Source organism: Molossus molossus, unplaced genomic scaffold (assembly GCF_014108415.1).
Source record: "Molossus molossus isolate mMolMol1 unplaced genomic scaffold, mMolMol1.p scaffold_m16_p_2, whole genome shotgun sequence".
NCBI classification, from domain to species: domain Eukaryota; kingdom Metazoa; phylum Chordata; class Mammalia; order Chiroptera; family Molossidae; genus Molossus; species Molossus molossus.
In genome coordinates, this window is record NW_023425355.1 from 131,297,240 (window position 1) to 131,369,328 (window position 72,089).

The 72,089-nt window shown below is 41.0% G+C and overlaps 1 protein-coding gene and 3 pseudogenes across 1 annotated transcript; 1 reads left to right on the forward strand and 3 right to left on the reverse strand.

Annotated features, from left to right (window-relative positions):
- Window positions 1-2,147: 2,147 nt before the first annotated feature.
- LOC118635537 (sperm acrosome membrane-associated protein 4-like) lies at window positions 2,148-2,516 on the reverse strand. The gene has a single exon (XM_036270178.1). It carries the CDS (start codon window positions 2,514-2,516, stop codon window positions 2,148-2,150), a length of 369 nt encoding a protein of 122 aa, XP_036126071.1.
- A 1,208-nt stretch (window positions 2,517-3,724) lies between these two features.
- Window positions 3,725-4,240, reverse strand: LOC118635538 (annotated as a pseudogene).
- Window positions 4,241-8,556: 4,316 nt separating this feature from the next.
- LOC118635539 lies at window positions 8,557-11,055 on the reverse strand (annotated as a pseudogene).
- Window positions 11,056-23,102: 12,047 nt separating this feature from the next.
- LOC118636615 lies at window positions 23,103-24,036 on the forward strand (annotated as a pseudogene).
- The last annotated feature ends 48,053 nt before the right edge of the window (window positions 24,037-72,089 follow it).

Below are 72,089 nucleotides of genomic sequence, written 5' to 3' on the forward strand. Positions count from 1 at the left end.
CACCCAGTGTGAAAACTACTTTGAACTCATTTTATAACCAAGGAATCTCTCAGAACTGTTTGTCTTAAGTATAATTTCTTAATCATCTGTTCAAGCCTTCCCAGTGTTCTATTCCCTTTGGCCTGACTCAGCACAGTCATCTAGAGGACCTTTCACCTGACATCTCATCTCTTTCCTGTTGTCCTACATGCTGTTTTACTGCGTTGAAGCACATCACCCTCTTTCATCCACCAGTATCATTCCCTGATTATGGAATGAAATCCCAATCCCCAAACCGCACATTTAAAACTCTCCAAAAATCCATTGTGTCTCCCTTTTCTGACAACTGCCTTTCATCACATCAACTAGAAGTCCTTGCCTCACTGGATGTGCTCCACCCCCTCTCTGCTACATGAACCATTTATGCTACTGAGGTAACTTACAAGGTCAGATTGTTAAATCCGACTCTTTAGAACTACAGATTTCACCATGCACCAAACTTGACTAGTAACTGTAAGCACCCAGGAAACGGATGGACTCAGATGAAGCATGGAGAAGTCCGAGACTGCCCGTACAACTCTCGGGTTCCTCCTTTCGTTACTAGTATGTGACTCACATCAGAATGTACATATAAGTTGTCTACGTAATGCACGTGAGGCATCAGTTACACAAAGGCAGCTCTTTCAGTCATAAACATCTGCATTATAGATAACATGGACATTTTCCAGGATGCTATGCCTCCTACGTTAAAAATCATCAGGTTCGGCCTGGCCTGTGTGGCTCAGTGGTTGAGCATTGACCCATGCACCAAGAGGACACCAGTTCAATTCCTGGACAGGGCACATGCCCAGGTTGTGGGCCCGATCCCCAGTGGGGGGCATGCAGGAGGCAGCCAGTTGATGTTCTCTCTCATCGATGTGTCCATTTCTCTCTCCCTCTTCCTTCCTCTCTCTCTAAAATCAATGAATACAAAAAGATTAAAAAACTAAACATCAGGTATATTTTCTATTAGCAGCTTAGAGAGACCATGTATACCCTGACAAAAGCATTCTACAGAAAAGAACTTCCTGTCATTTCTCCACTTGTAAATACTATCTTGAGGTTTGACTAGACTAGCATGTTATACGATTTTTCATGGTCCCTGTCTTTTATTTGCTTATTTTGTTTTTGTTAATCCTCACCCGAGGATACTTTTCCATTGATTTTTTTTTTGACAGAGTGGGAGGGAGGGAGAGAGGGAGACAAACATGGATGTGAGAGAGACAAATAGATAGTTTTTCTCCCACACACCACCAACCGGGGCTAGGAGTAGAACTCGCAGCCAAGGTATGTGCCCTTGATCATGAATCGAACCGGTGGCCCTTCAGTCCATGGGCCAATGCTCGAACCACTGAAACAAAGTAGCCAGGGCATACATGATCCCTGTCTTTTATGTCTTGAGTGTCCCTAGACTAGCTCCTTCTCACCATTTCCTTCCCATCTGTCATCTCTAAAACTTACTTCCTCTGTCTACAGTTTCTCTGCCAATTCCACTACCTATAAATCCCCACTTCAGTCCCAGTTACTCTATGACAGCTCAAATTCATTCTAGGTTATGGTAATATTTTTCCATAAACATAAGCTGTCTTTTTTTTTCCCCTTGAATATTTTATTTTATTTTTTATTTTAATTATTTCATTTTTGCTACAGATGTTTCTCCTTTTCCCCCCACTGATTCCACCCTCCCTGTCCTCATCTTTGTTGTCCATGTCCACTGTTCGTACATGCATGCATATAAGTTCTGTATCTCTCCCCAACCACCCCCCTTTCTGGGGATTGTCAGTCTCTACCCCACTTCCATAAGCTATAATTTATTAATATTCATAGACTCTAAGGTGCCACCTATGAAAGGAAGCATCCTGATCAAAATGTGAAAGATAATGTGTGTTAGAACCAATGGCATACAGTAGTACATTCAAACCCACTGGGCATGGTCCCCACCACTAAATCAGGCCTCAGGGTGCTTGGTGGAGCCCTGGGTCCTGGTGGACTGCCCTTGAATAGATGGAGCCAGGGCAACAAGCAGTTGTTAGGGCCTTTGGCCATTTAATAGGAGAAGAGGGAGAAGGCAGGGGGTACAAGGAGCACAAGGAGCAGCAGAACCCTGAGACCAGTCATGCTGGTCACAGTCAGTGAAGCAGCAGCACGCCCAGCAGCAGGCTGATGGTGGCCCAGACAATCATGCTGCCTGAGGGGGTGGGAGCCCTGTTGCACAGTTGGCCATAGCAGCAGGTGGAGATGAAGCTGTAGTTGACACTCTGGTAGGTAATACTCTCCTCACGGCCACAAGACGTGGGTTGTGTGCAGCCTTTGTTGATAACCGGGCTGAAGCCAGGGGCCGTACCATGGCCCACAAAGCACTCTTCGTGGTCACCACAGGTCATGGGGAAGCCGGGGCAGTTTGAGGAGTCAGTCGGCTCACAGAAGATGCAGATCTTCGCACCTGTCGTGCCCTGGGGTGGAGCCATCATGAAAAGCAGTAGCCAGCCAATGATCATGGTGGCCTGGTGGCAGTGACAGTTTCTGAGTCTGGCTATGGGCTTCTTGGGCCTCCTGAAACTGCTGAATAACACTGCGCTTGCCCTCAAGGCTTTTGCCCCTGGTTCTGGCCTCCCCAGGTCAGCACATAGAGTGTCCTTGGTCCCCAACGCTCCGTGTCCCTCTCAGGAACTTTGTCTGATCACAGCTCTCGAGTCACAAGGACTTAGAAGCTTCCTTGGGACAGAGACAAGCCAGTAGCTCCTGCCCCACAAGAGTCTCTGTGGAGCGGAATGCAGTGACCTCACAGACCCCTCAAGGTTCCCACTGGCCTCTCAGAGGGGGAGGTCATAGGTGGGGGAGGGGTGTCACAATCTGAGGGGTTGGTTGGTCGGATGACCCTCCAGGGAGTGAGGACATTGCCACCAAGCCGAGCTAAGAACGCTCGCCCCAACACTTTTACACCTCGCCTCTAAGTCCTCGGCTCTGCTGGGTGCTTGTTGCTGCATCTGCTGAGTGCCCACGGTGAGCCCATTTTTCAGATGGGCAAACCAAGGCTTAGGTGGAGAAAGTGTGTCCAAGGCCCTAGAGCCAGGGTTAGAGCCCAGCTTTATTTAATTCCAAAGAGGGCTGTGTGCAAGACCAGTGCTAGATGCTTTAAATAGCAACCGCTGTGATGACAGGACATGGGCGGGCACAGGTCACCACAGCTCACAGGCTTCTAGCATTGGGCACGTGCCAGGTACCATGCAGGGAGCTGGGCCCATGTGCTCTCATTCCAGTCTTTCTACATATGAGCTCTGTCTCTCAGATGAGCAAACGGGCACACAGACCAGGCACAGCCAGAGCCTGGCACACAGCAAGTGCTTAATAAATGTGTCATTAGAGGAAGCAGCTGAGTCTCAAAACAGCCCCCGTGCGTGGCAGATAATGAACCCCATCTCTTTCCAGAGGGTGATACTGAGGCATCCCTCAGTGGGAACAGTCACAGCTCAGTTTTAAACCCAAGTCTGACTGTAGATTATAATTTAAATATCTTTTTTTAACCCATAATTTATTTATTTAATATATTCATCACAGGGGATCAGCCAGAGACTTAATTTAAAAACAAACACAATATGACGCCACAACAGAAGATACAGAGTCCTATACAGAAATCAAGGCAAGGACAGACCGTCTAAGGAATAAATAAAAGGACAGCACATGGAGAGAGGCTGGACAGCCTGGGTTAGGGCTCCTGGCAAGACCTCCTTTGCTTAGGTTTTTTAAGGGCTGTGGGGTTTTTTCAGAGCTCTGCAGCATGTGTGTTCAATGGGCTACCAATATTGGGTTCTTCTAGCAGGCTCTGGATGGAGAGCAGGATGATCCTGACATCATATAGGGCAGATCACCTTTAGGATGTCTAGGCAGATGTTACCGTGAGTGTCTACATTGGGGTGGTAGCAGGGCATGAGGAATTTCACCATGGGTGCATTCAATGACTAGCCACTGGGGAACTCTAGGGAGAGCTTATATCTCAGGTCTTTGTATACTCTGCCATCTGTTCCATGGATGGTCCCCACCCATTTGAAATGGTTGTCTGTTTCAGGGAAGGCAGAAATTCCTTTGTCAGACATCTTACAGATCATCAGCTCCTGCTGTAACCGCTTGCCCATGGGGCCACAGCAGCGCCCCTGCTGGGCTTGGCTCCTTTATGAGCTGCAGTGATGCTGGTGGCACCTGGGTTGCAGTTCTAGGAGGCCATCCAGGCAGCACTGACAGGAAGGGACACAGGAACTCGGAGAACATGACTCTAACTGCTATAATTTAAGTATGTTAATGCGTTGTCCTCATGGGGTAGGTACCTTGGTGATCCCCATTCTACAGAGGTGGATGTTGAGGCCAGAGGGTGGCAGGATTTTGTTTTCATCATTATTATTGACAGTATTACAGATGTCCCACAATCCCCCCCCTTTACTCCCTCCTCTCAGCCCCTGCCCCACCCCATGCCTTCTTCACACTATTGTCTGTGTCCATTGGTTATGCATATATGTATATAAGTTCTTTGGTTAATTTCTTCCTGACCCGCCCCCCCCCCCTTTCCCTCTGAGATCTGTCAGTCTGTTCCATGCCTCTATGCTTCTGGACCTATTTAATTTGTCAGTTTATTATGTTCATTGCATTCCACTTACAAGTGAGATCATGTGATATTTGTCTTTCTCTTACTGGTCTGTTTCACTCAGCATAATATTCTCCAATTCCATTGATGCTGTCAAAAATAGAAAGAAATCCTTTTTTTTACAGCTGCATAGTATTCCACTGTGTAAATGTACTAGCTTTTTTTATCCACTCATTTACTGATTGGCACTTGGGGTGTTCCCAGATCTTAGCTATTGTAAATAATGCTGCTATGAATATAGGGGTGCATATATTCTTTCTGATTGGTGTTTTGAGCTTCTTAGGACATATTCCTAGAAGTGGTATCACTGGGTCAAACAGTAGTTCCATTTTAAAATTTTTGAGTAAATTCCATACTGTTTACCACAGTGGCTGTACCAGTGTACATTCCCACCAACCATGCTCTTGGGCTTCCTATTCTCCACATTCATGCCAGCACTCATTTGTTGATTAATTGATAGTAGCCTTTCTGACAGGTGTTAGGTGATACCTCATTGTTGTTTTAATTTGCATCTCTCTGATGATTAATGATGTTGAGCGTTTTTTCATGTCTATTGGTCACATGTATGTCCTCTTTGAAGAACGGCCTATTTAGTCTTATGGCCATTTCTTTTTTTTTTTCCATTTATTTTTATTTGTTTGTTAATCCTCACCCGAAGATACATTGATTTTTAAAAAAATTTATATAGAGAGTGGAAGGGAGGGAGGCAGAGAAATGGAGAGAGGGAATGAGGGGAATGGGAGGGGGAGAGAGGGGGGGGAGAGAGAGAGAGAGAGAGAGAGAGAGAGAGAGAGAGAGAGAGAGAGAGGCATCAATGTGAAAGAAACACATTGAGTGGTTTCCTCCCATACGACTCCTACTGGGGCAGGGGATTGAATCTGCAACACAGGCATTTGCTCTTACTGGGAATGGAGCCCATGACCCTTCAGTCCCAGGGCTGACACTATAAATTCTGAGTCAAACTGGGAAGCTCAAGCCCACATCTTAATTGGATTATCTGTCTTCTTTTGTTGAGCTGTATGAGTTCTTTATTATTTTTATTTTTTAAAAACTCATCTTTATTGTTGAATGTATTACAGATGTTCCCCCTTTTTTCCCAATTGACACCCTCCTCCCCAATCCCACCCCCTTCTGCCTTCCCCACACTGTTGTCGGTGTTTATTGGGTATGCAAAGAAGTTCTTTGGTTTATCTCTTCCTGCCCTCCCTCCCCACTTCCCTTTGAGGTTCATCAGTCTAACAACCAATTTGTACTTCTTAATTTCTTCATCTTTTTCACCTATCTCCCTAGCCCCCTCCAATCTGGCAAGCAACAAAAAGTTCTCTGTATCTATGAGTCTGTGTCTGTTCTGCTTGCTCATTTTGTTTGTAGATTCGATTGTTGATAGATATGTATTAATTGCCATTTCATTGTTCATATTTTTGTTGTTGTTCTCCTTCAAGAAGACCCTTAAACATTTCATATAATGCTGGTTTGGTGATGATGAACTCCTTTAGCTTTTTCTTGTCTGGGAAACTCTTTATGTATCCATCGATTCTAAATGATAGCTTTGCAGGATAGAGTAATCTTGGTTGTATGCCGTTGCTTTTCATCACCTTGAATATCTCTTGCCACTCCTTTCTGGCCTACAAAGTTTCTTTTGAGAAGTCAGCTGAGAGTCTTATGGGAGCTCCTTTGTAGGTAACGAACTGCTTTTCTTTTGCTGCTTTTAATATTCTCTCGTTGTCTTTAACCTTTGGCATTTTGATGATGATGTGTCTTGGTGTGGACCTCTTTGGGTTCCTCTTGTTCGGGAATCTCTGTTCTTCCTGGACTTATATGTCTGTTTCCTTCACCAAGTTAGGGAAGTTTTCTGTCAATATTGTTTCAAATAGGTTTTCAATTTCTTGTTCTCACTCTTCTCCTTCTGGCACCCCTATGTTGTGAATGTTGGCACACTTGATGTTGTCCCAGAGGCTCCTTACACTGTCCTCATTTTTGGGGATTATTTTTTTTTCTCTTTGCTGTTCTGACTGGGTGGTTTTTGCTTCCTTATATTCTAAATCGATGGTTTGCTTCTTGGCTTTACCTGCTCTACTATTGATTTTCTGTAAATTATTCTTTATTTTGGTTAGTGCATCCTTCATTTCTGACTGGTCCTTTTTTATGTTGTTGATGTTCTAAGTTCCTTGGAAGTCTCCTTAAGTTCCTTGGAGTTCCGACTAAGTTCCTTGAATGTCTCACCAAGTTCCTTGAGCAACCTTATAACCTATGTTTTGAACTCTGCATCTGATTGATTGCTTATCTCCATTTTGTTTAATTTTTTTCTTGGAGTTTTGTTCTTTTCTTTCATTTGGGACATTTTGTTCTTTTCTTTCTTTGTCTCCTCATTTTGGCTGCTTCCCTCTGATTGTTTCTATGTATTAGGTAGAGTTGCTATGTCTCCTAGGCTTCATAGGGTAGCCTATTGTTGTAGGTGTCCTGTAGGATCCAGTGGCACAACCTCTCTGATCACCCCAGCCGGGCCCTCAAGGTGCATCCCTAGTGTGGACTGTACACCCTATTGTAATTGAGTCTTGATTGCTGTTGGCATGTTAATGGGAGGGATTTAGTCAGGCTGATCAGCTGCAAGTACTAGCTGTGCCCACTGATCACTGATTTCTGACTACTTTGGAGTAATCAGCTGTGTAGGGGTGCACCACACAGAGCAAGACTTACTTCATCAGGGCTGTGGTACCCACTGAGTCCATTCATTGAGTGTGTCACTTGTGGAGGTGGTTGGGTGGTGGTGTTTCCATGTTGTCTGAAGCTGTCCACTGGGTGTGCTGGCTCTGGGGCAAGGTCAGCCACTGCCTGTGTTCTATCCAGGGACACCTGGCAAAGCTACAAAGTGATCTGCAGATGGCTGCTTCTTGTGCTGGGATTGGAGGTGCCCAGGAAAAGCCAAGTTGTGAACCAAGGCTGGTTGCTTCTAGTGCCAGGCTTGGGGCCACTTAACGAGAGGTATGGGGCTCACTGAGACCAAATGCTGCTTGTTTGAGAGATTTTAGGAAACTCTGAAGCAGGATCCAAGACAGGCCAATCCTATGGTAACGCCTTTGGAAACAGCTTGTGTGGGCCCGAAAGTTGGGTGGGGTGGGGCAAACAGTGTGAGCGAGGTTGCTGGAGTCCAAGATATGACGACTGTCTGCTGCCCCAGGGAAGAGCTCACCAAAGGAACATCAGCCTCTGCCAGCATGTCTGTCCAGGAGAAAGCCCCCTCTCTAGCCCTCGTCCTAAGGCCAAACAGCTCAGTTCTTCCCTGTATGTCTCTGGCGCCCCTCAAACTGCCTCCCCTCCGAGCTCATAGGGAGTGAGTCCAATAAGTCCGTGTGTGGGCCCTTTAAGAGGAGCTGCCTGCGGCTCCAGCAGCCACAGGCTCCCTCAGCCTCAGTTCCCGCTGGTTTTTCCAGCCAAAAGTTACGGGGACTTCTCTTCGTGGCACTGGAACCCTGAGCTGGGCGCCTGGTGTGGGACGGGGACCCCTCACTCCTCAGGGAGGACCTTCCCAGTGGAGGTGTCCTCCTGATTTTTATCCGCCACACATGGGTGTGGGACCAGCCCGTCTGCCTCCACCCTCCTACCAGTCTCAATGTGGTTGCTTTTTCAATTTCATAGTTGTAGGACTTCCATTCCGCTTGATTTCAGGCTGTTCTGAATGATGGTTGTGTTGTAGTTTAGTTGTAATTTTGATGTGGTTGTGGGAGAAGGTGATACCGTGTTTACCTATGCTGCCATCATGACCAGAAGTCAAGTCTACTTTTGATTTAGGCTTTTCATCTGAGGCATCTGTACCTTCTTGGAGATGAAAGCACATCTCAGATCTTTGGAGTCACAGATGACCTACTCTACAATTCCAGTGTTATCAGTAGGCAGCCTACCAGTTAAAACTCATCTATCTTCCTCTGTAAGAATTTCAACATGGAGTCCATCTCTTAGGCAGAGTCCCAGGTTTTCTTCAGCACTTAACACCTCCTCTCATTGACCTATTCCAACTCCATATTCATGTTATAGCACACAAGGGCTTTGGATTCCTCAAGCACAACTGGATTACATGAGGCAAGCTCCTTAATGTGACCCGTGATTTCTTGGGTGAAGGTCCCAGGCCACAACACCTTTGAGACCAGGCCTTTGCTGCATGCTGCCTGCACTGTCAGCTTACGGCCACTGAGCAACATTTCATTTGTAGATGCTTCTCCCATAATCTTGGGAAACATAATGATGAAACAGCCCTCTGGACATTGTCCCAAGGTAGTATAGGGTATTTGAAACCAAGCCTTTCCATTGGCCCAAACTACCTCACAAAGAGGCAATATGTAGGCATGCTTCCAGTCCAATGGCTGGACCATTCGCTGCTACAATAATAGGCTTCTTAGCCCTGGCTGGTTTGGCTCAGTGGTTAGAGTGTCAGCCTGCGGTCCAGAGAGACCTGGGTTCGGTTCCCGCTAAGGGCGCGTACCTCAGTTGCAGTTTGTCCCCGGCCCTGGTTGGTCGTGCGGGTGGCAGCCACTCCATGTGTCCCTTTCATGTCGATGTTTCTCTCTCTCTCTCTCATCCTCTCTCTGCCCCTCACTCTATCTGAACTAAAAATGGGAAAATGTCCTCAGGTGAGGATAAAAAAAAATAATAGGCTTCTTAGACTGAATGAAAGTATTCACGAAGTTTCTGACATTTTCTATAATTTTAGTACTTTCTCTTTTTCTGTCATCTGTTAAACACCGTATAAAATAAAGTCGAGACCACAGCAGAAGATGCTGCCCACTGCTCTAAGCAGTATGAGCTTGCTGTTGTCGGCAGCAGCTGTGCTCACGGTGCTCTGGACTTCTTTCATTACCTCTGGATTTAGTGAGTTATTCTCTGATGATTTTGTTGCTAACAAGATGTGGGCGAAGCCATCTTGCTTCCTGATGACAATATCTCTGTCTGTAGGCACTTTCTGTTTCCTTCCCTGAAACGCAACTGCTTGTCAAAGGTCTCTTCTGTCATCAAGAAATTTCCTTTTCCCAGCTATCAATCCTTTTCTCTTAATTAGAATTGTATTTCCATGGGGTGGCCTTGGTACTTATTGCTTAATTAGATTTAATGTGAAACCTAACTAGCACCATCAAATTGTTTGCTTAACCGTCAGAACCATTTGAGCCCAGCAAACATCTTTAGAGTGTGACTAGTCCTGGAGAACAGAGATGCCCTTGATTATGTGCTCACAGCCCAAGAAGGGGTTTGTGCTATTGCCAGTACCTCCTGCTGTAGCTGGATAAATACTTCTTCCCAGGTAGAATTAGAAACCAAAATCCTTGCCAGATTCCTTAAGGGCATTCCAGTTTCGCTTCTAGTGTCTATGGCTGGTTAGGATTTAAATTTTCTGACATTTTCAGCTGGATCCCAACTGGGCTCAGAGCTATTTTAAAGTCTAGATTGCAAATTGTTTTTCTTATTGTTACTCTAATCTGTTCTGTATAATCAAATGTTTAAAACCTCCTACAAAAACTCGAGTAATGATTACACGGATAGAAATGATCCATCAAGCCACTGTATCCCCTCCATGTGTGTAATTCACGATGGCTGGAACCTTTTACTGGATGCCAAATACTTTTTGTCAATTACCCATGATTTCTTTTGAGAACTAAGTTGCTTTTGTTGTTCTTTAATCATTCCCAAGTTGTTCTAGCTGCTTTTATAAGTGACTGTGGATTTTGAGTTTGGCAGGTACCTGAGAGGCCTCTTGTAAGCAAATGGCTCTGGTTGCTCTATTGACTACTGTCCTGCCACAGGAGTCCCGCCAAGGGACTAGATGGAACCAGAGCAGGTAGCCAAGCCACTCTGGCACCAACACGGGACAGACGGACGTGATCCATCATCAATGCTGTCTGTTGACAGGTTCTGGTCAAAAGGGGGAAAATGGGAACCCTGAGGGGGAAAAAAAAACACCTCAGGAGTGCTCCTTGTGGCTAACTGGGCTCAAATTTTGAAAAAGCAGAGCCTAGCAGCTGTTTCTGCACAGAGGCCTCTCACACAAACTGCACTTCATGAAGAAGCTGGCATTGAACTGCCCACCTCTGCACTGAACAATTGCCCACCTCTGTGCTGAACTGCCTGCCTGCACTGTGTTTCTATCATCTTCACCACACCCCAAATTTGGGATTCTTGTTGGTTGATGAATTGGCACCAATGACCATCAGTTGACACTCCTAAGGTACTGAGAGAAAATCTCCAGTGAATGTACAGCTCATCTTCCTCCTCTGCTGGGGCAGCATTGAGGGCAGTGAGCCACTGATACAGAGACCATTACTGGCCTTCCCTACTAGCTCCAGCAAAGGCAGGACAGCCAGCTGCTTCCTGAGAAACTCCAGCTCATACCCATGCAGCTCCTTGTTGGGCGACATGATGGCCCTTGAATTGTATATTTTTTTACCTTGCAATGTCTATATATTATTATAACTTTTCTAAAATTATTTTTGGAATGAGATATAAATAAAATCAAAATGTTCATTTCCCCTTCTGTTTCCTTTCAAGCATCCTTTATTCCTGGTTTTAAAAGAACACATTAAAAAATTTAAAATATGCTTTTTATTGATTTTTTAGAGAGAGGAAGGGAGAGAGAGAGAGAAATATCAATGAGAGAGAGAAACATCCATCAGCTGCCTCCTGCATGCCCCCTACTGGGGATCGAGCCCGCAACTTGGGCATGTGCCCTGACCAGGAATTGAACTGGGACCTCTTAGTCCATGGGACGGCGCTCAGTCTACTGAGCCACACTGGCCGGGCACATTAAACAAATTTTAAAAGCAAAATACAAACACTGGCTGGGTCAAACTTATTAAATAATTTTATATATTTGTAACATTTATTTTAAGACCAGATTATAGCAGGTCACAGAAGAGTACAACATAATACTTGAAATGTGCTAGTAAATTTACTGGATAGATTGTGTTCTACAAGTCATGTAAGTAAAATTTTTGGCCCCAGAGATATATTGGCATAAATCAAATCTCGTATGGAATATTAACATTTTATCAAACAATCACTTTAATTCAGTAACCTAAAATGACAGAATAAGAAACTATTTTCTAAGAATAGTAATAATTTCATAAAAACTCTGATTCAGAAGGGAAACATGAAAATGCAAAATCTATGAGATGGTTTATTAAGTAAGGTGCTGTCATTGAAGTATGGCTCTACTGCTGTTCAGTCCTAAGCTGGGCAGTGAATACCCTGATTTTGCTAACACCTGTGTCTGAAGAAAAAGAGGAAAGAACAGTGGAATAGCTTCCTTAAAACAACAAACAGCAAGCACAGCTGAATACATATATGAAGATTATAGAGGCTTAATATTACAACAGATTAGGGATTTCATACCTTTCTTTAACAAATATTTATTAAGCTCTTATTATGTGCCACCCATTCTTCTAAGCTTACTGAGGATACAGCAGTGAACAAAACACAAAGTCTCAGCCTTTCATGGAGTTTACATTTTAGGGGAGGAAAAATTCAACACATTAGCAACTAGGAATTTAATATGCTGTCAGTCTGTTATAAGTGCTCTGAGCTAAATAAAACAAGTTCAGAGGGTTAGGGTCAACGGGAGCTGCTGTTGCAGATATGGGAGGTGGCAGCAAGGCCTCTGTGGAGGTGTCGTTTTTTCATTGTTAATATGTTCTTTTATTTCAGTACATCTGTAAACATTGAGTTGCATTTTCAGACATTAAATTATGATAATTTTCAATGGACTTTAAAATTTTGAGTGCTGGAAATTTGGGTGGAACAATTTGTAAAGTATATGATTGTCTAACCACTATGCTGTACACCTGAAACTAATACAAAATAATATTTGAAGTAAACGATAATTGAAAAAATAAAATAAATACGACTTTGAACTGAACAGGAATTACCAGTATGTTGGAAATCTCTTCCTCTTCACACCTGTGTTTTGATCTTTCCATCCTCTCTTGTCTGGAATCTTCCAGCAGAACATTGAGCACTCTGTGTTTCATCTTCCTCCTGCAAGCCTGTGTACATCAGGAGATTACCCCTGAGTGGAACCCTCACTGAAGGAAGACAGGGAACTGTATGGGCACCCACAGAGAGAGCATTATCTCCGTGGCTTGACTGCCCAGACAACTGCACATGCACTTTTGATTTTCTTATTTTCTTCAGTAAAGCTCAGCAGTTCTCAAATTTTAGGGGGCCTAAGAAATAGTTTGTGGGTAGTACACAATACAGGGGTGGGCAAAAGTAAGTTTATAGTTGTGAGTACACGAAACACAGAGTTTATTCTTGTATTATTTATTAATTATTTATGTGTATTGCAACTGTAAATCTACTTTTGCTCACCCCTGTATACCATCTGTTAAATGGGAAATAAACTGCTTGTTATGGCTAATTCAAGTTTTCAAAAGTGATTTGTACTATATGCAATATTTGGTTTACGTGCTGAGTTTAGTGACTAAATCCCAAATACACTCCTCTGTAGGCCTAAAAATACCATTATGGCATGAAGGATTGAAGCTAGTAAGGTGGCAGGGGGATAAATTTTGAGTATTTTATTTTGGGGGTAGGAAATTTAGTAAATACAGAGAAGAACAAGGTGGAAAACAATCAGCATTAACTGCACCACATCAGAGATGATAACTATTAATAGTTTGGTTTATAATCTCCTAGTTTTATTTATTTAATAAAAATAGTATAATAATGTACATATTATTCTACACTCTACCTGTTAATTTGTATTGGGTTACAAACCTTGTGCACCATCTCATGTTTCTCTGACCGTTTCCTTCTTTTTACCCATTTGCTTAGTGTCTCACTTGCATTAGTCACCCTTCCACATTCATACTGAGGAGAACACCACACTGGGATATGGGACCTGGTTTCTTGAGTAACTGCCCAGGGCCCATTAGCAATTACCAGGGAATGTGAGAGATGAGAGATTGGAAGGAGCGGTCAGACTTTTCCTTCTTTCCCTCTCTGGAGTGCTTTCAAGTACAAATCCTCCTAGCAAAGCTTCTAGAGAAGTACTGTGTGCGGAGTCAACACATCTGCTGAATGGCCGCTGTGTCCCTTCATGGCTCCTTGTGAAGCAGTAATCATGCTAAGTAATACATCAGATTGGGTGCTTTGTGTCTTTCTTTACCTTGTTTCTTCTATTTTTCCTCGTCCTCACTGCCCTAAGTTTGTACCTTCCAAATAAAGTTTACTATCTTTTTTTTTTCTTAATCCTCAATGGAAGACATTTTTCCATTTTTGTTCAGGTAGAGTGGGAGGGAGAGAGAGGGAGGGAGAGAGAAACATTGATGTGAAAGGGACACATTGAGTGGCTGCCTCCCGCACAACCCCCACCAGGGCTGGGGATGAACGGCAACTGAGGTACGTGCCCTTGACTGGAATCGAACCCGCGACTCATTGATCTGTGGGCCGACACTCTAACCACTGAGCAAAACTGTCTAGGGCTAAAGTTTACTATCTTAATCCTTGCCTCAGGTTCTGATTTCTACATGACCTAGAATAAGGTGGAATAAGCTCAATGATATATTGTAAAGATTTTTTATATAATTTTATTTATTTATTTTTAATCCTCACCCAAGGACATTTTTCTATTTATCTTCAGATAGAGTGGGAAGAGGAAAGGGAGAAAAAGGGAGAGAGAGAGAACATTGACGTGAGAGGAACATATTGACTGGTTGCCTCCCCCATGACCCTGACCAGGGCTGGGGACGAACTACAACATAGGTACATGCCCTTGACTGGATCTTAAGTTCAACGAGTAGACAGGCAAATGTATACACACGTGTGACCAACATCTCAATCAAATATAGAACGTTTCTACCACTTAAGAAAGTTCCTTTTTGCCCCATTATTAAATATTGTTCACTGCACAGCCGGTGTGGCTCAGTGGTTGAGCATTGCACCAAGAGGTGGCCAGTTCGATTCCCGGTCAGGGCACATGCCCAGGTTGTGGGCCCGATCCCCAGTGGAGGGCATGTAGGAGGTAGCCAGTTGATCTTTCTCATCGATGTTTCTATCGCTCTCTCCCTCTTCATTCCTCTCTGTCTAAAATCAATAAAGAAAAAACATTTTAATATTGTTCACTAATATCTTGGTGATAATTGCCCCCTTGTTGAAAATTCAGTGCTGGAACTTTCAGTGCTAGAAAGAATAATGAATTATGAATAGTAAAAAAAATAGCTAGTGATCGTGGGTGAGTCATCAAAATGCTTTGGATCTGCTTTATTACATATCATGAAAAGGTCAAATTAAATAACTCATTGTTCCTTTAATTTTAATGCTACATGCCTCAACTGTCTTTTGGGAGGCTCCTTTTCTTCTTTACCTCATGAGTATGGTATTTGGGTGCCTCTTAAAAAAAAATTAGTAGCTTTTATTTTTTTAGAACAGCTTAAAGTTTACAGAAAAATTGAGCAGGAGTTCCCATATACCCCTTCCACCTCAACTCACACACACAGTTCTCCTATCATTAATATCTTGCATTAATGTGTTACATTTGTTACAATTGATAAACCAATATGGATACATTATTAGTATAAACTACAGTCCATAGTTTACAGTAGGGTTTACTCTTGCTGTTGTACAGTTTTGTAGGTTTTGAAAAATGTATAATGTTATATATCTCTCATTACAGTATTTTCCAAAATAGTTGCACACCCTAAAAATCCCTGGGAGGTCCATTCATTCCTCCTTTCCTCCTCCTGAAACCCCTGGCAACCACTGATTTTCTTATTGTCTCTGTAGTTTTACCTTTTCTAGAACGTTATATCATTAGAGTCATATAGTATGTAGCCTTTTCAGACTGGATTCTTTCACTTAGCAATATGCATTCAAGATCCCTCCATGTCTTTTGCTGGTTTGATAGCTATTTATGTGTGTGTTACTGAATAATATTTAATTATATGGACGTATCACAGTATCACAGTCACCTATTAAAGGACATCTTGATTGCTTCCAAGTTTCACCTGTTATAAATAAAGCTGATATAACATTCATATGCAGGTTTTGTATGTGGACATACATTTTCAACTCATTTGGCCAAATACCAAGGATTATAGATCCATGATAAGACTATATTTAGCGCCCAGCTGGTGTGGCTCACTGGTTGAGCATCAAGTAGTTGGGTGCCTCTTAAAGCAACCTTTTGACTCCAGGGGTCATCATCAAGAGCCAATTCAGTCACCTTATGTGCAAACAGTGACCTTATGTTTTGTGTTCAGTGACTGAGAGTTTAGGTGACTGTTGGTGTGGCCTCTCTTGAGATGTTTGGGGGATATCCTTCCCACCTCACCTCTCTTGATATCTCAATGAAATGAGAGTAACATATCATATAATCACTTAAAGTCTTCCATGGGCCACAGCAACATGGAGTGCCACTTTGTCCCTTTTCAGGCTTCCCTTTGAGGTTGTGATCACAGAGTGAGGGTTCACTGGGGGATGAGGTACGTATTGAATGATTGTGTTTCCCTTTGATGAATAAGATAGAAGTTACCCAAGACTACAAGAATACTTTTTTTTTTTTTTTTTACAGGGCTTACTGTTCAATAGACATGAGCTTATGTACTGCATGAGTATGTACAGAGTACAAGGAGGTACCATGGGGCTTAGAGGTGACTCTGGTTTGTTGAAACTCTTATTTCCCAAGCACATTAATAGTTCTTTGATAAGATTTTATACCCCCACACTTCATTTTATTTATAGCTAAGTTATAAAAACAACTGTCTTGTTTTCTACTCAATATTTTTTTTTATGAAATTACTAGGAAGGAACTATTGGAACTTGGCAGCAGTTTTGTATTTGCTTGGACTGTCTCATTTAAATTGATTGGAGTCTTGTTCATGTTTTCGAAAAATAAATTATTGACTATTTAAGTGCATAGTTTAGAATTTAATATGGGTAGGGCATTTTTACTATAATTTGGTTTGGAATGATTCATACTAGTGGAAAAATTTAAATATTGTTCACTTATGAATACTCAATTTGTCACTTTTTTAAGAGTTCCCAGAGAGTCGTAGGCATTTATGAGACATATCATTAGCTGCTGTTTTTCTTCATGACTGGGATTCTGAACAATTTTTTAATTAAGGAAGAAACACTGAAATGCACAGTCTCCAATAGTTTGATCTTGATAAAATGATAATAACATTTACTTATGTAAACTTCCACAGGAGAACAGAAAATGAGTACTTTGAACATATGCCACAAAAACCGTTTCTCATTGTTTTATTAAGTGCTATTTGTACTTGGTTTATAAAAATCCATTGGTGCCCTTAGGAAGAAGACCTGTGTTAACCATTTTAGGGGTAACTATTTTTAGTTTATGACATTTTCTTGATTTCCAGGTAATTATTGTTGTCTTATATGTTCTTCAGGTAATTTTTTTCAGTACATGGATGGATTTGTCCTGTTTAGTTATACTTAAAGTCCTAGTCCATTAGCAGGATAATGGTCCAATTTTAATGGGAAGTATTTGACCACAACCCAGAGGAAACTAACCAGACTACAACTCATATAAGCCATGACCTTGACTTCTTGTACCTAAGGAACAAGAAATATTCTCTTCTCATTTGTCGCACAAAAACATTAGAAAAGGAAAAGAGAGGAGTGTGTTGCTCTGCTAGATTGTATCGTTGTTCCCAAGACTAGCTCCTTTACTGATGAGAAATTTATGTCCTTGCTTGTTGACATTTGCTTGTTGTGCCTGCCACCTTAAGGTGGAGTTTACAATACGACAACACTGACTTTGGGCTTGGACACCTGATGTAATTTAGCCAATGGAATGTGAGTGCACATGATGTGTGCCACATTTGAGCATCACATACTTCCATCATTTCTCTTGTTTGTCTGTTCTGCCATTGAAATGGGTCTTTCCGAAACAGGGGCTGCTCCTTCAGTCTGGTCCCAAGAATGGAAGCACATACGGAATTGCCACAGCACGTGCGCCTGCAGGTGGCAATACTAGCAAGAAATAGATGGTTGTTGTTGCCATCTTGAGATTTTCGAGATTGCCCGTTTTACAGTAAAGCTGGCTAATACATTTGCTTTCTCAGGGTGTGAAGAGGGACCTTAGGATATATAGGAAGTAGAAATCTTAAAAAAATTTTTTTTATTGATTATAGAGAGAGAAGAAATGAGAGGGAGAGAGAGATAGAAACATCAATGAGAGAGAACATCGACTGGCTGCCTCCTGCATCTCCCCCACTGGAGATCAGGCCCACAACCTGGACATGTGTCCTGAATGGGAGTCGAACCGGTAACCTCTTGGTGCATGGGTCAACATTCAACCACTGAGCCACACCGGCCAGATGGAAGTAGAAAACTTATAATCATGTTTTCCTATACGTCTTCAAAACAAGGAAATTGAGAGATTATTTACATAATTGGCTTTACGCTTTTTGTCCACAAGCCACAATAAAAAATGAATTTTACATTATAAATCAGTACACTTAATCATATATGTTCATATAGGTGTTTATAGACAGTATACGGAAGCACATATACACTATATATGTAAATAGCTATATACATGGAAACAAGTTTCAAGAACAATTTTTACTCTTATGTGTACTCTGATATTTTCTAATCTTCTACTGTGCTTTATTTAATTTTTAAAATGATACTTTGGGCATGCTAAATCAGTTTTATAGTTCATGAATGGGTCTTGATCTGTACCTCAAAAAACCCCACTGATTTAGAGAAAACTTTTCATTACAAAATAATGAAGAGCTGAAAGAGTGTATTTGCATAGTTATACTGCCATTATTTAGAACTTTGCAAAACTTAGATGCACTTGTGAAGTTCACACACTTTAATATTTTTGTCTATTTGTAAGGGAAGAATGGAGGCCACTCAGCTATGAAATAAAGAGAATTAAAGCCTGTCACTGCTTTACACATGAAAACTGGTACATGGGTATTAAAATTAACAGTTGAACAAAAATCGGGGTCAAAAGATACACGTGTTAAAAAACACCCCTGCAAATTGCAGACATTGGCAAGAAAAAAACAAAGATGAAATCTCATAAAATGTTAATATTAGGGTTAAATATGTCTACATTCTATAGTTTTTGTGATTTATACAGGGTGGGGCAAAAGTAGGTTACGGTTGTGAGTACACGAGTTTATTCTTGTATTATTATTATTAATTGTATTATTTTTCATATGAATAACTATAAACCTACTTTAGCCCCACCCTGTATATGTCCATGAGAACTTGTCTTAATCATGTTGTTCAACTCTTCCATATCCATTCTGCTGTTTTAAATCTACTTGTTCTATTAATTACTGAGACTAATGTTAAAATTTCCCATTCTACATATGGTTTTATGTATTTCCTTGTTTTTCAATCAATTTTTGCTTTATTTTGATGCTGTATTAGATACAGATTTAAAATGGCTTTATCTTTCTGGTAAATTATACCTTTGATAAAAAGTGATTATCTTTATTTATGATAATACATTTACATTTACATTACATTTTGGCTTACATATTTTTGATAGGACTATATCTACTCTAGCTTTCTTTTGTTTAATATTTGCGTGGCGTATTTTTTCCTATACTTTACATTTCTCTATCCTTAGTTTTTAGATATCGTCTTTTAATTAAAATGAATTTTTAAAATAAAAATGTAGGTCTTTTATTAAAATGTAATTCTTTTGATTAATATGTGTTTTTTCTAAAAATCTTTGTCTTTTAACTGGGGCATTAGATTAATTTATATTTAAAGGAATTAATAATAGGTTTTGGTCTTAATTAACGATCCTATTTTATACTTTGTATTTCACTCTTTTATTGCCTTACTCCAGATTATTTTATTTTTTATTAATTAATTTATTTTTGTTACAGATGTTTCTCCTTTTTCCCCCACTGATACTCCCCTCCCCCCTCCCTGCCCTGTCCCCAGCTTTGTTGTCCATGTCCATTGTTCATGCATACATGCATATAAGTTCTGTGGTTTATCTCTCCCCCAGCACCCCCTATTCTGGGGATTGTCAGTCTATACCCCACTTCCACGTCTCTGGGACTACCCCATTTCTCAGACTGTTATGTTCATTATATTCCACAAATAAGTGAGATCATATGATACTTGTCTTTCTCTGTTTGGCTTGTTTCACTTAGGATAATACTTTCCAGGTCCCTCCATGTCATCTCAAAGGATAAGAGATCTTTCTTACAGCTGCATAGTACTCTATTGTGTATTATGTACCACAGCTTTTTTATCCATTCATCTACTGATGGACACTTGGGCTGTTTCCAGATCTTAGCTATTGTAAATAGTGCTGCTACAAACATGGGGGTACATATATTCTTTCTGATTGGTGTTTCAGACTCCAGATTATTTTTTAAAAAATCATATTTTTATTGATTTTAGAGAGGAAGGGAGAAGGAAAGAGAGAGTGAGAGAAACAATCAGTGTGAGAGAGAAACTTCAGTTGGTTGCTTCCTGTATGTGCCGTGATCAGGACTCAACTTGCAGCCTGGGTATGTGCCCTAACCAGGAATCAAATCTATAAAATCTATGACTCTTCAGTGCACAGGACTATATTCCAACCGAGCCACACCGGCTAGGGCAAGATTGAGGTTTTTTTTTTAATCCTCACACGAGGACATTTTTGTTCAGAAAGAGTGGGAGGGATGGAGGGAGGGAGAGAGAAAAAGAGAGAGAGAGGGAGGGAGACATCGATGTGAGAGGGACACATCGACTGGTTGCCTCCTGCACGACCCCAACCAGCCCGGTGACTAACCACAACTTAGGTACCTGCCCTTGAGTGGAATTGAACACATGACTCATCAGTCCATGGGCTGATGCTCTAACTGCTGAGCCAAACCGGCCAGGGCCAGGTTGAATACTTTAAAAAATCATTCTAATTCTTTGCTTTCCACTAGTTTCAGAAGTTATATACGTTTTTTCTTTTAGTGGTATCCCTGTAATTACAATATGCTTATGTAATTTATCAAGTCCTAAATTAATAGGTACCTTTATTTTTCTTCTGGACAGTATAAGGGCCTTGGAACACTTTTAATTTAGTTAATTTGTTTTTTCAGTTATAAGTTTTTATTGTTTTGTATATTATATTTTAATCTCAAAGAACATTATTATCATTTTAAGTATGTTTTTATTGTTTTTTTTTAGAGAGAGGAAGGGAGAGAGAGAGAGAAACATTGATGTGAAAGAGAAACATCCAGGGGCTGCCTCTTGCTCGCCCCCTACTGGGGATCTAGCCCCAAACCCGGGCATGTGCCCTGACTGGGAATTGAACCAGGACCTCTCAGACCATGGGATGACGCTCAGTCCACTGAGCCACACCAGCCAGGCTCAACTTCATTTTTAATGGCTGCAAATTAATCTATCACAGGGATACACCAACTTTATTTAGTCAATTCTCTGTTGTTGGACATGTAAATTGCAGCCAATTTTTCACTATTATATATAGCACTATGAGGAACAACTTAACATATTACATTTTTGTGTACTTGTCTGATTCTTTCTTTGGAAGAAACATACACTCTACCAGTAGTGTAGGAGAATGCTTGTTTACTTATGCTCTTGCCATTATAGGGTCTCATATCTTTATATTTATTTATTTATAATTTTATAAGCAAAACATGCTTTTTATTTAACTCATTGTACTTTAGTTATGTCCTTTCAGCTGTCATTCAGCTGCCGTCCCACTAAGTAGGACTTATGCCCTATGTGATTTTTGCATAGGTGGGGATTATTTTATATCCAGCTTTCTTTCTGATTTTACCTAATGATATGAATTAGCCAAATCTATAACTGAGGTGAGGAATACAATCTGAGTGGGAAGACAAATAATCTACATGGATATTAAACCTCTAGGCGTGGTTTTGTTAACCTGCTGTTCTAATCTGGCAGTTTTCAACCCACAGTACACATAATAGATGGCATTCACATGTTAGACACATCCTATGAGCTTTATACAATTTGCGACATGCTGTATGTGATTACATTTTTTTTCCTGCTCTATGAAATATTTTGGGATAAAACTCAGTGTGAGTAGTGTCATAATAGAACAGTTGCTCTAATTGTACCAAAATAACTCATTATCATTCATCCTTAAAATATTATTAGTAAGAAATTATTTGCCATGTATTTGTAATAGCATAAAATCTCTGCTCTAACAGAGATTGAAATAAGGCCTTAAACAGGATAGAAGTTCATTTATTTCTTAAAGTAAAATCACAGGAGTTATGGCAGTGCTTTGCTGAAAAGTCATCAAGGGTTCAGGCAACCTCCATCTTGTTGATCTACCATTCTTAGAATGTTGACCTTATCCATATGGTCCAAGATGACTCTCCTAACATCTGAATTCCAGCCGGCAGGAAGGGTATAAAATGCTAGTGGAAGGCCACATCCTTGCCATTAAGAACATGACCCAAAAGATGTAAATTTTACTTATCTTCAGTTGACCAGAACATAGATACATGGAACCACACTTAACTGTAGAGCAGAATGGATATGTTTTAAATTGGGGAGGCTATGAGCCCAGCTTAAAGTCAGAGGTTCTTTTACTGTGAGAGAAGGGGGACACTTGAAAATGCATGTCATAACATTCTGAGTAGTTGATAACACTTTCTTAACAAGCTCAACCCCCTGGAACACTGATCACTGTAGTATCCGATCTATTCCTCCCCCCCCCCAAACTGGTTGATGTGCTTTCGCAGTGTCTCAAAGTGAAATCCTGTGTCTAGATTATTAACCACATGGGTGGACTGAGAGGAACATGGGAGACATGGTTTGAGATTCACCTTGTTCAGTCTTGAAATTGCACTACTGTTCACAATTTGAATTGTAATGGAAGTTTAATTTGTGCTGGGGTCCTGGCCTTAATGTCAATCAACCTAAATGCTTAATCTTACCATTATCTACACTGTTTATACAGGATAAATAATAAGCTGAACCAAATGGAAAGTATGCCTTAGTTATGAGTATTTAGGATATACGTATTAAGGGTAAACGTATTTTTATTTTTTTTTAATCCTCACCCGAGGACATTTTTCCATTTTTTGTACAGACAGAGTGGGAGGGAGAGAGAGGAAGAGAGAGAGAGAGAAACATCGATGTGAAAGGGACACATCGAGTGGCTGCCACCCGCACGACCAACCAGGGCCGGGGACAAACTGCAACCAAGGTACATGCTCTTAGCGGGAACCGAACCCGGGTCTCTCTGGACCGCAGGTGGGCTCTCTAACTGCTGAGCCAAACCGGCCAGGGCCAGGGTAAACGTATTAAGAAAATGTAAAGAGAGGCTTTGAGGTCACAGGGAGGCAGCCTGGCATCACAGCCAAGAGCCTGCACAGAGTGGGGAGGAGCAGAGCAGAGTGCAGCCCAATGCCAAGTGGAGCCCAAGTCCAGTGAGTGGGAGACGCTGATGCGCCAGACCTCTGCATGGCCTAGGCAGTCCACCATGAAGAAGGAGTGCCGGGTGCTTTCCATCCAGAGCCATGCTGTCCACAGCTGCATGGGCAACCGGGTGGCCACATTCCCACTGCAAGCTTTGGGATTTGAGATTCACGCTGTGAACTCTGTCTAGTTTTCAAACCACATAGGCTACACGCACTGGAAAGGTCAGATGCTGAACTCAGAGGAGCTCCATGAGCTGAAGGTCTTGAGGTTGAACAACGTGAATAAATATGACTCTGTACTCAACAGGGTACAACAGGGACAAGTTCTCCCTGGCCATGGTGGTGGATAGACATCGTGCGGGAGCTGAAGCAGCAGAACTACGGCTAGTGTAGTGTGACACGGTGATGGGTGACAACTAGACCAGTGAAGGCTCTATACATGTTTTAGAGGATCTCCTTCCTGTTTACAAAGGAAAGGTTGTGCCAGTTGTAGACATTATAACTCACAGCCAATTTGAGGCTGAGTTACTGAGTGACAGAAAGATCCATAGCTAGAAAGAAGCCTTAGCGTTGATGGACATGCTGCACTCAATGGGCCCCAACACCATGGTCATCACCAGCTCTGACCTGCCCTCCCTGCTGGGCAGCAACAACCTGATCTTGCTGGGGAGCCAGAAGATCTGGCACCCTGATGGTTGCATGGTGACAGAGTCCATCCACATGAACATTTGTAAGGTGGATGCCTTCTTCATAGGCACCAGGGACCTCTTTGCTGTCATGCTCCTGGCGTGGATAAACGAGCACTCCAACAATCTCAAGGAGGCCTGTGATAAGACTGTCGGCCATGCCCCATGTTCGCAGCAGACCATCAAGTGTGTGAAAGCTCAGCCTAGGGAAGAACAGAAGCCCAGCCCAGCCCAGCTAGTGCTGAGGATGGTCCAGAGCAAAAGGGACATCAAGAACCCAGAGATTGTGGTCCAGGCCACGGTGTTGTGAGGGCCTTGTGTGCCCACCTTCTGACGCACAGTGTGTCAGTATCTCTGTCCCTGTGAAAAATGTAATGTCTGCCTTAGAGCTATGACTGAAACTTGATCATTTTTTTCTTTCATGAGTGTCCAGCATCAACTGGTCTTAATTGTGAAAACATGCCAGTCGTGCTTTCTAAAAATAACAAAGCAATCACAGAAATTTGTAATTTGGAAACCCCCTCCCCCACCCAAGGCTTCAGGACTTCTCTGTTAAACTAGCTCTATGATCATCTGCAGGTGGGGTTCTCCCCAGCAGGGATTGGGGGGTACGTATTGGGAAGGGCCACTGCCCCAGAGAATCACATTGGCTCCCACCACTGACCTATCCCCGTCCAGTGAGGGCTGGGCCGGGGTGGGGTGGGGAGGCAGGGCTGTATTTGTGCTTCTCTGAGAAGGAGTTAGGTGTTCACCATTCACATCGATGTGAATTATGCCAAAGACCGGTATTGTCATTCTGACCTTTCCCTCTTCCTTCCTGCTTCAGGATTTTTGTTTCACTTTGCTGCTCAGTAGGTCGATGGGCATTTCAGATATTCTACTTCTGTTTCACCATATGGACAGGTTAATGCCAGCTGGCCCAGACACACACAGGCCTGCACAGTCACTTTGGTGGGGACCTTTCCAAGACCTCGAAAATTCAAGTCTCAACAAATCTCACGAGCATGACTGCCCTGTAACCCACAAGTATCTCTAGGGACCTGCTGATGGAGATGTAGAGATGCCAGTAAAGGGAAGGCTGGTGTGGGGCCAAGCATATTGGGGAAGATATCACGTTGAGCTCTTTTTGGAAAACTCACCTAATTTGTGGTACGACAGATTAAGCACTGTGTTCTTGCCACCTGCTGCTGGTGACAAATGCACTGTGCCATGGAGTTCGTGTATAGAGAGGTACGGAGGGCAGAGGTAGGCTCCCATTCCCACTCACTGTTGGCACATTTCACCCCTAGGCCCTGGCACTAGTCCAGTTATTCACTGCCAGCGTGACCTCCTTGCCTCCACTTGCCCAGAATTTTGGAGTACCCTATGCATGGCTGCAGGCAGGGGTGTCCATCCTGAAGACTCAACATGTCTTGATCTCAGCAGCCCACCCCACCCCCACTCTGGAGACGCAGAGCTTTGCACCTCCTGGGAGCCCCCAGCCTGGAGAGGACAGGGAGACTATAGGACATGGGAGCCTGCATTTGGCCCCTGGGAAAGCAGACTCTCTGAGGGCAGACCTTGTCCCCACACCCACGGATCCATGCCCACAGGCAGGCCCCTGCTGGAGCCCAGTCAGGAGTGCATTTTTCAGTTTGTAGAAAATACCCCCCCCCCCCAAAAAAAGGATGTCATTCTCCATTGAACTCCCTGCTCCATTCTGTTTGTCTTTCTTCCCTCTGTTCACTTCTGAATGTCTGAATTTATGTGGGAGTGCTCTCAGTGGCCTGTGCACAGGGTCAGGGAATTTGTGTCCGTGTCATATTTCCTGGTTCTGAAGACCGGGCCCGTCTGAGCCGCCAGGCAGAGCCGGGCCTCCTGGTCCATGCAGGGCCCACTGCACCAGGAAGAGGAAGGAGTGGCCTGCAGCCTGGTGGGGGGGCAGCCTCCTCAACAGTGTTCAGAGGGACCAACGAAAGCCACCAAGAGCTCTGGGCCTGCGCAGTGCCTGTAATGGAAAATACTGCCACAGCCAAGTACAGCTGGGGAGACAGCCAATGAGAAAAGGTTTTTCTTTTTCTTTTCTTTTCTTTTTTTTTTATTTCAACATCGAGAGCCAGTATAGTGCTGGGGAAAGAACCCAAATGTATCTGTCTTCCATAAGATGGTGAGAACCCACCTTGAAAATACAATTTGGGCTGTTGGGCTTATTCTATGTGTACAGCAAACTTGAAGGGAAACGTGCTCCGCAAATACTATTCGATTCTTGGTTCTTTAGTTTTATGTCAGAGGCTTGGGCCCATGTTAGGGGGCCATATTCTTATACTTCCCCATAGTCTACATAGAATGAAGAGACTTAGTCCACCTGTGAAGCTTCGGTAGCACCATGGACTCAGGAGCGATCTGAGACTTTCTCTTCTGTCTTTTTTGGCTATAAAGCTCCAACTGCAAGGCAACTGTACTAAGAGAAGGAAATTGGGGTCCCCGAGAGCCTCTGCAGAATGTGGGGCTCCTGTGAAAACAATGTGAGCTTCTGTGGGAGGCTGAGCCCCACATTCCCACGCTGACGTTGTGAGCCTGTGCTTGCTGGGCCCGTCTCTACACACATTTCGTCCATCTCGCTGCATCCAGAAGTCAACCCTGATCCCTGGCAGTTTTTCATACAGGTTGGGTCCAAATTAGAACTGATCTTTGTTTTTACTTTCCATTGCTTAATAACAAGCCAAATTATAATTTATGTTAACGCTCGAGATTGTTGTCAGAGTGCAGATTTCAATACTTTCCCATTTTCAACCTTCTGTAGACCTTAAAGATGAATTACAAAAGATGACTCCTCCTTTTAACCAGTCTTAAGTCAATGCCAAGTCCTGCTAAGGTAATTGTGTTAGTCTGCATTGCTTTTGCAATGTATGTCAGTGATGGTAAAAACAAAAAGAAAATGTGAAAAGAAGCAATTTAGCACTACTGTCCCCCCTTTTCACCTAAAGGAAAACAACCAAGTTAAAGCAATACATTTTAACTTGAAAAATTCTAGCTGAAACTTTCTTGGTAGGGGTGGGGTGTGGATCGTTGAAAAATGCAATGACTACTCTTATTGTTATGAACCTGGTTTCACTGGTGGCATTTTTTCTTCACTTTCCTGATTACTTAGTCACATGACCTCTCAGTTACATAGAACCTGCTTCATTCATGTTTTTTCCTAGGGTTAGCCTTGAATCTGGTCACATCATCATAAGACATGGAGGTGAATAGCCCTTGAACAGTCTTTAGTCATGATGTGATTCTGGAATGTTTGGGACCCATTCAGACCATGTGGACATAAAGGAGCCAAGCAAATATAGTGCATGTTTTCCAGGTTCAAAATCAGACCTTGTACTCAATTTTGGCAAACCTAGCAATTTGGAAGGTGTCACGTTGATCGAGTTCACATTCGTGTGGAGATTTGAATGATACATGTTTCTGTGTTCTGGAGCACAGCTCTGAAACTGTGTGCTCTTTAAAAAAAATTTCCCTTTATTGATCTTTAGAGAGAGAGGAAGTGAGAAGGAGAGAAAGATAGCAACATTGATGAGTGAGAACATCAATTAGCCGCCTCTTGCATGTCCCTCACTGGGGATTTGGCCCACAACTTGGGCGCGTACCCTGACGGGGAATCGAACTGGTGACCTCTTGGTGCATAGGTCAGTGCTCAAGCACTGAGCCACACTGGCTGGACTCTGCAGCTTCTTTATCTTCAGGGAATTTAACAGGCTAGATTAAGATAATCATAATCATCATCCACTCCAAATCCAATTCTTTTTCTAAATCCTCATTTTAGGGAAATATAGAGGTTTTTAGGATTTATCTAGGGGAGTCTCCTACCTTCTACTGATTTCCTAATGACCTCATGGCTTTGTCCAGCTGGAGACCTTGGTATCCAGGACTTGTCCACCTTTGCCCATTTTCCTCTATCCAGTAGCCATATATCTGTCATGTGTTCTGGTTAAACCTAGATTTACTACCCTTCTCCTGAGCTAGGAAGATGCTAGATGCCAGACTCTACCCACCATATTGAATCCCTTGGTTACCAGTGCCTATCTGGATGGAGGCCTCTTTGGATTGTGACTACTAGGCTATTAGTCAGCCTTTGGAGGGCAGCTCTCCTAGGTCCTGCCTAACCCTAGTTGACCTCACTTTCCCTGATGAATGGCCATTCAAGTCTAGTTTGCCTTACAGCTGTCCTGAGTGAGACAAGATCCATCTTCCACTTATTCAACCTGTCTGAGTCATTTTCCTCTACAAATCTTACAATATCTTTGACTAGGAAAACATCTCATGTGCTAGAATTCTAGTGCCAGTGTGCTCAATAGTAACAGAAACAAGCTGCAAATGTGTGTTTAATTTGAAGACAATCAATTGAAAATCACATTTTATTTTGTAGAGTAAAAAAGGAAAAGGAAAAAAAAATAAATGTAGCTTTATCCATAAATCAAAATATTTATAGTATGTACCCTCTTTCTAATAATAGTATTTATTAAAATGTTAATTGGGCAAAACATGAGCCCTGGGAATAGCTATCACAATACTTGTATACTCACCAGTTCTCAGGTAATGCACTTTTATTCCAGTGATATGTATTCTGACTGGCTTAGCAGATCAAGTATGGACCTATAGATCTGAGTTTTGCCAAAAATGTTTTCATAATGGGAAGTATTGGGAATTAAGAGAAGACATTAATATTTGCATAGACTCTTGGTTACCATAAAGGTGATTTTCTTCTTTAAAAGTTCAAAGTTATATTTATGTCCAAGAGTATCAACTTGTAGTCAGCAGGTATTTATTAAGCACTCGTTTTTTGTGGGTGCTGTTCTAGGTGTCAGTGATTCAGCAGTGAAGAAAACAAAGCCTCTCTCATATCTCATTCCTGTGATGAGCAGATTACAGCATTAGGTTGGGGAGTTCGCAAGTGGTGAACCAGACATGGCACATTTCTTTTCCACCTGAACCAATGGCATTGGAATAGATATGGTGCAATAAGAATGTCTGTGTTGGCTTATTTCACTTAGCATAATGACCTCCAGGTCCATTCATGTTGTCGCAAATGGCAGAAGTTCTTCATTTTTTTTGAGGCTGAATAATAAAAATACTGTATGATCTCACTTATTTGTTTTGTTTGTTTGTTTGTTTGTTTGTTTTTGTTTTTATCCTCACCTGAGGACACCCCTCCATTTTTTGTTCAGGTAGAGTGGGAGGGAGAGAGAGAGAGAAACATCGATGTGAAAGGAACACATCGAGTGGCTGCCACCTGCACAACCGACCAGGGCCGGGGACAAACTGCAACCGAGGTACGCGCCCTTAGCGGGAACCGAACCCGGGTCTCTCAGGACCGCAGGCCGACGCTCTAACCGCTGAACCAAACCGGCCAGGGCTGATCTCACTTATATGTGGAATCTAAAATAGTCAAATTCACAGAAGCACAGAGTAGAATGGTTGTTGCCAGGACTGGGGGAAGGGGAAAATGGGGAGATGTTGGTCAAAGGGTACAAAGTTCCAGTTATGTAAGATACGTTCTGGACATCTACTATATATCACAGTGTCTGTAGATAACAATACTGTGCTGTGTTGTATAGTACAGTGTATTTTTAACATTCCTAAGAGACTAGACCTTACATTAAGTGTTTTTTTTTTTTACCATAAAAATAATAAAAGGGGTGGGAGAAAACTTTGGAAGGTGATGGGTATGTCTGTGACCTTGATGGTGGTAATGGTTTCATGGGTAGACATTTATACCTACACTCATGAAGTTGTATGCATGAAACATGTACAGCTTTTTACATATAAATCATACCTCGATAAATGGCTTTTTTTAAAAAAAGAATGTCTTATTTTGGCTTTCCCCAGAAGCAGACCTCAAGGCAAAAACTCAGGTATAAGAAGTTATTTGGAGGTGAGGAAACTGGTAGGGGAGTGGGGAAGGGAGGCAGGGAAGAGAAGGAAGCCTAAAAAGCCTCCACTGTCAGTGATTAGCACTTAATCTCATGAGAAAACTCTAGGACACTCTAGGGGGTGGGAGCTAAGATGTTTATACACCAACTCCCACAAGTCATTGGTTGGAGCCTTCTGGGAGCAGGGTTGGTGGATGCTAAGTCTGGCCTACTGTGTGAGGAGTCAGTTGGACTTTGGTGGACAGAGAAAGCCCTCAGGCACAGATACACGGGGGCTGGAGGTTGGAAAACAGATGGCATGCAGGGAGTCGGTGAGGATTGAGGTAAGAGGATGTGGGCTGTGCTGCACAGGTGTGGAGGGAAAGTTCTTTTCATGGTATATAAAAGCACTCTTGCTGTTTCAAAGATGGGACTCATGTGTGGGAAAAACAAAGTGTAATAATTATAAAACTTTGTTAGAAGTATAATAAGATAGGACGACCTGCCACAATGGGTTAGTGTTAACAGTAGAATTTTCTCCTACTGTTGGTAAATAAACATTTGACAGGGGACGGTACCTCCTTGTGGAAACACAAGATGGTGCTGTTCTCTAAGTAGAAATCTACAACTACATTAATTTTTTTATTTTTTATTTTGATGCTGATCTATTATTGCAATTTAGCACACACGTTTAAAACAGTTGGGCTTCAATCAATCAAAAAGTATTTACTGACCACCCATTAAGTGCCAGAGTTGGAACAGAAAGGAAAATAGTATTGAGAAACACAGCAACACACAAAACAGAAACAGCAGCTTTCCAGTTGAAGTCGGCCTGAATTTTTCCTCTCTAGAGAACCTCGAGAGAATTTCTGGGGAATAAGAATTTTATTGTATAATGAAAGTAATTTGTATTAATGTAAACATGTTTAGTATCAGTTTCTGCCGATATTATTTCTTTGGTGTTATATATTCGGTTACTGGTTAACTTGATGGTAAAATGAAAAACCATGGTTTCTCTAAAATACTCTTTTAATATCCTTGTCAAATATACCTTCTCCATGAACCTTTTCCCATTAAATCCCACTAGCTTTAGTTACTCCACACTTCTCTTATTACCCTGAGTAACTCTAGGGAGTCCTTATAGCAGTGCTTCTTAAACTTTTATGTGCAGAACAGGTTGCTGGGGATCTGGTAAACCAAAGAACTTCTATGCATATATGCATAACCAATGGACACAGACAATAGTGTGGGGAAGGCAGGAGGGGGGCAGGATTGGGGAGGAGGGGATCAGTGAGGAAAAGGAAGGGACATTCAACAATAAAGATTTAAAAAAGCCGCTTCTGAGTCTGGGGTATAACCTAAGAATTTGCATTTCTAATGATCTCCCAGATGCTGCTGCTGCTCCACAGACCACACTGTGGATTAGATTTTTTACTTGTAAATATGGTAGTTGAATGAGTTTTGCCATGGTTAGAAACATGTTTTAATTTTAATTTCCTGTAGAAAAAATTCTTTCTTTGTGACTTTTCTTCTACCTTCAACCTTCTTTCCCTTTATCCCTACCATGTTCTTATAAGTATCTGTACATTGCATACAGTAGTCACTTAATAGAAGCAGCTGATGATTAGGAAAGAAACTGTATCCTTCTAAAACGTGAAATATTGGATAGTTTTTCATTTGTCCCTTTGGAGGCATTCTCCTCCTGTCTTTTTAAAAAAAATATGTTTTTATTGTTTTTTGAGAGAGAAAGGAAGGGAGAGGGAGAGATAGAAACATCGGTGTGAGAGAGAAACATCCATCGGCTGCCTCCTGCACGCCCCTACTGGGGATCGAGCCCACAACCCAGGCATGTACCCTGACCGGGAATCAAACTGGGACCTCTCAGTCCATGGAACACGCTCAATCCACTGAGCCACAGTGGCTGGGCTCCTCTTGTCTTTACATGTTCTCTGCCCTGGGATGCTGGCCTACGTGGATCCCACCAAGGTGCTCCCTTGTCCTCTGGCTTCCAAGTACGTTCAGCCCATGGTGGCCCCAGAATGTTAGAGAGAAACTGAGATTAGGAATTTATTTTTTGGCTCCCTCCCTGCAAGGTCACTTTGGGCTGGCTGAGACCTTCTACTGAAGTCAGTAGCCTTCACACTAACTCTCTCCTTTTGGGTTCTGGAAGCTGCTCCCTTCACTCCTCTTTTGGAACTAGTGGTTTTAACTACCCCTATATTATTGACCCTGGGCTACTCGTGGTTCCTCTGTATCTTGCCCACACCTTTATTTAAATTTTTTTTCTTTATTGATTTTAGAAAGAGAAGAAGGGAGAAGGAGAGAGAGATGGAAACATGGATGAGAGAGAACATTAATTAGCTGCCTCCTGCATGCCCTCCGCTGGGCATCGGGCCCACAACCTGGGCATGTGTCCTGACTGGGAATCGAACTGGTGACCTCTTGGTGCATGGGTTGATGCTCAACCACTGAGCCATTGCCCACAACTTTAAAAGAATTTCTTTGAAAATAAATTCTTCTCAAATTAACCTAATTTGAGTATGCCAACCCACTTGGACGCTGACTGCAACAATTAGTTACCACTGATTTTGGAAATATAAATAGGTAAAATTTGAGCTATAGGAAAACATGAAATAGCAGAACTTGAGCCAAATAGAAAAGGATTGATTTTTACAAATATTTAATTGCTTTACAATTTTATATACATGTCAGTATTGCATGACATGAAGTTTGGCTTAGGTTTTTTATTATCTCTGCGGTATTTCAAATGTTCAGACAAATTCTGCCATTTTTCCGGTCAGTATGGGGCAGAGTCTAAGTTAGTTGTAGCTGAGCGGGGGCTCTTGGCTTATTAGAGATTTCTCAGACTGCTGGTCTCTATCCTCATTGCCATAGATGATAACAGACAACAGACATAATAAATCTAACTTACTCTGAAAAACAACAGTGGTAATTGTCTCTCTTTGACTCACCCTTTTAATCGAATAGATTAGCTTTGTTATTCTCTCATCTGCATCCATCCAATGTCTGTGCATATGTATGTGAGTACAAAGTTACTCAATCCAAGTCTTTTTTTCCTTTTTAATCCTCACTGGAGGACATTTTTGCATTTATCTTGAGATAGAGGAGTGGGAGGGAGAGAGGTAGGAAGAGAGAGAGAGAGAAACATCCATGTGAGAGAGACCCATTGACTGATTGCCAACCAAATGACCCCAAACAGGGCTGTGGGCAAACTGCAACCGAGGTACGTGCCCTTAGCGGGAACTGAACCCGGGACTCTCTGGACTACAGGCTGATGCTCTAACCGCTGAACCAAACTGACCAGGGCAATCCAAGTATTTTTTTAAAAAAGGCTTTCTTGTGGTCTGATTGCAGGAGATCTCACCTTATGCAAAATGTACCCATAATCATTTCATTTGCACCTATTAAAATGTCAAAGAACGGTCCATCTTGAATTTGACCTGGAATATTCCAGGGTGAGAAAGTTTTTAGTTTTCTTAAATGTGGCAGGGATTTTCTTCTTGGCTGTATCGATTCCTTCTCCATTAGACTCTAACACTCGAGGCTACAAATTCATTCTTTTTCTAAATAAACGGTCACGGTGTTTACCACAATTTTATTACTATAGCAGAGACCTCATCATTGGGATTTTTTTTAATGGGGAAATTTCATGGCCTGTTTTCAAGGTTATTACTCAGAGCACCAGATATGTAACAAGGTTTTATTTTTCTTTTATAGTTATTGTCACAATAGATGCCAACATAGTTTCAATTGCTTATAGGATCATGCTTAGCAGGAACTTTTCATTTTAGACAATTAGGAAATCTAGTTGGAATGTTTAAAAAAATAAACAACTATTGATCGCTCAGTAATTGATTTCTTCTCCACTTGTTCATTCATTCTCCATCTGGTTGAGCATGAGTGCTAAGGTATATAGATAGCAACAATAAATAATCTGTTTCTTCACAGGGCTCATCTTAGATGAGTAATACCTACACACAAATTTAATTATAATTTATTTTAGCAGTAATAAGGCTGTTAGGTACATGACAGAGGAAGAAGGGCCTAACTTCACTGTGAGGAGGGGAGTTGGTTGGGAAAGCTTCACAAAGGAGTTGGTATCTTAGTGGGGTTTTGAAGGTTGAATAGGAGATGAAGAGTGGCAAGTAGGTAGGAGCCAATTTATAAAAAGTCTTGCCCTGGCCGGTTTGGCTCAGCGGTTAGAGCATTGGCCTGCAGTCCAGAGAGACCTGGGTTCGGTTCCCGCTAAAGGGCATGTACCTTGGTTGCAGTTTGTACCTGGCCCTGGTTGGGTCATGCGGGAGGCAGCCACTCAATGTGTCCCTTTCACGTCGATGTTTCACTCTCTCTCTCTCTCTCTCCTTTTCTTTCCTTCCCACTCTATCTTAATAAAAAAAAAGTCTTATACTTCCTGCTAAGGAAGATGGTTTTCATCCTAAAGGCAATAAAAGCCTCTAGAGAGTGAATTTTACCTAGGAAAGAGATATGATCAAGTTTGTGTTTTGGAAATACATTTTTTACAGGGATGTAAGGGATGCACTGGAAGGGAGGGGTGGAGTTGTGTGTGCATAAGGCAGGAGGTAGGGAGAGCAACTAGTTGCTACGGAAAGAGCTCCCACAAGAGCTAAAAACAGCCAGAACTAAGATATGGTGGTGAGAGTGAAGAGGAAGAGGCAGAGTCAAGGGATAATTAGGAGATAGAATTGGCAAGACAATGTCTGAGAAAGTATTGCTGAGATGGAGTATACAAGAGAATGTGTTGGGGAAATGGATGGGGAGAAAGAATGAATTTACTTGTGGATTCTTTGAGGTTGTTGCACCCCTAACAGACTGCTAGACCACTAGATAACCCTGGAGCTCAGAAAATAAATCTGGAGTAGAGATACATGTTTGGAAATCAGGGCATAGTTGAAACCAGAGGAGGAGATGGGACGATTGGGGGGTTGAGTGCAGAGCAGAGTTTTCCAGATTGTTTCTCTGTCTCCATACCTTTGTTATGCACAACCTTCTGATCCCATGTTGCTGATTACAGGATGACTGTCACCATATGGGAAGTGGGAGAGACATGCCCTGAGCTTGGCTAAGAATCACTAGAAGAGGGACCGAGAGGTTGCTTATAAAAATAGGAAAAAGCCCAGCCAGTGTGGCTCAGTGGTTGACCATTGACCCATGCACCAAGAGGTCGCCAGTTTGATTCCCGGTCAGGGCACATGTCCTGGTTGTGGGCCTGATCCCCAGTGGGGGGCATGCAGGAGACAGCCAATCAATGTTCTCTCTCATTGATGTTTCTATCTCTCTCTTCCTCTCTTTTTAAAATCAGTAAAGAAAAAAAAATTTTTAAGTAGGAAAAGATTGAAGAGAAGGCAAAGTTTCAGAATCCAAGGAAAGAGCTTTAAGAAAGCAAAACTCAGTCACTTAATGGAATAAGTTGGGTTAAGTTTTAAAAAGAGAGAACATTAAAAAAAAAGTAAAACATGTGCAGTGATAATCATACTTAAACAGAGGTGTAATTTTAGCAGGGAACATGGATAGCTCTGAAGTCAGAAATAATTGAGAAAGACCCCCCCCCCCCCAGCATTTGAAATGGTGTCACAGACTGCTTTGCTAAAACCATATGTCTTTGATAAGCTCTTCTTCACTTCCCTTGGAGCCATCTTAGCTATTTTTAATACCAGCCAGAAGTACTTTGACTACATAGTTTACATTATTTTCTTTAGAACCTGCTTAATTCTTATGTCTTGTATTATGCAACATCTTTCTCTGGTAAAATCAGGGGTGCAAAGCCTGCTTTTCTAGGGATAGAATGATGTCCTCAAACTGCTGACAGTGAAATTCAAATTCAGGATCCAAGCATGGGGATAATAGTCACGTTCCTTCTATCAGCATTGAACTAACATTGGGTGGAGCCAATTCGCAAGAACTGCTGCACGAGAGCCTGAGTGCTACATCCAGTCTCCTGCTGCTTCTAGTTTTGATGCTGCTAACTGATTAGCGTGGCCTTCTCTAGCAGTAGGGATGTCAAGCTCTGCCATACTTGAATCAGCAGAGAATAAAAGAAGTCAGGTTACCTGTAAAGAGCTTCACCAACATGTTATAGGAAACGTGTGCTTGTGCATATATACCTATGCTTATGTCTGGTTCAGCCCTCTGAGGCCAGGCTGGGAATGCATGGCTCCTTTTCTTGGTTGCTTGTGTGTGTGGAAGTCCTGGGACCCTGCCAAGGGGTCTGTCACTGAGCTGTATGCCAAGGCTGGGTGAGAAGGCTTGGTAGGGTCTAGGTATAGAAGCAGGAAGATCATGACTTCAGAAGTCAATGGAATTGGATGGGAAGTGCTGAAAACAAGCTTGGAAAACGATGGAAATACCCAAATCTGTATAGTCATTGTGGAGATGAGACCCAAATGGAATGAATGTCTACCTCCTAGAAGTAGGCAGTGGCTGGGTGATTCAAAGTCATGTATATCTCACTAAGGAAGTTAGGTTTTTATCCTGAAGGCAATGGGAAGCCATCTGCTCCCTCAGCTCTTTGGTTTAAATATGGCACCGGATATCCTAGGATTTCTATGCATTCTTTCTACGTGAATGACTTCATTCAGGTTTATTGAGATATAATTTACATATAATTTACATGTATAAAATACTCTTTTTAGTGTCTAGTTCTATAAGCGTGGAGAAACACATATAGTCCTGTCACAACCACCACAATCAAGCTACAGAATAGCTACATGCCCCATATAATTCCCTTGGGGCCATTTGTAGCCAACCCCTCTCAACCCCTCTGGCAACCACTGGTCTGTTTTCTGTCCCTATCGTTTTGCCATTTCTGCACAGCCACTATGGAAGACAATTTGGCAGTTTCTTCTAAAGTTAAATATACACTTACCACATGACTCAGCAAGCACGCTCCTAAGTATTTACCCTCAGGAAATGAAAACTTATGTTCACATAAAAACCTGTATGTGAATGTTATGGCAGCATTCTTCATAATAGCCCCAAACTGAAAACTCTCATGTCCCTCGATAGGGGATGGGTAAACACATGGGTACATCCATAAAGTGGAACACTACTAAGCAATAAAAGCAACAAACTACAGATACAGGCAACAACGTAAAGGAGCCTCAAATTCATTGTGTCAACTAAAAGAAGACAGCCTCAAAGGCCACATACTGTGTGATCCACAGTGGCCATACCATTTTGCATTCCCACCAGGGATGTATCAGAGTTCCAGTTACTCTACACCCTCACCAGCACTTGGTAGAGTTAGTTTTCCTAATTTAAGTAATTGTAATAGATTTGTGATGTTAATTTCGTTGCAGTTTTGATTTGCATTTTCTAATTGACTAAAGATGTTGAACATCTTTCCACATGGTTATTCACTTTCCATATATCTTTTTTGGTAAACTGTTTTAGAATAATTTGCCCATTTTTATTGGATTGTTTGTGTTTTATTGAAGAGTTTTGAAAGTTCTTTATATATTCTGGGGATGAGTCCTTTATCAGAGATATGTTTTGCAAATATTTTCTCCCATTCCGTGGCCTGTTGGTTCATTACTTCAGTGTCTTTGGCAGAGCAGAAGTTTTAAATTTTGATGAGGTACAATTTGTTATTTTTTTTCTTTTACATGTCCTGATTTTGGTATTGTATATAAGAACTCTTTGCCTAACTCAAGGCCACAAAGATTTTTTCCCCTGTATTCTAGAATATTTATAGTTTTAGGTTTCACATTTAGGTTTATGATTCATTATGAACTAATATTTTGTATATGATGTTAAGTATGGACTAAAATTCTTCCTTCCTTCCTCTCTTTCTTTCTCCCCTCCCTCCTTCCCTCCCTCCCTTCCTTTCTTCCCCTTTTATTTAACATATGGATGTCCAAATGTTCCAGCTTCACTTGTTGAAGAGACTAATTTTTCACTATTGAATATAATTTGCACTTTGATCAAAAATCAATTGAATATGTGACTGGCTGGTGGATTGAGCATTTTTCTATGGACTAGGAGATCCTGGTTCGATTTCTGGTCAGGGCACATGCCCGGGTTGTGGGCTCAATCCCCAGTGGGGGGCATGCAGAAGGCAGCCAATCTATGTTTCTCTCTCACACCAATGTTTCTATCTCTCTCTCCCTTCCTCTCTCTCTAAAAAATAAATAAAAACATATTTTTAAAAAATCAATTGACCATATATATGTGGGTCTGTCTCTGGACTATTCTGTTTCATTGATTTATGTGAGTATCCTTTTGCCAAGAGCATACTGTATTGATTAATTTATGTATAGTAAGTCAGTTAATCAGGTAGTGTGAGTCCTCCAAGTTGGTCCTTTTTCAAAATTATTTTGGCTATTCTGGTTTCTTTGCCTTTCCATAAATATTTTAGAATCACCTTACTGATCTCTATAAAAGTACTGTTGGGACATTTAAAAAATATTTTTGAAATTGATTTTAGAGAGAGAGAGGAAGGGAGAAGGAGAGAGAGAGAAACATCGATGTGAGAGAGAAACATTGATCGACTGCCTTCTATACACTCCCCACTGGGGATTGAGCCCACAACCCAGGCATGTGCCCTGACCAGGAATTGAATCAGCCACCTTTCATTGCACTGACTGAGCCACACTGGCCAGGGCACTGGGACTTTTTTGAGATTATATTGATCTATGGATGAATTTGGGGAGAATTGCTATCTTAACAATATTGAATCTTGTATTAAAACTCTCTCTACCTGATTTTTACACCTGTCTTGATTTCTTCCATTAATGTTTTGTAGAGTTTATCATACATATCTTTACTTATTTTGCTAGATTTATATGGAAGTAGTTTATAGTTTATTTGATGCTTTTGTAAATAGTATTTACAATTTATTTTTCAGTTGTTCATTGCTAGAATATAGAAATACAATTTATTTTTGTATATTAACCTCTTAAACAGCAACCTTGCTTAAGTCGATTTTTAGTTCTATTAACTTTTTTGTAGATTCTTTGGGATTTTCTATATAGACAATCATGTCTTCTGCAAACCTATATATATATGCCTTTTATTTCCGTTTTCTTGGATTGCACTGCCCAGTAATTCCAGTATAATGTTAAGTAGAAGTAGTAAGAGTGCAGCCTGTCTTATTCCTAATCTTTGGGGGGAAAACATTCAGTCTGTCACTGAGGAGTCTGTCTCCTGGCCAAAAACCTGTGTATGATTTTTGAGGCCTGACATAGGCAAATACAAAGGCTTTACATAGCAGACCTCACAAGGGAAATGCCCTCCCCACACCAGACTGCATTGCAGTCTCTAAAGGGAGTTGCAGTCAAGCACTCAGCTCCCTCTGGCCTACCATGTTCTTATACATATTTTCATCTCTAGTCTAGACAACCTTTGGGCAAGCCTTTCCTCAGGAGCCTCTGCGAAAGCCTCCTTTTTTTGTGTAGGGTGTGGTGGGGTAAAGGAAAAACTTGAAGATACTTTTCCCCACTCTGACTCAGTACTCAGTAGTTTTCCACATCTAGTCATCCCCCTTTCTTCTTCCCCCTGGCCAGAGCTCATAAAACTGCCTTTTTTTTGGGATCAGAAACAGTGAGGCAACCCTCCCCTACATGGATAATGATTTATCTGACCCTCAACTGGTGGAGAGAATAAAAGCGAGGGGGTGGTGGGTGGGAGTCAATGCTTTCTCTGGTTTTAGCCTTTTGTTTATACTATTGCAATAAGTGGTTAAAAACTTTATTGTTACTTTCACTTTTGGCTTGTTTCTTGACTCTCTAGACATCTGGTGGTTTAGCTCTCTCTAGTTCAGCTGAGCTCCTGCCATTCACCATAACTATGACGTTAATTGCAGGTCTTTTGTAGATGCCCTTGATCAGATTGTGGATGTTTCCTTCTATGCCTAGTTTGCTGAGCTTTTTTCCCCCTAAATCATGAATAGATGCTGACTTTAGGCAAATAACTTTTCTGCATCTATTCAGATGACCTTGACACATTTATTCATTGCCTGCATTAACATTGTTTTACACTCCCACTGTGTATCCAGTTTACTCTTTCTAACGTGTAATTCCCTATGCTAATGTTTTTTAGTCATTCAAGAACCATACAAGACACAGGAGGTAGGTTTTTTGGTTTATTCTAATGAACACTCTCCCAAGTCCAGAGTTTCCTTTTTGGGAATGAGGAGGTGAATAGCAGGAAAGCAGGTAAGAATTTTGAGTGTTTGGATGTGGCTTCATTCTTTTCTTAAAATAACATTTCTTTTTCTAAATATATAATGAATACAGAGTACACATTCCTGCCCTTTTTTTCTGTGTTCACCTCTCTGGTGCTGGACTTGGGAGGAGGGACAGGGAAAAAACTCAGATGCCTACTTACATTATTGCCCATGACAAGATGACTGTCTTCTTTATTGTGGTCCCAACTTCTTTTCTTATACATAAGCAGGAACACTTTCGGTAGTAGGAAGAGTCTTTTCTTTGGGTTACTACAGTGTATCTACCTCATTTGTAGGCTTGGCATGAATTGATGGTGTCCTTCATAGGCCTGCTGGAGGGGGCTCAATCCTAAGAACCTCTCCTAGGCTTTGGTGGTCCCTTGGGGATCTTCTGACTGGCAACCTCTGCCTCTTTTCTCAAATTCTCTTCTTTGGCCCTGGCCAGTTTGGCTCAGCAGTTAGAACGTTGGCCTGCAGTCCGGAGAGACCCAGGTTCGGTTCCCGCTAAGGGCACGTACCTCGGTTGCAGTTTGTCCCCGGCCCTGGTTGGGTCGTGTGGGTGGCAACCATTCGATGTGTCCCTTTCACATCGATGTTTCTCTCTCTCTCCCTCCCACTCTATCTGAACAAAATATCGAAAAATGTCCTCGGGTGAGGATTAAAAAAAAATCCTCTTCTTTCTCCTATGGTGTACCAGTTCACAGAAAGCAGATAGACCCCCATGATTCATATCCCCAATCCTGGTGACACTGGTATATTCCAATTTCTGTAGATCTTTTGAGACCTGGGGACTTCAAAGAAGCAGTTCTTGCCTAGCCGATGTAGCTCAGTGGCTTGAGTGTCGTCCCATGGACTGAGAGGTCCTGGTTTGACTCCCAGTCAGGGCACATGCCCAGGTTGTGGGCTTGATCTCCAGTAGGGGGCATGCAGGAGGCAGTCAATCGATGTTTCTATCTCACACCGATGTTTCTATCTCTCTCTCCCTAGAAATATCAATAAAGACATATTTTTAAAAAAGCGAGCAGTTCTTGCTCACTATGTACCTGGTCTTACCTTGGCACCATCTCTCAACACTTCAGATCCCCATTCTTTCAGAATCTACCGACTTGAAAAACAATGATTTTGTTTCCCTCTCTCCACTTTAGTTTCAAGGACAGGAGTCTGTCAAGTCTCATCTTCTGTAAGGTGGAGTGACAGCTAGCTTCTCTTTATAAATACTGTACTCTCCTTAAAAGGCACATTTCCTTCTCCCTCACAGTCCTGCTTTCTGTCAGTTTAGCTTCTCTTGTACCTAGAGCAGTGGTTCTCAACTTGTGGGTCACGACCCCTTTGGGGGTTGAATGACCCTTTCACAGGGGCTGCCTAAGACATAATAGTAGCAAAATTACAGTTATGAGGTAGCAACGAAAATAATTTTATGGTTGGGGGTCACCACAACATGAGGAACTGTATTAAACAGTCACAGCATTAGGAAGGTTGAGAACCACTGACCTAGAGGAAGACTGGAAATTTTACAATGAGGATGGGGTCTTTATTAAATTTGAACTTGAAGAAATAACTAATTTTTCTAACAAGGTTTTTATCTTTGCTACCTTCCTTGCAGCATTGATTAAACTTTGGGGTAAGTAAAATATTTTAGTGATTACTTCATGTAATTTTGTGACTTTCAATATTTTTTTCCCCATGAATGTTAGGATAGTTTTGAGTACAAGTAACAGAACTTCAGATCTTCTAATACAACTTGAACTTGCTTCAGAAATGGGAACTTACTCAAAGAATGTCTGCTAGCTTATAAATTTCAAGGAAGGAATGATGGAAGGATATGACAGAGATGGGCTTCCAGAACAATTTGAATACTCTAAAGACTTTTTGACCAGTTCTCATCTCTTTTTTTCCTGCAGACCATTCTACATTTGTACATCTTCTTACAACTTTAGCTAATAGAAATATATGCCTCTCCATTAGAAATTCAAAAATCCCCAGGAAGGGACTCATTGGCCCAGTTTCGGTCAAGTGCCCTCTTCTGGATCAATCAAATATGGCCAGAAGGTAGAGTCACATGATAACATGGTTGCTTCTCCCAACACAGTGTAGATGGGATTGAAAAGAACACGACACAGAGAGGAGAGGAGAGCTACACACTTAAACTTATTGATGTTTACTATATATATACATAGTTAACATTATCATGTATACATGCATTTTTGTATTGTACTTTTTAAACTTTGTATTATAATATGTATATATTAATTTGTATTAACAAATTACAAAGTGGTTGTCTCAAAGCAAGAGAAATTCTCTCAAAGTTCTAGGGGCTAGAAATATAAAATCAAGGGGTGAGTAGGGCTGGTTCCTTTTGGAGGCTGTGAGGGAGAATCATTTCATACCTCTCTCCTAGCTTCTACTAGACATATCACTCCAGTCTCTACCTCCATCTACACATGGCATCCTTCTTGTGTATCTGTGTCCAAATTTCCCCCTTATGAGGATACTAGTCATTGGATTAGGCTCACTCTAATTCACCATGTCCTTATCTTAACTTGATTATATCTGCAAAGGTTGTACTTACAAATAGGCTTCTGGGTAGACAAAGTTTTGGGGGAAACTCTGCAACCCAGTGTATGTTTGTGTGTGTATATCCATTAAAAAACATTATATATATATATATATATATATATATATATATATATATCTCAAGCAAAATAGAGACAGATTCACAGATAGCAGGAAGACAGTTCTGGTGTGGGGGTGGGGTGTTGGGAGGGTGGAAGAATTGAGTAAAAAACAAAAAGAGAGAGAGAGAACTCATGGACATGGACAGCAGTATGGTGATGTGGGCAAGGAGGGTAGAGGTGGAAGAGGGTATGGAGGGGATAAATGGTGTTGGAAAATCCCCGAGAAAGAAAATACCTACTAAAAAGTACTCCTGGTGGCTAACTGGGCTCAAGTTAAAAACAAAAACATAGCCCTGGCCAGTGTTGCTCAGTGATTATCACATTGGCCTACACAGTGAAGGGTCTCGGGTTTGATTCCTGGTCAAGGACATGTAGCTGGGTTGCAGGTTGGATCCCTGACATGTGCAGGAGGCAACCAATTGATGTGTCTCTTTCACATCGATGTTGCTCTCTCCCTCCCTCCCTTTCTTCCATTCTCTGTAAAAAAATCTGTGGAAAAAGCATCCTCAGCACTGAGCTGCCTGCCTGCACTGTGTTTCTGCCATCTGAGTCTGTCATCTGAATTCCTGGAATCATATTTCAACCAATAGGACCGAGGCTTTCCCCATCCAATCAGAGCTGTGCAGCTATACCCATCAACTTCTTCACCATCCAATCAGAGCACATCTATTCTGATCAATCAGAACAGTGTCTTTTGGACCAATCCGATTGCGAAGATTTGGAGTCTTCATTTGCATGAGGATTGACCAATCAGGGACAAGGGGTGGAGACTTTTGTCTGTGTAAGTCAGCTCTTCTCTGGCTCTGAGAACACATTCTCTCTTTTCACGGAAGTCTCCGTTTCCCTAGCTGGAGCTGAAACACTGAAGATGTCTCACCAGAGCAGACCAGTGCAGGCCAGAGGAGACTGGCACAGAATGGAGCAGACCAGACTAGAGAAGAGCTGTCTAGACAGAGAGGGGCCTGGCTTCAGGGCCACCTGGTCCCCCAGGCTGTCTCATAGCCGTGCTGTTTTCACAGCTGAGCTGTATCACAATTGAGCTGTTTTGCACTGAATAAAATTTCCTTCTTCACTGCACTCCAAATTGGGGATTCCTTTTGGTGTTGAATTTGTGCCAGTGACCATGGGTTGAGATGTATAATATAAAGGGTAGGGCAAAATCAGGTTTACAGTTGTGAGTATGTGAAACACAGAGTTTATTCTTACATTATTATTTATATAATTATTGTATTAATTAATTTTCAATATGGACAACTGTAAACGTACTTTTGCCCCACGCTGTATATATTTCTCTCCTTTTGAAGCATGCTCTTTAATGGCTGCATATTTTTCCTCAAATGGTTAACTGTAAGTTATTTTTCTAATTTTAGCAATCTAGGCTATTTTAATGTGTTTCTCTTTTAACTAACACTGCAGTAAATAATTCTTGTATATAAATCTTGTGTGCATCTCCAAAAAAGTCCTTGCAACAAATTCCTAGTTGTAGAATTCTGGATTTCTTCCATTACTTTTAACCTAATCTTTTTAAAGATACTTCTTGTAAAAAAAGCATTTTGGCAAAGAAATTCTAGATAACTTCCTGCTCCAATGCTAGAATTCTATGCAGTGTCATTTTTTTTGTCTTCGAATTTAAAAAATTTTCAGAACCTAAAAGGGAAATAGCTCTGTTGAAATAAACAAACACACGTTGTTACACATTTTCTTTTTCTTGGAATGAGAACTTTTAAGATCTACTCTCTTAGCAACTTTCAAATGAAAATTTTATATCACAAGTTTCATCATCTTTCTCTTTTTGTTTGAACTGTTCATGAAAAGTTTCAAACACTCAAAATAGAAAGGCTGGAATCATTAAAATAATGTGCTAATAAGGATTTTTAAATATCAGCATATTGTTGATTAACATTAAATGGTTGATTCAGGGATTTTGGGTGGCTGATCCCTCTGGATGGCTTAGGCAACCCAGGCTATGCCTCAGGAATGAAGGAGGGGGAGGGAGAGGAGCATGGGGCCTCCATTTGTTGTGTGCCTATGAGTATGTACATGTCCTTTCCCAAGTGGGCGCAAGGCTGCAGCATGCCTGAGTGGTTTATGTAAGAGGATCCTCTGTTCCCTCATTGCTCTAGGACTCAGTACACCTGGAATCTCCATTCCTGCCTATAGCTCTCATAAGAGTTACTCTAATTCTGTTCTGTCCGATTGTGTTATGTTCAAATGAACAATGGATTGTGGTTGTCCTGTTTGCCAAACCTCACCTAGATTACCTCAGTAGCCTCCCAACCAGTCTCCTTGCTGCTTCTCTTAATCCCTTACAATCTTGCGGCCAGAATGATTCCTTTAGGAGACAACACATCATGTCACTTTCCTAGTCCAAACTCTTCATTGGCTTGCCCTCACACTTATAATGAAATATAAAGTTCCAATCAAGGCTTTTATGATCTGATCTTACTATCTCTATCACCCCATTTTCTACTGCTTTTCTTCATCACTGTGTTCTAGGTGCTTTGGCTTTCTTGCAGCTCCAGCTTCCCCAAACACATCAATAACACTTCCAGCCCAGGGTCTTTGTACTTGCTGTTCTCTCTTCTTCAGATGCTCTTCCTGCAGATACTCAGATGGCCTACTCCCTCACTTCCTTCCAAATGCCACAGTATCAAAGAAGCCTAGGTTGACCACTCAGTATAAAATAGCTGTCTCCCTTCAGCCAACCTTGATCTCTCTCTGTTCTCTTATCCTGCTTTTAGTTTTCTTTTTTGATAACTGACATTGCATATATTTATTTGCTGATTTGTTGTTGCTTATTTCCCACCACAGAATGTGAGCTCTAAAGGGAGGGGACTTTGATTTATTCACTGTTGCGATCCCAAGAGCCAGGACCATTTGCCTGGCACATAGTTAACTTTTAAAAAAAATCTTTATCCATTTATTTATTTATCCTCATCTGAGGATTTTTTTAAAATTTATTTTTGTTACAGATGTTTCTCCTTTTTTTCCCCATTGACACCCTCCTCCCCATCCCCCCCACCCCATCCCCGGCTTTGTTGTCCATGTCCATTGTTCATGCACACATGCATATAAGTTCTGTGGTTTATCTCCCCCCACCCCCTCTTCTAGGGATTGTCAGTCTGTACCCCACTTCCATGTCTCTGGCACTACCCCATTCCTCAGACTGTTATGTTCATTATATTCCACAAGTAAGTGAGATCATATGATACTTGTCTTTCTCTGTTTGGCTTGTTTCACTTAGGATGATACTTTCCAGGTCCCTCCATGTCATCTCAAAGGATAAGAGATCTTTCTTTCTTACAGCTGCATAGTACTCCATTGTGTATATGTACCACTGCTTTTTTATCTATTCGTCTACTGATGGACACTTGGGCTGTTTCCAGATCTTAGCTATTGTAAATAGTGCTGCTACAAACATAGGGGTACATATATTCTTTCTGATTGGTGTTTCAGGCTTCTTAGGGTATATTCCTAGAAGTGGGATCACTGGGTCAAATGGAAGTTCAATTTTTAATTTTTTGAGGTAACACTATATTGTTTTCCATAGTGGCTGCACCAGTCTGCATTCCCACCAGCAGTGTACTAGAGTCCCCTTTTCTCCACACCCTTGCCAACACTTGTTGTTTGATGATTTGTTGATGGCGACCATTCTGACAGGTGTGAGGTGATACCTCATTGTTGTTTTAAATTGCATCTCTCTGATGATAAGTGATGCTGAGCATTTCTTGATATGTCTCTTAGCTATATTGTCCTGTTTGGAGAGGTGTCTATTTAGCTCCTCTGCCCATTTTTTTTTTTATCCTCACCCGAGAACATTTTTCCATTTTTTGTTCAGATAGAGTGAGAAGGGGGGGGAGAGGGAGGGAGGGAGGGAGGGGGAGAGAGAGAGAGAGAGAGAGAGAGAGAGAGAGAGAGAGAGAGAGAGAGAGATTGAGGTGAAAGGGGCACATCGAGTGGCTGCCACCCGCACAACCCAACCAGGGCCGGGGACAAACTGCAACCGAGGTACATGCCCTTAGTGGGAACTGAACCCAGGTCTCTTTGGACCACAGGCCAACGCTCTCACCGCTGAACCAAACTGGCCAAGGATCCTCTGCCCATTTTTCTTTTTTTTTTTTTTTTTTTTTATGAATTTTTATTTATTTTTTTGTTACAGATATTTTACCTTTTTACCCCATTGGCACCCCCCACCCCACCCCCTCCACCCTGTCCCCGGCTTAGTTGTCCATGTCCATTGGTCATGCATACATGCATATAAGTTCTGTGGTTTATCTCTTCCCACCCCCCCACCCCCCATCCCCTCTTCTGAGGGATGTCAGTCTGTGCCCTACTTCCATGTGTCTGGGTCTACTGTATTCCTCAGACTGTTATGTTCATTATATTCCGTATATAAGTGAGATCATGTGGTATTTGTCTTTTTCTGCTTGGCTTCTTTCACTTAGGATAATACTTTCCAGGTCCCTCCATGTCGTCTCAAAGGATAAGAGATCTTTCTTTCTTACTGCTGCATAGTACTCCATTGTGTATATGTACCACAGCTTTTTGATCCATTCGTCTACTGGTGGACACTTGGGCTGTTTCCAGATCTTAGCTATTGTAAATAGTGCTGCTATGAACATGGGGGTACATATATTCTTCCTGATTGGTGTTTCAGGCTTCTTAGGGTATATTCCCAGCAGTGGGATCACTGGGTCAAATGGAAGTTCAATTTTTAATTTTTTGAGGTAGCACCATATTGTTTTCCATAGCGGCTGCACCAGTCTGCATTCCCACCAGCAGTGTATTAGAGTTCCCTTTTCTCCACACCCTCGCCAACACTTGTTGTTTGATGATTTGTTGATGGCGGCCATTCTGACAGGTGTGAGGTGATACCTCATTGTTGTTTTAATTTGCATCTCTCGGATGATTAGTGATGTTGAGCATTTCTTCATATGTCTCTTGGCCATTTGTATGTCCTGTTTGGAGAGGTGTCTATTCAGCTCCTCTGCCCATTTTTTAATTGGGTTCTTTGTCTTCCTTTTGTGGAGTTGTGTGAGCTCTCTGTATATATTGGAAATTAACCCCTTATCTGATACATCATTGGCAATGATGTTCTCCCATACAGTGGGTTGCCTTTCCATTTTGATGATCGTTTCTTTTGCTGTGCAGAAGCTTTTTAGTTTGATGTAGTCCCATGTGTTCATTTTCTCCTTTATTTCTGTTGCCTTAGGTGATGTATCAGTGAAAATTCTGCTCCGTATGATGTCCGAAATTTTGTTGCCTACATTTTCTTCTAGAATTTTTATGGATTCACGGGTCACATTTAAGTCTTTTATCCATTTTGAGTTTATTTTTGTGTATGGTGTAAGTTGATGGTCGAGTTTCATTTTTTTGCATGTAGCTGTCCAATTTTCCCAACACCATTTATTAAAGAGGCTGTCTTTACTCCACTGTATGCTCTTGCCACCTTTGTCAAATATTAATTGAGCGTATTGCCTTGGGTCCATTTCTGGGTTTTCAGTTCTGTTCCACTGGTCGATATGCCTGTTCTTGTGCCAGTACCAGGCTGTTTTGGTTACAGTCGCTTTGTAGTATAACCTGATATCTGGTAATGTGATCCCTCCAACTTTGTTCTTCTTTTTCAAGATTGCTGTGGCTATTCGGGGTCTTTTTTGGTTCCATATGAACTTTTGAAGTATTTGTTCTAGTTCTATGAAATATGTCGTTGGTATTTTGATGGGGATTGCATTGAATCTATAGATTGCTTTGGGTAGTATGGACATTTTAATTATGTTAATTCTTCCAATCCATGAACAGGGTATGTTCTTCCACTTTTTTATATCTTCCTCTATTTCTTTTTTCAATGACCTGTAGTTTTCTGCAAATAGGTCCTTTACTTCTTTGGTTAAGTTTATTCCTAGGTATCGTAATTTTTTTGGAGCGATGGTAAATGGGATTGTTTTTTCAGTTTCTCTTTCTGTGAGTTCATCATTGATGTACAAGAATGCCGTCGATTTCTTGACGTTAATTTTGTATCCTGCTACTTTGCCAAATTCATTTATTAAGTCTAATAGATTTTTGATGGAGTCTTTAGGGTTTTCTATGTACAATATCATGTCATCTGCAAATAATGACAGTTTCACTTCCTCCTTTCCAATTTGGATCCCTTTTATTTTTTCTTCATGTCTGATTGCTGTGGCTAAGACTTCCAGTACAATGTTAAACAAGAGTGGCGAAAGTGGACATCCCTGCCTTGTTCCTGTTCTTAATGGAAATGTTTTTAGTTTCTGTCCATTGAGTCTGATGTTGGCTGTAGGTCTTTCATATATGGCCTTTATTATGTCGAGATATGATCCCTCTATTCCTACATTGCTGAGCGTTTTTATCAGAAATGGATGCTGGATTTTGTCGAATGCTTTTTCAGCATCTATTGATATGATCATGTGGTTTTTATTCTTCATTTTGTTTATGTGGTGTATCACGTTTATTGATTTGCGAATATTGTACCAGCCTTGCATCCCTGGAATGAATCCCACTTGGTCATGGTGAATAATTTTTTTGATGTATTTCTGGATCCGATTTGCTAGTATTTTGTTCAGGATTTTGGCATCTATGTTCATCAGGGATATTGGCCTGTAGTTTTCTTTCTTCGTAGTGTCTTTTTCTGGTTTTGGAATTAGAATTATGCTGGCCTCATAGAACGTGTTTGGAAGTCTTCCTTCTTCTTGAATTTTTTGAAATAGTTTGAGGAGAATGGGTGTTAGTTCTTTTTTGAATGTTCGGTAAAACTCCCCCGTGAAACCATCTGGGCCTGGGCTTTTGTTTGCTGGGAGAGTCTTGATTACCTCTTCAATTTCCTTAGTTGTTATTGGTCTGTTCAAGTTTTCTATCTCTTCCGGGAATAGTTTTGGGAGACTGTGTGTTTCTAGAAATTTGTCCATTTCGCTGAGATTGTCGAATTTGTTGCCATATAGTTGTTCATAGTAGTTGTTAACGATCTTTTGTATTTCCGTGGTGTTGGTTGTTACTTCTCCTCTTTCATTTCTGATTTTGTGTATTTGGGTTCTCTCTCTTTGTTTCTTGGTGAGTCTAGCTAAGGGTCCATCAATCTTGTTTATCTTTTCGAAAAACCAGCTCTTTGTTTCATTGATCCTTTGAATTGTTTTTTTGGTCTCTATGTCATTTATTTCTGCTCTGATCTTTACTATTTCCTTCCTTCTACTTGCTCTGGGGTTTTCTTTTTGTTTGCTTTCTAATTCTTTAAGTTGTGAGGTTAGACAGTCAATTAGAAATTTTTCTTGTTTTTTGAGGTAGGCCTGTAGTGCTATGAACTTCCCTCTCAGAACTGCTTTCGCTGCATCCCATAGATTTTGTGTTGTTGTGTGTTCATTTTCATTGGTTTCCAGGAAGTTTTTGATTTCTTCCTTGATCTCCTCGGTGACCCATTCATTGTTTAATAACATGCTATTTAGCCTCCATGTGTTGAAATGTCTTTGCATGTTCTTGTTGCAGTTGATTTCTAGTTTCATGCCATTGTGATCTGAGAAGATCTCTGCCCATTTTTCAATTGGGTTCTTTGTCTTCCTTTTGTTGAGTTGTATGAGTACTCTATATATTTTGGAAATTCACCCCTTATATGATGTATCATTGGCAATGATGTTCACATAGTTGACTCTTAAAAATATTTGTTGAATTAATAAATAAAAGGCATTGTGCTATGTAATCTGAGGAACATACAACTGAATAGGCATGGAATTATGGTGTGCTGGTAAGTGTTTAACAACTGGCTTGTAAATACACCCACTATGGCCAATCTCAAGCTACCAACCTGGCATTCGAGCAGATACCTGAAGGAAGTGAGGGAACAAGCATGCCTGTATCTGCAGGAAGAGCATTCAAAGAAATGGGAACGGTGTACCTGGAAATTAATTTTCAATAACTGTATTAGTTGGGATATTTTTGACTATTAGTAACAGAATAGAAATCAAAATGGCATAAATAATAAGAAAAATGTATTGCCCAGTTTGTGTGCCTCAGTGGTTGAGCATCGACCCACGCACCAAGAGGTTGCTGGTTTGATTCCTGGTCAGGGCACATGCCCGGGTTGTGGGCCCAATCCCCAGTGGGGGGGATGCAGGAAGCGGCCAATTGATGTTCTCTCTCATTGATGTTTCTGTCTCTTTCTCCCTCTCCCTTCTTCTCTCTCTAAAACCAATAAAGAAAAAATATTTTTTAAAAAAATGTATTATCTGAGATTTTAGGAAGCCCAGTAGGTTCTCAGAGTTGGGTGATTCTGTGGCTCAGCAATATCATGAGGGATCCAGCTATTCTGTCTTCCTGCTCTTCCATGCTCAGCTTGTCAGCCTTTCCGTTCAGGCTGCCTGCTGATGGTATCAAGAGTGCTGCCTCAATTTCTGGGACCATATGCAGACACAGTAATGTCCAGTAGAAGAGAGACTCTTCATCACTCTTTTTTGGACTGTTTAAAATTCAACTACATATAAAAGCGGAGAAAATACTGTAATATAAAGTGATCCCTATCCATCACAATAGCTGTAGTCATTGTTAGCATTTTGACATATTTGCATTCATCTATTTTCTGATGAATAATTATAAATTACTGATACCATGAAATTTCTTTAGAATACATCTTAAAAATAAGGATAGTTCCCTAACTAATCACCTTATTATTATACCTAAATTTAATAATTATTCCTTAAGAGCATCTAATATTTCAGTTCATGTTCAGATTTCACAGTTTCCCCCCAAACGTCTTTTATGGATGGTTTGTTCAAACCAAAATCTTATTAAGGATCATTCATTACAAATTATTATAATATCCCCTGAATCTCTTTTAATCTGGATTCTAGAACATCACCTCCTCCCTTTTTCCAATAAAATTGAAATGTTGAAGGGCCCAGTTCTGTTGTCCTGTAGAATGACTCAAAATCAGACTTAGGTTGTTCCTTTGAATTGTTTTTATTTTTCATATTTCCTGCAAACTGGATATTAGATGTAAAGAATTGTATGGATTCGGATCAAACATTTATAGAAAAAATACTTCATAGGTGATGTTGTGTACTTACTGTTATCATTTTGAAAGTCATATGATTGATGGCCCCTTTCTTAGTGATGCCAAATAAGGGATTTCAGCCTTATTTCTCCATTATGAAATAACATTTTATAATAACATTTTCCTTGCAACTAGTAAATAGTTTGGGGTTTGATACATTGGCTGTGAAGTAATTATATAGCTCACCATTAACCTTTTAACCTAATCGCTTTAGGTCCACTGAAGATAGTTGCCTGAATCAATTATTTCATCAGTGTTAACAAAATATTTACTAGCTGAACTCTTATGGAAAAAGGAAAGTCAACTAGAAAGGCAAGATAAGTAAATAATCAATTTAATAACCCATTTTCATAATAAGGCTTTGGTATAAAGGTGACAATTGAGTTTGTTTTGACTTTCTTTTTTAAAAAAATGTTACTTTGTATACCCTAAGAAGCCTGAAACACCAATCAGAAAGAATATATATACCCCCATGTTCATAGCAGCACTATTTACAATACAAATGTCCATCAGTGGATGAATGGATAAAAAAGCAGTGGTACATATACACAATGGAGTACTATGCAGCTGTAAGAAAGAAAGATCTCACCCTGGCCGGTTTGGCTCAGCGGTTAGAGCATCAGCCTGCGGTCTAGAAAGACCCGGGTTCGGTTCCCGCTAAGGGCACGTAACTTGGTTGCAGTTTGTCCCCGGCCCTGGTTGGTTGTGCGGGTGACAGCCACTCGATGTGTCCCTTTCATGTCGATGTTTCTCTCTCTCTCTCTCTTCCTCTCTCTCCCTCCCACTCTATCTGTACAAAAAATGTCCTTGGGTGAGGATAAAAAAAAAAAAAAAGAAAGAAAGAAAGAAAGAAAGAAAGAAAGTTCTCTTATCCTTTGAGATGACATGGAGGGATCTGGAAAGTATTGTCCTAAGTGAAACAAGCCAAGCAGAGAAAGACAAATATCACATGATCTCACTTATTTGTGGAATATAATGAACATAACAGTCTGAGGAATGGGGTAGTGCCAGAGACGCGGAAGTGGGGTACAGACTGACAATCCCTAGAAGAGGGGGTGGGGGGAGATAAACCACAGAACTTATATGCATGTATGCATGAACAATGGACATGGACAACAAAGCTGGGGACAGGGCGGGGAGGGTGGGGGAGGGGAGAATCAATGGGGGAAAAAGGAGAAACATCTGTAACAAAAATAAATAAATTAATTAAAAAATAAATAAATAAAATAAAAATAAAAAAATGTTATTTTGAGCTCAGGAAATTTGATATATTCAAAAGGTTTCAATCATTTCTTTTGATACTCAAGTTTATTCAGTTTGGTCGGGGGGAGACCCTCCCTAGTGGCTATTATGTCCTTTTGATATGACTCCATTCACCTTTGGAAGCTCCTTTGCTTTCTGATAGAACAATATGTCCCAGGATTACCTTGTATATTCTATGTCCCAGACTTGAAATTAGTAATTTCTTCAAGAAGCCCTAGTCAGTGTGCTATTTAAAAATTTTTAAAATATTTTTATCCTCACCAGAGGACATTTTTTCATTTTTGTTCAGATAAGAGTGGGAGGGAGAGAGAGGAAGAGAGAGAGAGAAACATCCACGTGAAAGGGACACATCGAGTGGCTGCCTCCTGCATGACCCCAACCAGGACCAGGGATGAATTGCAACTGAGGTACGTGCCCTTGACTGGAATCGAACCGTGACTCATTGGTCTGCAGGCTGACGCTGTAACCGCTGAGCCAAACCGGCCAGGGCAGTGTGCTTCTTATTAAGAATGAAGGAACTTCTCCCATAAGCCCCGAAGCATACTTCTCTTTTTCCAATGGTCAGAGCTGCCTTACACATCCATTCCTAAAGCGCTCCCTGCTTAGGGGTTCCTATGTTTCATTTAGTGAAGCTCATGACCATGTAGAGAGGATTCTAGAGGTCCCATTAGCAAGGACAAAGGCAGGGCAGACAATGGGGAGTAAATAGTTGCTCGGTAACAAATTCGGTGTTTTCTACACGAATCAAAGGCATAAACTGCCAGTTTATAAATTTTCATTGAGAACTATCTCTGTCAAGATAGTTGCTCACAGTAGTTCATACTGGGGATGCCCATTCATGTTTTCTTGGTAAGAAATAGAAGTTGAATGGATTTATTTTGCAGCTGGTTGTAAAAGTATTTCCGTTTATATGACCGTGACAGGTTAACAGAATCAGGGCATTCTCTTGCCGGAAATACTTCTGATAAACACTGGCATTTTACTGTCTAGCACTTTGGAATAAGGCAGTTATGAATTGGAATGCCAGCTCTTCTATGTACTAGCTGTTTATTACCTTAGCTCTTGAAGGCCTCAGTTGCTGTGCATATAAAGTGGGAAGATTAAAGTGCATTTCATAGAGTTGTTTGAAGTTTAACTGATACAAGCACCCACCCCAAATGCACACATAGTATTTAATGTGTTAGTTTTCATCACAGCCCTCTTCTTCTCTCCCTTTTTGATTATCACAATTTTCTGCCTTTATACACTTGCTTGTTTCAGAGAAGTTGGTTTCCCACAATATAGTTTATCTGACAGTAGCCGTATTTTAGATTTCATTTTAGGGAAGAACAGAAGCCTCTTTATGAGATTTAGCAAATCATTATTTAAAAACAAAATCAGGAACCAATGTCCTTTGAAGTTATCTTTTAGATGAGTTACCTATTGGGGAGGCACCTACCCTTTATATCCTAGCTCTTATTAACTGTCATTTCAGAGGAGATATTTTCCAGCCTTTCACCAAAATCAGGGGCACGTCTGTTGGGGTCCTTCTTTCTTCTCTGTTCTGATTATAAATGAGTCTCAGAAAGAGGTCTCTACCAGCTCAACAGATGATCAGAGATGACAAAAGAAACAACATAGAACTCCCTCCACTTAATGTACTTGGTAATTGACTTTCACAGTTTTAGACATTCATGGGAAAGCAAATGCACAATCAGCCTTCATTATCTGAAGCTAGTTATCATCTCCATCAACTTGGCCCTGTCCCTTTGCTCTGCTCTCACCTGCTGATTGACCAGTTCCCTGTTCATTAACAGCTTGTAGAAAGATGGGCAGAGAAGGAAGAGATTGTTATATTTTAATCAGTCTACTTAGGTTAAAAAAAATCAGATTAAGGAAAATTGTTTCATTAAAGAAGAGGAAAGGGATGAAATTAGAAAAGAAAATGAAAATAATGTTTTTTTTGGCAAATTATTTGCTGATTTAATATATTATTCATGAGTCTCCAGCTCTAATGATAATGGCAAGTTGAGAACTGCCACTGAATCTATTTAAAAGTATTATATGGAATGATCCTAATTTTTCAATAAATATATATCTGCAAATACATATGTATAGGAGTAGAAGAAAATACATCAACATTTAATGGTGGATTTCTTTGGTGATGGAACTTTTATTTTCTCTTTTCGTTGTTCAGTATCTTTTAAGTTATCTGCAACGAGCCTCATTACTTTTATAATAAGAATAAAATATACGGTAATTTTATTAAAGTGCACTTTGAATGAAGAACAAGTGGGTGCAATGATTTGATATTTTCTAAGTGTATGTTTACTACTTGAAGCTTTTATAAGATAGACTAGGCAGTGTTCCTTTAGGAAGCCCATCAAATTCTGTGGAACAGACACAATAGAAAATGCTGAATACTACTCAGCCATAAGAGAAGATGAAATACTGCTATTTGTGACAATATAGATGGATCTTGAGAATATCATGCTAAGTGAAATAAGTAAGACAGAAAAAATCAAGGAGCATATGATTTCACTTCTATGTGGGATATAAAACTGAAAGCAACAAATGAACAAACAAGAAAAACAAACAAAAACTCATAGATGTAGACAACAATATGGTGGCTTTCAGCAGGAAGGGAGGTGGGGTAGTAAAGGGTAAAGGGGGTCAAATATATGGTGATGGAAGAACAATTGACTTTGGGTGGTGGGTATACATGCAATATACAGATGATGTATCAGAAATGTACACTTGAAACCTATAAAATTTTATTAACCAATTGTCACCCCCTATAAATTTAATTAAAAAAAAAGAAAAGAAAATGCTGAAGGACCAGAGTAGATGAGAATCTTTGGTAACCTAGTATTGGGCTCATAAACGTTTCTTTAGATTTAACTCTTTGGTCAATAAACCTGAAGTAATCGAACCCCAAGGGCTTCATTTTGCCTTCACACCAAAGTTTTTAGGAAGTAGAATTTGTGGACTGAAGGTTTCATGCCCCTCTCTGGCTGCTTATTTGTCACTTAGAGTCCCAGACAGTTGAAACTGTGTATGTCCCCTATCTTAGCCAATCTTCCCCTAGAAGCAGACTCTGAGGCCAGGTTCCAGTATGAAAAGTTACTGCCATGTCATACAGACAATATGGGTTCAGCTCCAGACCCCCTCTTAAAAAAAAAAAAAAAAGTATCGCAGGAAAGCAAGTTGTAATCTTTTTGCTGGTGCAGGGTCTTGCCTTCAATGAAAAGAAAAAAAAAAAAAGCAACATCCGTGAAGCACAAGAAAAGGACGTGCAATAAAAAGAGGTATGGCTGTAATGTGGAAGGTGATCCCAGGAAGCAGGAGAGTGGAGAAGTGAGTTAGGAAAGTTAAGGATGTGTTGTCAAGCCAGTTAGCACCACGGGTAACTGGAAACACTGGGAGCCAGTATAGAATACATGCTTCAGAGCTATCTCCTCCATCCATAGGTTGAGGGCTGCTCCTAGGGGCACCACCTCACTGCCAGTTTCAGCCCATTGCAGGTAGCAAAGTGGGCTCTGGTGGCCAGAGAAAGGAAGCTGTCAGGTGAGAGCTGCAGGTGTTGGCAGTCAGCAGTGGGCCAGAAGCTCACGACAATGCTAAGGCCTGAGGCGATACAGGCAGGCTCTGACCTATCTGCCACACTGCCACCGTTCACAGAACATCGTAATGTCACACTACTGTGGGAACAAAAGTAATTGCTTCCTTGCTTGGACAGGAGGCCAGTGTGACAAAATGCGAAAGCATATTTGGTAGCATGCCAGTAAAGGGTACCCCATTGAGCAGGTCGTCACTGTGGCCAACTGAAGCTCCGTCTTATTGGGGCCTTTGAGAGATAGTATGAAACATGTCTCAGAGTTAGTCCACCAAGGGGCAAGGAAGCTGAGGGTTTTATCCTCCAATTCAATTATGACTGGCTGAGAATTGCTCCTGGTGTATCTCCTGGGTACTTCCGCCTGCCCCTCACATGAGCTGGAAATGGGACGAAAGGTGAGAGCAAGAAGCCAGAGTGTCAGGACACAGGCTCTGCTACACCTGGTGTGGCCTGGGCAGCCGTTATGACAGTTGTCCCCGTTGCAGGGAGGAGGTGACCTCTTTGTCTGTTTGCAGTGGGCAGAAGGGCAGAAGACATGAGCTCCGCAGGTGCCCATGGCTGAGCTCCCCCAAGGAGAGTAGCAGAGAAGACAGATGCAGAGGCCACATGGGGTGCCTCTTAGAACCATCCGGACTTTCGGAATTCATTAAAGAGGGATTGGAGAGCCAGGATGTTTTATTATGCTGCACTGTTATGTCTAAAGGCTGTTGTGGCCTGGGCTTCTGAGAGAAATTTAGTGCTGGAAGGAGCATTCGGCATCCACCTCCCCCTTGCGAGCTCCTGCTTCTCCCTCTCCATTCACTGTGTGGGCTGAGTTGTTTAAGTCCACCTATTCTGTTATAGATGCCTGATGAGGCATGGACAGGGAGTCAGGATGGTATGAGAGCTATTAAGATCTCTTACATAGTAGAGCGTCTGCAAGACAATCAGACCTTTTACATTGCCAAGATTTACTCCCTCTTAAATTTCCAGTGTGTATGCTTATGCTAAAAACGTGTCCCTTTCCCAGACTCTTTCACATAGTCTAGTCAATATCTCTCTCATATGCTTGTTCATTGCTGCTGCGTGTAGGTTCATAAACCGACCTGATTCATCTATCCAGGGAAATTTACTCATCACCACAATCAGCTTCCATAGTGCTTCAATCCTAGGAACCAGGAAAAGCTGAACATTATTGTGGAATGTGGAGGTCAAGTGCAGGGCAGGGATCTTGATCAAAGCTCAGTAACTTGGACCTAGCTGTTCAGTTCAGTCGGGCTATCATTGCAGGATAAATTATCGACAGAAACTCAAAAACAATCCTGACTGAATTTCTTGAGTATGTTTCCATTTATATTGTGTATGTTTTATTAGGAAAACACAATCATCTCCTTTAATGAGATTTTAAAAATGTTCTTATATTTCAGTATATAATTTAATTTTGCCTAGGGAAACAAATCCTTCCCCACAGTTCCCCAGAATAACACAGGTATCATTTTATAATGATATTTTCCCCAAAATAGTATTTAATAAACTTTGCTGGGAACCGTTCCATCTCATTAATTAACCAGTTATTTGATTGATGGATTCATTCTATCAACAAATATACATGGAACTGCTACTATGTATCTGTCCGTGTGCTCCATGCTGAAGTGAGCAAAACAGACACAGGCCACCTCCTCCTGGAGAAACTGAAATGATTGCAGTGTAGATGGTTGAGCTTCGAACTCAGCTCTGTTTGTCAGTCCCTGCTTCCCTCCCGCTCCTTCCTCTTGTTTCCTGTTATCCCTCCTTCTGTCTCAAAGGGATTCTCTGGGCTGCCTCTTCTTTCTGATGGCTAAGTTCCCCTGGCGCTGGCTTTTGTCACACAGCCAGTTCTTGAAGGTTGTGGAGAGAATGTCACCTTGTTTTTTCCCCTCTAAACTCTCCTTATATATTTAGAAATTGAAGGTGATTTACGACAATGATTCATGCCCTGCAGGCCTGGGACTGAATGGCTGAATCCCAGGAGCAGAGGAGCAAGGAATGGGCCAAAACCCCTGAAATTCAGATATCTAGTTGCCTTCAGCATTGGGGAATTATGCATTCAAGCAATGCTCTGTTCTTCTCGCGTTTTACTCGGTGTGTGAGCAGGTGGGCGAAAGCCTGGTAGGTGTCATGGGCTAGAAAGTGCTGTGAAGAATTCTTAACAGCTCCTGCCTCAACCTTCCACAGTGAAGCTGATTTGCATCAGAGCCTGTAGTTAGTTCTGTGGCTGTGAGCTGTATTGAGTATGTGCTTATTTAATCGCCCTTTTTACACATGGTTCCTTTCTGTGTTTTTGAATTTGGTCTGTTCCCTGAAGAACAGACTTGACTATTTTTAAACTGGCTGGCATTAAACATACTGTGGTTTCCCTTTAAATTTGTTGATTGAGTAAATTAATTTAGGAAAACCGTGGTGATAAGCATTTACTGGGAGGAGGATTTTTAGCAGCGAGAGGCCAGGACTTGCTTCGCTACCATTCCAGGGAGCTGTTAATGCAAATGAGTTTCTTGTAGTCACATTCCTGAGTTTGTCTCTCAAGTCAGGATATTGTTAAGTACAGATGCTGCTAAAAGGAGGATTTTTCTGTTATTTGTCTGGAGAAGTGAGAGAAAAATGCATGTTCGTCAAAGAAGAAATCGACTTTAAGAATATATGAAGAGCCCTGGCCAGTTTGGCTCAGTGGTTAGAGCGTCGGCCTGCGGTCCTGAGAGACCCGGGTTCGGTTCCCGCTAAGGGCACGTACCTCGGTTGCAGTTTGTCCCCGGCCCTGGTCGGTTGTGCGGGTGGCAGCCACTCGATGTGTCCCTTCACATCGATGTTTCTCTCTCTCTGTTCCTCTCTCTCCCTCCCACTCTACCTGAACAAAAAATGGAAAAATGTCCTCGGGTGAGGATTAAAAAAAAAACAAAACAAAAAAAAAAAGAATATATGAAGAATAAAATGGCCTGGAACTGAAGTGAGGAAAAGGAAAGCATTCACTAGAGTGGGGAGCACATATACTCATAGTGGTATAATTATTTTACTAGTCATTCATATTATTGCTCCAGATTGATTAACCATGACAAGAGATTTAACACAGAATTCTTCAGAGTGTCCTACTTACAGCAGAAAAAAAAAGGGTGACACATTCGTCAACGAACGTGTTGCTCTAAATAATAGTGTTTTCATGAGGATTTCTTCCTCAAGGAGGAGATGTTGGAGACCAAGAACACAAATAAAATATATATGTAATGGTGCATTGTGCTATCACACTCCTGGATGGTTGGTATATCTGCTTCAAATTAAGGGTTTGATGTCATGGAAACAGCTTGTTCATTTGGAAAGCTGCTGACACTCTGTGGGAAGGCAAAGGACCAGTATGTGTGCATGTGTGTGTGTAAATCATTTCCTATCAACCCTCTGCAAAACAAATACCCATTCCTGCCAGAAAGTATGGAATTATATGGGAAGGTTAGACTTCTCTTTTACTTTTGGCATCAGAGTTTTATTTTATTTTTTCCTTTATTAATTTTAGAGAGAGAGGAAGGGAGAGGGAGAGAGCGACAGAAACATCGATGAGAGAGAACATCGATTGGCCGCCTCTTGCATGCTCCCCATTGGGGATCAGGCCCACAACCAGAGCATGTGTCCTCACTGGGAATCGAACTGGTGACCTCTTGGTGCATGGGTCGATGCTCAACCACTGAGCCAAACTGGCAGGATTTGCATCAGAGTTTTAGATTAGAGCATATGAATCATTTGGAGAATAATGTTAGAATGAAGATTGGGATTCAGTGGGTCTGGGTGCGGGCTGAGATTCCACACTTCTGATGGTCTGGGGATCCCACTTGGAAAACCACTGCTCCAGGTTGTTCTCAAATTGGCTGAATATTTGCAACACGTTTGTCTTTGGCTAGTGTGAATTGCTTAATTACCTAATGTTTGGCCAGAGATTTCAAACAGAATCATAGTTTTAAATTGCTGTTTCCGCTTTCACTGGTTTCTCTGTTCCTTTTACATTTTATCTAGAGCTTAGATGTCTTGGCAAATGAAAGAAGTTAAGTTACATATGTGTTTAATACGGTATTTTGATTTGGACATTGTTTGTAGACTATCAAATTATACTGGAGCCAGCAGACCTAGAAGGAAACAGTTTGCGGTCTCCTACCCTTAAATAGAACCAAGAAGCCTTATAGAAGATCAATCTGGTAAGAGCTGTGACTCTGACAGATAGAGAATGCTCACTGTAGTGGGTTCAGTAGTGTCCTCCAAGAATCCATGTCCATCCAGAACTTTAGAATGTGACCTTATTTGGAAATAGGGTCTTTGCAGATGCAACTAATTAATTAGGTCATGTTGGATTCGGGTGGGTCCTACATCCGACAGCTAGTGTCCTTGTAAGATGGAGAGTTCTACACATACACTCACAGAGAGGGGAGAAGGCAGAGGTTGGTGTGAAGTAACCACAACACACCTGTAACAAGGGACTCCAAGGATTGCTGAGAGGCACCAGAAACTACCAAAAGGTAAGGAAGAATTCTTTAGAGCCTTTAAAGGGAACATGGCCCTACTGACACCTTGACTTCAGGCTTCTGGCCTTCAGGACTATGAGAGAATACATTTCTATTGTTCAAGTTTATAGCAATTTGTTACAGCAGCTCTAAGAAACTAATACACTTACCATAACACAGTGAACTATACTGAAACTTCTGTATGTCTGATCAGGTTGCATAAGATATGTTCTTTTTTACTTGAGATGGACATGCACTTCATTTCCTAAAGGAAGTGTGTGATTTTCATTCTATTGACCCATAAATTTAAATCCCTCAATAAACTTAGAGATCATCTTTTGTCCTGTGGTTTTTGAATAGCCCGTGGTTAAGTACATGGTTCCAGTAACAGCTATGAAATCATAATGATGAAGTAATATCTTTTTTAAAATTTTATTTATTTTATTAATTTATTTTTGTTACAGATGTTTCTCCTTACCCCCCCCCCCATTGATACTCTCTCCCCATTCCCCCACCCCATCCCCAGCTTTGTTGTCTATGTCCATCGGTTATGCACATATGCATATAAGTTCTGTGGTTTATCCCTTCCCCCCGCCCCCATCTGAGGATTGTTGGTCTGTACCTTACTTCTATGATTCTTGGTCTATTTTGTTCATCAATTTGTTTAGTTCATTATATTACAGAAATAAGTGAGATTATGTGATTATCCTAAGTGAAACAAGCCAAACAAAGGAAGTAGTACATCTTTCATCCAGCTTTCTTCAGCATCTTTAGATTTATATTTGAGGAGCTCTATAGTAGTTGTGCTACTGGTTTCTTTGTGATTTACCATAACTGCTTAGCTGCTTATGGAGTCAGGGTCATGGGTTTGATTCCTTGGTGAAACAGTTGTCTTTGTTCTTATTCTTGGCCAAGACTGCTCACGTAACCTTGGCTAGTGTCCTTGAAAATGTTGATCAGAATTGGAATTGAGTGAAGATGTCTGGAGCAAGTTCAACACTCTAACCAACAAAACATTTCAAGAGCACAGCCTACGAAAAGTGGATCAATAGGCGTCAACTTCTCATGCAAAGGACAACATGGTGATGATGATGTGAATGCTATTTAATTTAATAGCTGTATGTGGGTCAACATTTTCACTCTCCGTCAGCATTGGGTTCATAATTTGGAAAATAGAATTGTGTCCCAGGTTTGATCTCAATCTGTGCTGGATTTGTAGGCACAATTGAGATGGTTTTGAAATTTAAGTTAATTATTAATGCAGCTGCTTTGATTTTGAGGATGAAATTAATTCTGTGGATTTTCATAGTTGTGTCAGATATACCTTTGGGAGTTCCAAAGGAGACATTGAAAATCTTGCCCATTAATTTCTTCTGTCTTAGACTCGTATCCCAAATCTGACACATTTGATCTGGGTTTTATAATAATTTCTAGCAAGGTGTAAACAACTTAAAATATAGGGTGTTTGTCATGATTTACATTCTAATAGAGATTATGAGAAAAGATCTTGGGAGCTATGTTATTTCCTTTATAGCAGGATGCTGTGTTCTCAAGAAAATTGTTTGGTAAAAAGCTTTGCTGGATGCAGTGCTATAATAGGCCCACTCTTTACAGTAAATATTAATTGTTAAAATGTCTTGGCAGAGGCAGGGGGCAAGCAGAGGAAAGTCACACATTTCCAGGGTTTGAATAATGATTTTATTACCCAAAGATGAAAGAAGGAAGTGAGTTTCTTTTAAAGAATTTGGAACTTGAGATAAAAAAAATTTAAATGCTCTATCACGATGCAGCATTTCATAGTTTTTCAGAGGTTAAATAAACTGGGCAGTAGGTTTAGTCAGAGGAAAGGGAATTGGGCAGAATACCACCTGGTCAGATTAACAAAATGTCTAGCACTCTGGCTGCCCAGCCTGTCTTATTTGATGTCACTTATTTCATTTAGGGACGGGGGCCTCCCTAAACATCTTTCCTGTTTCTTATTTTCCTTCCATCAGGCTAAATCCCAGGACATTTTCAGAGAGAGCCTGAGATACTATGCCTGATGGCTTTTATTAGTTCTGTTTGTTTGCCCCTTTGGTTTATTAAAAGGGAGAAAGGCTTAGAGGGTTAGGGCACTCAGAGAACTTCAAGGCTCTGCGTACATTTATCTGAGTGCCCATCAAGCGCCAGCTTGTTGCAGGTAAACTTGCATATGGTGGGAGCCCTCTGACTTTCAGAAAACTGTGTCTCAAAGAGAGGATGGATTTGTCCAAGATTACACAGCAATTAAATGGGAGTCAGGCCCAGCTGGTGTGGCTCAGTGTTTGAGTATCAACCCATGTACCAAGAGATCGCTGGTTCAATTCCCGGTCAGGGCACACCCCCAGTGTGGGGCATGCAGGAGGCGGTCAGTCAGTGTTCTCTCTCATCGATGTGTCTATCTCTCTCTCTCTTTCTCCTCTCTCTCTAAAATCAACAAAAACAATAACAACAACAAAAGGGAATTAGGTTAATTTGACTCTAAAGCCCAGGTTCTCTTCACTGCACATTTCAACATGTAAACGTAAAGAAAAGGACTGAGTCTCACCTGTGTGGTCACTAGGCACTTTCCCCTCCTGGGAGGTAAATAGGGCATGGTGGTTTAAAGGGCAAGCCCTGCAGCCAGGTTGCCTGGGTTCAAGCCTCACATCTGCTACTTAATAGCTATGTGACCTTGAGCAAGTTGCATGCTCTCTCTGTGCCTCATTTCTTCATCTGTATAAAGGGTAGTGATATTAGCACCTACCCAACAAGATTGTGACGAATCTATAATGAGTAACTAGAGCAATGCCTGATACATGGTGGGGAGCAGGTTAGTATTTATCACTACCCTCATGCTAACACTGTTTTACAGGTGAAGAACTGACTAACTTGGTGGGGGTGGTACAGCTAGAAAGGATTAGCACAGACGAAATGGAGTTTGATCCCAGCCTGATGGTAGGTCCAGGGCTCTTTCTGCTACATCTCAAGTGAAGAATATCAGGAGTCACCAAGAATTAGGCGAACTAGGGAGGATACAACATACTCTCCTGAGTCCCTGAAACATTTGCGTTGGTCTCTGAACACACACACACACACACGCACACGCACACGCACAGGCACACGCACACGCACACAGGAAAAAAAAGGAAAAATGCATGTAGTGCACATAAGGGTAGGGTAAATTGGGTAAAGAGGGTTAAATATATGGTAATAGAAGGGAACTAGACTTTGGGTGGTGAGCACACAATAGAGTATACAGATATCAAATTATAATGGTATGCACCTGTAATTTATACAATGTTATTAACCAGTGTTACCTCAATACATTTAATTAAATAAAAAGAAAAATGCACGCAGCAGCTGTGCTCAAGGGGATATGAAATGCAGTGTTCACACCCAGAGGGCTCCGATGTCCAGTTCTGGCTCAAGAAGCTGGTTACGAAGCTCACAGCTTCCTTACTGCAGCCTGCATCCCCTCTCCTGGCCAGTGCCAACCCCGGGATCGTTGGGGAGGCAGCAAGGACCTGCCCACTGTGAAGTGACTGTGATTTGGGTCTCTTTGCAGAGCTAATTCTCACATTGGTTGCTGTGTTGTCAAAACTTTGGAGAAGATGGCCCTAGTTCTGGTCACCAAGCCCATCTGACTGTTGTTTCTAATGTGAGTGGGTGGCTGGGGCGGGGTTGGAGATACTCTCCAAGCTTCTCAGCAGGAACAACTAAAGATCACATTGTTACCTCCTACCACCATTACCCTTGTCTCCCCTTTCTTCTCTATCCTTGACAGACAAGGGTCATTTTTCTTTTCACATGTAAAGGGACCATGATTCACACAAGCTACTTTAACAAAAATCTCTCCAAAGGTTTCTGATGGAGTTTGATTTGAGATACCAGTGAACCCCCCAAATCCCTATTCCTCCTACTTGCCCTGTTTTCTTCCTCTCCTCTGTTTCACTGAAATTGGTAATAATGATGCTACAAAGAGACTTGTTCCAGCTAACCTTTTTTTTTCCCTCATCTGTTGAGCACCCCTTGACACATGCAACCCCAGGACTTGACTGACTCCCTGTCTTCTCCATTTAGCCACTTGATTGTTAGAACACTCATAGAATAGCAGTTTCAAGACTCTCCATATTCTTGAGTGGGGAAGAGTGAAACTAACATTTTCTGAGCATCCATGAAGGGCTAACTATGGTGCTGGTCAATTCACACATCCCAGGAGACTTCTAATACAGTGGTCATGATCCCATCCCTATCTTGCTCCTCCTTCAATGATTAGTTCAAGCTCTGCCTCCTCTGAAACGGGGCTGATCTCTTTGTCTGAGCTGCCTATTTGGCATCTGTCATACATCTCCTGTGGCCTACACTGTCAGCCCCTCTATCATGTAGCCCCCTTGACACACATTGCTGATTCCTGTACACACAAAAATGGGCTTCTCACTAGGAACACTTGATTTCTTGCCTATGTTTTTTTTGTTTTGTTTTGTTTTGTTCTGTTTTGTTTTGTGAGATTATGCTCAGCCCATGTGCAGGGCGAGTGAATGCCCCAGAACAGCCCTTAGTAAATGATAGAGAAGTGGATGGATGAATTCCGCAGCTTCCTCACCCTTTGGGAGGATAACTCTGAGGATGTGTTCTACACTATGTCCCAGTGGAACTGAGCCTCAGTTTTCCACAGCAGTAACCTGCTCAGTAATGCACCCTTTATTGTCATCTTTCTCTTCCCTGGCTTACTTTCTGTGACCCTTACCAGAGCTTCCTGGGGTCATCTGCAAAGTAAACTACTTGTACCCGAATCTGCTTCTAAATGTATCCAATCCAAACAGACCTTTAAAGTTACTTCTTTTACAAAAAAGATTAGCCCAGCCGGTGTGGCTCAGTGGTTGAGCATTGACCCATGCACCAAGAGGTCATCAGTTCGATTCCTGGTCAGGTCACATGCCCAGGTTGTGGGCCCGATCCCCAGCGCGGGGCATGCAGGAGGAGGCAGCCAATTGATGTTCTCTCTCATTGATGTTTCTATCTCTCTCTCCCTCTTCCTTCCTCTCTCTCTAAAATCAATAATGAAAAAAAAAAAAGAAAGATTACTTCTTTCAATGTACTTGTTTTGCACAGCTATTTTGCCAGATCTTTTGTGGGATGGTTGGGAAACTGTTCCTTCTCTCGGTTTAACGATATTTATGGAGCAATTAATGTGTATGAGACACCGCTGGATTATACAGAGACTTAAAAATTGCATAACATAGTACTTGACCTCTAGGAATTGTAATCTGATAGTGGATTTCAAAATAGCAATCCCCAAATTTCTTACCAGTTTCTTTCTCTTGATTTTTTGTTGGTGTGCTAACTGAAACAAAGAAAAGGATGTTATGGTAACAATGACATTCAGAGATTACACACTTTTTACTATTCAGTGTTAGCAGTATTAGGTAACTCTCTGGATAAAAAAATACTCAATTCTACACCGCTAAAGCATCAAATGTTATTTTAGCTCATGTTCTTTTTCAAACTTTATATTCACAATACTATAACAGATGGCAATCAGAGCATAGATACAATTTTGAATGATCATTCTACCATGTATATTTCCATTTTTAGACAGTCTTCATAATTATTGTGAACAACCTAGAGTACTGTACTGAACAGATGTATCATAAATTACAGAATAGTTTTCATATTATGTAACATTTAGAATATCTACACATTTTTATTATTATATATAATATTTCAATGAAGATCTGCTGACAGCTTTTTTTCCCCTATTGAAATATTTCCCCACAAATTCTCAGAAGCAAGATTACTAGCCCCAAAGAGGCTGAGTATTTTTGCAGCTCTTCTTTTCTCTGATGTTTCTGTTCTGTGCAATACCTAGAGCAGAGAGAACTGTTCAAATGTACATATTGGGAAAAGTGGAGAGATGAAAACAATGATAGTAGGTGCCCCTTAAAACTTTTTCCTATTACCCAGTAGTATGGCTAATGTAAGAGGCCAGTTCATGATCACATGGGCAAGCACAGAGAGTCTGGTCTGAAGGAGCACATACGGGGCCTCTAAGTAGGACCGTGCTCTGGGCCTGGGAGCAAGGGTACCAGTGTACTTCCTGGTGAGATGCGTGGAGTACTCCAAGTGGCATGAGGCAGACAGATGGGAATACTGTCTGGCAGGTTTTGATGAGGACTGTCCTTGGCTTCTGGGGGTTGGAGGACTTGCTGTGCTCAGCCAGGAACTCTTAGCAACTGCATCTTGCCCAGAGCTGGGTTATGAGTTTCATGTGTCATCATTTACTCCAGTGGTCCCTGACTTACCTGGCATTGTGCTGACTGATGGTCAGAAGGAGAGATTCTGGGTGTTCCTTGTCTCCTGGGCCACAGCCAGGGACTGTTACTGCTTCAGAAAATTGCTGCTACTCTGCAACTCTATGCTTTTAATTTAAACAATGCACAGGATAAATAAACAGTTCGAGACAGTTTCTGGATACCTGTTTGATTAAGTAATTGGTTGGTTACTTCATACATTATTAGTCATTGTTTCAGGTGCTAGGAATAGAAAAATCAGTGAGACTTGGAACCAGCCCTTGGGAGAGTGGTCTGAGACACAGTACTACACTGTATTATTCTTCAGAGTAAGAACAGAAGTCAAAACTCCAAATTCACTTTGTAGTTTATACTCCTGCAATTTCCAAAAAGGATTTAAGGATCATAACCCAGGCCATGTCCTGACTAAGCCTGCATGATTTCACTTACATGTGGAATCTACACACGTCAAACTCATAGAAACAGTAGATTGATAGTTATGAGGGAGTAGGTGGGGAAAATGGGGAGATAATAGTCAAAAGATTCAAATTTTTCATTAGAAGTGGAATAAGTTCCATGAATCTAATGTACAGCATGGTGACTATACTTAACAATACAATACTGTGAGAGTTATCTTAAATTTCTAACCATAACAAATACCAAAATGGTAATTGTGCCAGGTGAAAAAGACATTAACTTGATTGTAGTAGACATTTTGCAGCATATACATGTCAGCCATCACATTGTATACCTGAAAATTATACAATGTTATATGTCCATTTTGTTTCCAAAAAAGCTAAGGAAAATTTTACAAAATAAAGAGCAGTTTTATTTTGTAAATTTAATTTTAAGGTTGACTTACTTTATATCTTTGTTTGTGTTTCAAGGTCGAAGCCATTGCTTATTTATGTCCCTGATTTTACATTCTTTAAGGAGGTTTTTTTAAAAAAAGGTTTGTTTTGTGAGGGCGGTTTCCAACCTGGGAAAACCTTACCTACTCTTTGTACTGATCATGGCAAGAAAAGATGAAGAGATTTGTTGATGTTTTCACCAGAGGGAACATCTTTTTATAGTAGTAGGCAGGAAGTACAAACTGTTAGGCATGTTGAACTTGGCTAGAATGCTATGGGAGAATTTGAAGTAGGATGAGTTAATGGAGAGATAGGATGGAGGGAGTAATTGAGGACAGTTCTTCCCTGAACTGGGATCCAGTGCATTGCCTTCCTTCATTTTTCCTTTCTTTTCCTCCCACCCTTCTGCTGGTCCTTTTTTTTTTTTTATTAATTAATTTATTTTTGTTACAGATGTTTCTCCTTTTCAAGCCACTGATTCCATCCTCCCCCTCTCTCCCCGCCCTGTCACCAGTTTGTTGTCCATGTCCATTGTTCATGCATACATGAATATAAGTTCTGTGGTTTATCTCCCCCCACCCCCTCTTCTAGGGATGTTCAGTCTATACCCCACTTCCACGTCTCTGGCACTACCCCATTCCTCAGACTGTTATGTTCATTATATTCCACAAATAAGTGAGATCATATGATACTTGTCTTTCTCTGTTTGGCTTGTTTCACTTATGATGATACTTTCCAGGTCCCTCCATGTCATTTCAAAGGATAAGAGATCTTTCTTTCTTACAGCTGCATAGTACTCCATTGTGTATATGTACCACTGCTTTTTTATCCATTCGTCTACTGATGGACACTTGGGCTGTTTCCAGATCTTAGCTATTGTAAATAGTGCTGCTACAAACATGGGGGTACATATATTCTTTCTGATTGGTGTTTCAGGCTTCTTAGGGTATATTCCTAGAAGTGGGATCACTGGGTCAAATGGCAGTTCAATTTTTAATTTTTTGAGGTAACACCATAGTGTTTTCCATAGTGGCTGCATCAGTCTGCATTCCCACCAGCAGTGTACTAGAGTCCCCTTTTCTTCACACCCTCCCCAACACTTGTTGTTTGATGATTTGTTGATGGCGGCCATTCTGACAGGTGTGAGGTGATACCTCATTGTTGTTTTAATTTGCATCTCTCTGATGATTAGTGATGTTGAGCATTTCTTCATATGTCTCGTACGCATTTGTATGTCCTGTTTGGAGAGGTGTCTATTTAGTTCCTCTGCCTATTTTTTAATTGGGTTCTTTGTCTTCCTTTTGTTGAGTTGTATGACCACTCTATATATATTGGAAATTAACCCCTTATCTGATATATCATTGGCAATTATGCTCTCCCATACAGTGGGTAGCCTTTCCGTTTTGATGATTGTATCTTTTGCTGTGCAGAAGCTTTTGAGTTTGATGTAGTCCCATGTGTTCATTTTCTCCTTTGTTTCTATTGCCTTAGGTGATATATCAGTGAAAATTCTGCTGCGTATGATGTCTGAAATTTTGTTTCCTACAGTTTCTTCTAGGATTTTTATGGATTCATGAGTCACATTTGAGTCTTTTATCCATTTTGAGTTTATTCTTGTGTAGGGTGTAAGCTGATGGTATAGTTTCATTTTTCTGCATGTACCTGTCCAATTTTCCCAGCACCATTTATTAAAGAGGTTCTCCTTACTCCACTGTATGCTTTTGCCACCTTTGTCAAATATTAATTGAGCATATTGCCTTGTGTCCATTTTTGGGTTCTCTGTTCTGTTCCACTGGTCTATATGCCTGTTCTTGTGCTAGTACCAGGCTGTTTTGATTACAGTGGCTTTGTAGTATAACCTGAAATCTGGTAATGTTATCCCTCTAACTTTGTTCTTCTTTTTCAAGATTGCTGTGGCTATTCAAGGTCTTTTTTGGTTCCATATGAACTTTTGAAGTATTTGTTCTAGTTCTGTGAAGTTTGTTGTTGGTATTTTGATAGGGATTGCATTGAATCTATTCATTGCTTTGGGTAGTATGGACATTTTAATGATGTTGATTCTTCCAATATATGAACAGGGTATGTGCTTCCACTTTTTTATATCTTCCTCTATTTCTTTTTTTCAATGATCTGTAGTTTTCTGCGAATAGGTCCTTTATTTCTTTGGTTAAGTTTATTCCTAGGTATCGTAATTTTTTTGCCACAATGGTAAATAGGATTGTTTTCTTAGTTTCTCTTTCTGTGAGTTCATCTTTGGTGTATAAGAATGCCATCGATTTCTTGACGTTAATTTTGTATCCTGCTACTTTGCCAAATTCATTTAAGTCTAGTAGATTTTTGGTGGAGTCTTTGGGGTTTTCTACGTATAGTATCATGTCATCTGCGAATAATGACAGTTTCACTTCCTCCTTTCCAATTTGGATCCCTTTTAATTTTTCTTTGTGTCTGATTGCCGTGTCTAAGACTTCCAGTACTATGTTAAATAAGAGTGGCGAAAGTGGGCATCCTTGCCTTGTTCCTGTTCTTAAGGGAAATGCTTTTAGTTTTTGCCCATTGAGTATGATGTTGGCTGTAGGTCTTTCATATATGACCTTTATTATGTCAAGATATGATCCCTCTATTCCCACATTTCTGAGTGTTGTCATCAGAAATGGATGCTGGATTTTGTCGAAGGCTTTTTCGGCATCTATTGATATAATCATGTGGTTTTTATTCTTCATTTTATTTATGTGGTGTATCACGTTTATGGATTTGCAAATATTGTACCAGCCTTGCATCCCTGGAATGAATCCCACTTGGTCATGGTGAATAAATCTTTTGGTGTATTGCTGGATCCGATTTGCTAGTATTTTGTTCAGGATTTCGGCATCTTTGTTCATAAGGGATATCGGCCTGTAGTTTTCTTTCTTTGTAGTGTCTTTTACTGGTTTTGGAATTAGAATTATGCTGGCTTCATAAAATGAGTTTGGAAGTTTTCCTTCTTCTTGAATTTTTTGAAATAGTTTGAGGAGAATGGGTGTTAGTTTTTCTTTGAATGTTCAGTAAAACTCCCCCGTGAAGCCATCTGGGCCTGGGCTTTTGTTTGCTGGGAGAGTCTTGATTACATCTTCAATTTCTTCTGTTGTTATTGGTCTGTTCAAGTTTCTATCTCTTCCTGGTTCAGTTTTGGGAGACTATCTGTTTCTAGAAATTAGATTGTTGAATTTGTTGCCATATAATTGTTCATCGTAGTTGTTAACGATCTTTTGTATTTCTGTGGTGTCAGTTGTTACTTCTCCTCTTTCATTTCTGATTTTGTGTATTTGGGTTCTCTCTCTTTGTTTCTTGGTGAGTCTAGCTAAGGGTCCATCAATCTTGTTCATCTTTTTGAAAAACCAGCTCTTTGTTTCATTGATCCTTTGAATTTTTCTTTTTTTTTGGACTCTACATTATTTATTTCTGCTCTGATCTTTACTATTTCCTTCCTTCTACTTGCTCTGGGGTTTTCTTTTTGTTTGCTCTTAGTTCTTTAAGTTGTGAGGTTAGATAGTTTATTAGAGATTTTTCTTGTTTTTTTTTTTGAGGTATGCCTCTAGTGCTATGAGCTTCCCTCTCAGAACTGCTTTCGCTGCATCCCATAAATTTTGTGTTGTTGTTTCTTCATTTTCATTGGTTTCCAGGAAGTTTTTAATTTCTTCCTTGATCTCTTCAGTAACCCATTCATTGTTTAATAACATGCTATTTAGCTTCCATGTGTTCAAATGTCTTTGCATGTTCTTGTTGCAATCTATTTCTAGTTTCATGCCATTGTGATCTGAGAAGATGCTTGATACGATTTCAGTCTTCTGGAACTTCTAGAGACTTAGTTTGTGTCCTTATATGTGGTCTGTCTTTGAGAATGTCCCATGTGCACTTGAGAAGAATGTGAATTCTGTAGTTTTGTGGTGTGATTCTCTGTAGATATCTATTAAATCCATTTGGTCTAGTGCTTCATTTAGAGTCTGTGTTTCCTTGCTTATTTGTTGTCTAGAGGATCTATCCAGTGATGTCAGCGGGGTGTTGAAGTCCCCTGC

Coding starts and splice junctions, on each gene's coding strand:
- LOC118635537 (XM_036270178.1), bottom strand. CDS start 2,516: ATGATCATTGGCTGGCTACTGCTTTTCATGATGGCTCCACCCCAGGGC.